The following is a 72,089-nucleotide window of genomic DNA, read 5'->3' as shown; positions in this document are numbered from 1 at the left end:
AGTAGCACTTCATTTAAAAATTTAGATAAATACGTCATTTGTTACTGTGGGACCAATCCTAGTCGTTAACGCGCGCAGGGGAAGTAGAGACAGTTACATAAACTACATTTCATTGTCTTTCTAATGGCATCAGTCCGTTTGAGTTTCAACGGTTGCGTCACATATTTGTACCAACATGTATTTAGCGATATTTTTCTGGTATTACTAGGTTGCATCACTTTTACCAGTGAAACGATTTACTGTGGGACTTAATTGAACTGATTTTGGACTTTGACTTTATCAATGAGATAAATGACACAATTGGACTCTAAAAAATAACATTCTTCTTAACTTGACACGATTGCTGTATCTCAGCGATTACACTAGGCGCTGTGGTTGCGTTTCATTTGAAAACTTAGATACATAAGTCATTTTTTACTGTGGGACTAATCCTAGCCGTTAACGCGCGCTGGGGAAATAGAGACAGTTACATAAACTACATTTTATTGACTTCCTAACGGTATCAGTCCGTTTGAGTTTCAACGGTTGCGTCACATATTCGTACCAAGTTGTATTTAGCGATATTTTTCTGATATTACTAGGTTGCATCGCTTTTACCAGTGAAACAATTCACTTGTGGACTTAATTGAACTGATTCTTGACTTTGACCTTACGAATGTGATAAATGAGGCAATTATACTCCAAGAAATAACATTCTTCTTAATTTGACTTTAATGCTGGAGCTCAGCGATTACACTGGCTCTGTGGTAGCGCTATAATTAAAAATTTAGATAAATAGTAGCACTTCATTTAAAAATTTAGATAAATACGTCATTTGTTACTGTGGGACCAATCCTAGTCGTTAACGCGCGCAGGGGAAGTAGAGACAGTTACATAAACTACATTTCATTGTCTTTCTAATGGCATCAGTCCGTTTGAGTTTCAACGGTTGCGTCACATATTCGTACCAACATGTATTTAGCGATATTCTTCTGATATTACTAGGTTGCATTGCTTTTGCCAGTGAAACGATTGACTGTGGGACTTAATTGAACTGATTTTGGTCTTTGACTTTAAAAATGAGATAAATGACACAATTGGACTCTAAAAAATAACATTCTTCTTAATTTGACAAGATTGCTGTATCTCAGCGATTACACTGGGCGCTGTGGTAGCATTTCATTTGAAAATTTAGTTAAATAAGTCATTTTTTACTGTGGGACCAATCCTAGCCGTTAACGCGCGCTGTGGAGATAGAGAGAGTTACATAAACTCCATTTCATTGACTTTCTAACGGTATCAGTCCGTTTCAGATACAACTTTTGGTGTCTCATATTCGTACCAACATGGATTTAGCGATATTTTTCTGATATTACTAGGTTGCATCGCTTTTACCAGTGAAACGATTCACTGTGGCACTTAATTGAACTAATTCTGGACTTTGACCTTTTGAATGTGACAAATGAGGCAATTGCACTCCAAGACATAACATTCTTCTTAATTTGACTTGAATGCTGGAACTCAGCGATTACACTGGGTGCTGTGGTAGCATTTTATTCAAAAACTTAGATAAATAAGTCATTTTTTACTGTGGGACCAATCCTAGCCGTTAACGCGCGCTGTGGAGATAGAGAGAGTTACATAAACTCCATTTCATTGACTTTCTAACGGTATCAGTCCGTTTCAGATACAACTTTTGTGTCTCATATTCGTACCAACATGTATTTAGCGATATTTTTCTGGTATTACTAGGTTGCATCGCTTTTACCAGTGAAACGATTCACTGTGGCACTTAATTGAAGTGATTCTGGACTTTGACCTTCTGAATGTGACGAATGAGGCAATTGCACTCCAAGACATAACATTCTTCTTAATTTGACTTGAATGCTGGAACTCAGCGATTACACTGGGCGCTGTGGTAGCGTTTTATTCAAAAACTTAGATAAATAAGTCATTTTTTACTGTGGGACCAATCCTAGCCGTTACCGCCCGCCGAGGAAATGGAGACAGTTACATAAACTACATTTCATTGACTCTCTAACAGAATCAGCCCGTTTGAGTTTCAACGATTGGGTCACATATTCGTACCAACATGGATTTAGCGATATTTTCCTGATATTACTAGGATGCATCGCTTTTACCAGTGAAACGATTGAGTGTGGGACGTAATTGAACTGATTTTGGACTTTGACTTTATCAATGAGATAAATGACACAATTGGAATCTAAAAAATAACATTCTTCTTAACTTGACATGATTGCTGTATCTCAGCGATTACACTGGGCGCTGTGGTAGCGTTTCATTTAAAACTTGGATAAATAAGTCATTTTTTACTGTGGCACCAATCCTAGCCATTAACGCGCGTGAAGAAATAGAGACAGTTTCACAAACTACTCTCATTGACTTTCTAACGGTATCAGTCCGTTTGAGTTTCAACGGTTGCGTCACATATTCTTACCAACATGTATTTAGCGATATTCTTCTGATATTACTAGGTTGCATCCCTTTTACCAGTGAAACGATTGACTGTGGGACTTAATTGAACTGATTTTGGACTTTGACTTTATAAATGATACAAATGGCACAATTGGACTCTAAAAAATAACATTCTTCTTAATTTGACATGATTGCTGTATCTCAGCGATTACACTGGGCGCTGTGGTAGCGTTTCATTTAAAAATTTAGATAAATAAGTCATTTTTTACTGTGGGACCAATCCTAGCTGTTAGCGCGCTCCGAGGAAATAGAGACAGTTACATAAACTACATTTCATTGTCTTTCTAATGGTATCAGTCCGTTTAAGTTTCAACGGTTGCGTCACATATTCGTACCAACATGTATTTAGCGATATTTTTCTTGTATTACTAGGTTGCATCGCTTTTACCAGTGAAACGATTCACTGTGGCACTTAATTGAAGTGATTCTGGACTTTGACCTTCTGAATGTGACGAATGAGGCAATTGCACTCCAAGACATAACATTCTTCTTAATTTGACTTGAATGCTGGAACTCAGCGATTACACTGGGCGCTGTGGTAGCGTTTTATTCAAAAACTTAGATAAATAAGTCATTTTTTACTGTGGGACCAATCCTAGCCGTTACCGCCCGCCGAGGAAATGGAGACAGTTACATAAACTACATTTCATTGACTCTCTAACAGTATCAGCCCGTTTGAGTTTCAACGGTTGCGTCACATATTCGTACCAACATGGATTTAGCGATATTTTCCTGATATTACTAGGATGCATCGCTTTTACCAGTGAAACGATTGAGTGTGGGACGTAATTGAACTGATTTTGGACTTTGACTTTATCAATGAGATAAATGACACAATTGGAATCTAAAAAATAACATTCTTCTTAACTTGACATGATTGCTGTATCTCAGCGATTACACTGGGCGCTGTGGTAGCGTTTCATTTAAAACTTGGATAAATAAGTTATTTTTTACTGTGGCACCAATCCTAGCCTTTAGCGCGCGTGAAGAAATAGAGACAGTTTCACAAACTACTTTCATTGACTTTCTAACGGTATCAGTCCGTTTGAGTTTCAACGGTTGCGTCACATATTCGTACCAACATGTATTTAGCGATATTCTTCTGATATTACTAGGTTGCATCCCTTTTACCAGTGAAACGATTGACTGTGGGACTTAATTGAACTGATTTTGGACTTTGACTTTTTAAATGATACAAATGGCACAATTGGACTCTAAAAAATAACATTCTTCTTAATTTGACATGATTGCTGTATCTCAGCGATTACACTGGGCGCTGTGGTAGCGTTTCATTTGAAAATTTAGATAAATAAGTCATTTTTTACTGTGGCACCAATCCTAGCTGTTAGCGCGCTCCAAGGAAATAGAGACAGTTACATAAACTACATTTCATTGTCTTTCTAATGGCATCAGTCCGTTTGAGTTTCAACGGTTGCGTCACATATTCGTACCAACATGTATTTAGCGATATTTTTCTGGTAATACTAGGTTGCATCGCTTTTACCAGTGAAACGATTCACTGTGGCACTTATTGAAGTGATTCTGGACTTTGAGCTTTTGAATGTGACGAATGAGGCAATTGCACTACAAGACATAACATTCTTCTTAAGTTGACTTGAATGCTGGAACTCAGCGATTACACTGGGCGCTGTGGTAGCGTCTTATTCAAAAACTTAGATAAATAAGTCATTTTTTACTGTGGGACCAATCCTAGCCGTTACCGCCCGCCGAGGAAATGGAGACAGTTACATAAACTACATTTCATTGACTCTCTAACAGTATCAGCCCGTTTGAGTTTCAACGGTTGCGTCACATATTCGTACCAACATGGATTTAGCGATATTTTCCTGATATTACTAGGATGCATCGCTTTTATCAGTGAAACGATTGAGTGTGGGACGTAATTGAACTGATTTTGGACTTTGACTTTATCAATGAGATAAATGACACAATTGGAATCTAGAAAATAACATTCTTCTTAACTTGACATGATTGCTGTATCTCAGCGATTACACTGGGCGCTGTGGTAGCGTTTCATTTAAAACTTGGATAAATAAGTCATTTTTTACTGTGGCACCAATCCTAGCCGTTAGCGCGCGTAAAGAAATAGAGACAGTTTCACAAACTACTTTCATTGACTTTCTAACGGTATCAGTCCGTTTGAGTTTCAACGGTTGCGTCACATATTCGTACCAACATGTATTTAGCGATATTCTTCTGATATTACTAGGTTGCATCCCTTTTACCAGTGAAACGATTGACTGTGGGACTTAATTGAACTGATTTTGGACTTTGACTTTATAAATGATACAAATGGCACAATTGGACTCTAAAAAATAACATTCTTCTTAATTTGACATGATTGCTGTATCTCAGCGATTACACTGGGCGCTGTGGTAGCGTTTCATTTGAAAATTTAGATAAATAAGTCATTTTTTACTGTGGGACCAATCCTAGCTGTTAGCGCGCTCCGAAGAAATAGAGACAGTTACATAAACTACATTTCATTGTCTTTCTAATGGCATCAGTCCGTTTGAGTTTCAACGGTTGCGTCACATATTCGTACCAACATGTATTTAGCGATATTTTTCTGGTAATACTAGGTTGCATCGCTTTTACCAGTGAAACGATTCACTGTGGCACTTAATTGAAGTGATTCTGGACTTTGAGCTTTTGAATGTGACGAAAGAGGCAATTGCACTACAAGACATAACATTCTTCTTAAGTTGACTTGAATGCTGGAACTCAGCGATTACACTGGGCGCTGTGGTAGCGTTTTATTCAAAAACTTAGATAAATAAGTCATTTTTTACTGTGGGACCAATCCTAGCCGTTAGCGTGCGCCGATGAAATGGCGACAGTTACATAAACTACATTTCATTGACTCTCTAACAGTATCAGCCCGATTGAGTTTCATCGGTTGCGTCACATATTCGTACCAACATGGATTTAGCGATATTTTCCTGATATTACTAGGATGCATCGGTTTTACCAGTGAAACGATTGAGTGTGGGACGTAATTGAACTGATTTTGGACTTTGACTTTATCAATGAGATAAATGACACAATTGGAATCTAAAAAATAACATTCTTCTTAACTTGAGATGATTGCTGTATCTCAGCGATTATACTGGGCGCTGTGGTAGCGTTTCATTTAAAACTTGGATAAATAAGTCATTTTTTACTGTGGCACCAATCCTAGCCTTTAGCGCGCGTGAAGAAATAGAGACAGTTTCACAAACTACTTTCATTGACTTTCTAACGGTATCAGTCCGTTTGAGTTTCAACGGTTGCGTCACATATTCGTACCAACATGTATTTAGCGATATTCTTCTGATATTACTAGGTTGCATCCCTTTTACCAGTGAAACGATTGACTGTGGGACTTAATTGAACTGATTTTGGACTTTGACTTTATAAATGATACAAATGGCACAATTGGACTCTAAAAAATAACATTCTTCTTAATTTGACATGATTGCTGTATCTCAGCGATTACACTGGGCGCTGTGGTAGCGTTTCATTTGAAAATTTAGATAAATAAGTCATTCTTTACTGTGGGACCAATCCTAGTTGTTAGCGCGCTCCGAAGAAATAGAGACAGTTACATAAACTACATTTCATTGTCTTTCTAATGGCATCAGCCCGTTTGAGTTTCAACGGTTGCGTCACATATTCGTACCAACATGTATTTAGCGATATTTTTCTGGTAATACTAGGTTGCATCGCTTTTACCAGTGAAACGATTCACTGTGGCACTTAATTGAAGTGATTCTGGACTTTGAGCTTTTGAATGTGACGAAAGAGGCAATTGCACTACAAGACATAACATTCTTCTTAAGTTGACTTGAGTGCTGGAACTCAGCGATTACACTGGGCGCTGTGGTAGCGTTTTATTCAAAAACTTAGATAAATAAGTCATTTTTTACTGTGGGACCAATCCTAGCCGTTAGCGTGCGCCGATGAAATGGCGACAGTTACATAAACTACATTTTATTGACTCTCTAACAGTATCAGCCCGATTGAGTTTCATCGGTTGCGTCACATATTCGTACCAACATGGATTTAGCGATATTTTCCTGATATTACTAGGATGCATCGCTTTTACCAGTGAAACGATTGAGTGTGGGACGTAATTGAACTGATTTTGGACTTTGACTTTATCAATGAGATAAATGACACTATTGGAATCTAAAAAATAACATTCTTCTTAATTTGACATGATTGCTGTATCTCAGCGATTACACTGGGCGCTGTGGTAGCGTTTCATTTAAAACTTGGATAAATAAGTCATTTTTTACTGTGGCACCAATCCTAGCCTTTAGCGCGCGTGAAGAAATAGAGACAGTTTCACACACTACTTTCATTGACTTTCTAACGGTATCAGTCCGTTTGAGTTTCAACGGTTGCGTCACATATTCGTACCAACATGTATTTAGCGATATTCTTCTGATATTACTAGGTTGCATCCCTTTTACCAGTGAAACGATTGACTGTGGGACTTAATTGAACTGATTTTGGACTTCGACTTTATCAATGATACAAATGGCACAATTGGACTCTAAAAAATAACATTCTTCTTAATTTGACATGATTGCTGTATCTCAGCGATTACACTGGGCGCTGTGGTAGCGTTTCATTTGAAAATTTAGATAAATAAGTCATTTTTTACTGTGGGACCAATCCTAGCTGTTAGCGCGCTCCGAGGAAATAGAGACAGTTACATAAACTACATTTCATTGTCTTTCTAATGGCATCAGTCCGTTTGAGTTTCAACGGTTGCGTCACATATTCGTACCAACATGTATTTAGCGATATTTTTCTGGTAATACTAGGTTGCATCGCTTTTACCAGTGAAACGATTCACTGTGGCACTTAATTGAAGTGATTCTGGACTTTGAGCTTTTGAATGTGACGAAAGAGGCAATTGCACTACAAGACATAACATTCTTCTTAAGTTGACTTGAATGCTGGAACTCAGCGATTACACTGGGCGCTGTGGTAGCGTTTTATTCAAAAACTTAGATAAATAAGTCATTTTTTACTGTGGGACCAATCCTAGCCGTTAGCGTGCGCCGATGAAATGGCGACAGTTACATAAACTACATTTCATTGACTCTCTAACAGTATCAGCCCGATTGAGTTTCATCGGTTGCGTCACATATTCGTACCAACATGGATTTAGCGATATTTTCCTGATATTACTAGGATGCATCGCTTTTACCAGTGAAACGATTGAGTGTGGGACGTAATTGAACTGATTTTGGACTTTGACTTTATCAATGAGATAAATGACACAATTGGAATCTAAAAAATAACATTCTTCTTAACTTGACATGATTGCTGTATCTCAGCGATTACACTGGGCGCTGTGGTAGCGTTTCATTTAAAACTTGGATAAATAAGTCATTTTTTACTGTGGCACCAATCCTAGCCTTTAGCGCGCGTGAAGAAATAGAGACAGTTTCACAAACTACTTTCATTGACTTTCTAACGGTATCAGTCCGTTTGAGTTTCAACGGTTGCGTCACATATTCGTACCAACATGTATTTAGCGATATTCTTCTGATATTACTAGGTTGCATCCCTTTTACCAGTGAAACGATTGACTGTGGGACATAATTGAACTGATTTTGGACTTTGACTTTATAAATGATACAAATGGCACAATTGGACTCTAAAAAATAACATTCTTCTTAATTTGACATGATTGCTGTATCTCAGCGATTACACTGGGCGCTGTGGTAGCGTTTCATTTGAAAATTTAGATAAATAAGTCATTTTTTACTGTGGGACCAATCCTAGCTGTTAGCGCGCTCCGAGGAAATAGAGACAGTTACATAAACTACATTTCATTGTCTTTCTAATGGCATCAGTCCGTTTGAGTTTCAACGGTTCCGTCACATATTCGTACCAACATGTATTTAGCGATATTTTTCTGGTAATACTAGGTTGCATCGCTTTTACCAGTGAAACGATTCACTGTGGCACTTAATTGAAGTGATTCTGGACTTTGAGCTTTTGAATGCGACGAATGAGGCAATTGCACTACAAGACATAACATTCTTCTTAAGTTGACTTGAATGCTGGAACTCAGCGATTACACTGGGCGCTGTGGTAGCGTTTTATTCAAAAACTTAGATAAATAAGTCATTTTTTACTGTGGGACCAATCCTAGCCGTTACCGCCCGCCGAGGAAATGGAGACAGTTACATAAACTACATTTCATTGACTCTCTAACAGTATCAGCCCGTTTGAGTTTCAACGGTTGCGTCACATATTCGTACCAACATGTATTTAGCGATATTTTTCTGGTAATACTAGGTTGCATCGCTTTTACCAGTGAAACGATTCACTGTGGCACTTATTGAAGTGATTCTGGACTTTGAGCTTTTGAATGCGACGAATGAGGCAATTGCACTACAAGACATAACATTCTTCTTAAGTTGACTTGAATGCTGGAACTCAGCGATTACACTGGGCGCTGTGGTAGCGTTTTATTCAAAAACTTAGATAAATAAGTCATTTTTTACTGTGGGACCAATCCTAGCCGTTACCGCCCGCCGAGGAAATGGAGACAGTTACATAAACTACATTTCATTGACTCTCTAACAGTATCAGCCCGTTTGAGTTTCAACGGTTGCGTCACATATTCGTACCAACATGTATTTAGCGATATTTTTCTGGTAATACTAGGTTGCATCGCTTTTACCAGTGAAACGATTCACTGTGACACTTATTGAAGTGATTCCGGACTTTGAGCTTTTGAATGTGACGAATGAGGCAATTGCACTGCAAGAAATAAAATTCTTTTTAAGTTGACTTGAATGCTGGAACTCAGCGATTACACTGGGCGTTGTGGTAGCGTTTCATTTAAAACTTGGATAAATAAGTCATTTTTTACTGTGGCACCAATCCTAGCCTTTAGCGCGCGTGAAGAAATAGAGACAGTTTCACAAACTACTTTCATTGACTTTTTAACGGTATCAGTCCGTTTGAGTTTCAACGGTTGCGTCACATATTCGTACCAACATGTATTTAGCGATATTCTTCTGATATTACTAGGTTGCATCCCTTTTACCAGTGAAACGATTGACTGTGGGACTTAATTGAACTGATTTTGGACTTTGACTTTATAAATGATACAAATGGCACAATTGGACTCTAAAAAATAACATTCTTCTTAATTTGACATGATTGCTGTATCTCAGCGATTACACTGGGCGCTGTGGTAGCGTTTCATTTGAAAATTTAGATAAATAAGTCATTTTTTACTGTGGGACCAATCCTAGCTGTTAGCGCTCTCCGAAGAAATAGAGACAGTTACATAAACTACATTTCATTGTCTTTCTAATGGCATCAGTCCGTTTGAGTTTCAACGGTTGCGTCACATATTCGTACCAACATGTATTTAGCGATATTTTTCTGGTAATACTAGGTTGCATCGCTTTTACCAGTGAAACGATTCACTGTGGCACTTAATTGAAGTGATTCTGGACTTTGAGCTTTTGAATGTGACGAAAGAGGCAATTGCACTACAAGACATAACATTCTTCTTAAGTTGACTTGAATGCTGGAACTCAGCGATTACACTGGGCGCTGTGGTAGCGTTTTATTCAAAAACTTAGATAAATAAGTCATTTTTTACTGTGGGACCAATCCTAGCCGTTAGCGTGCGCCGATGAAATGGCGACAGTTACATAAACTACATTTCATTGACTCTCTAACAGTATCAGCCCGATTGAGTTTCATCGGTTGCGTCACATATTCGTACCAACATGGATTTAGCGATATTTTCCTGATATTACTAGGATGCATCGCTTTTACCAGTGAAACGATTGAGTGTGGGACGTAATTGAACTGATTTTGGACTTTGACTTTATCAATGAGATAAATGACACAATTGGAATCTAAAAAATAACATTCTTCTTAATTTGACATGATTGCTGTATCTCAGCGATTACACTGGGCGCTGTGGTAGCGTTTCATTTGAAAATTTAGATAAATAAGTCATTTTTTACTGTGGGACCAATCCTAGCTGTTAGCGCGCTCCGAAGAAATAGAGACAGTTACATAAACTACATTTCATTGTCTTTCTAATGGCATCAGTCCGTTTGAGTTTCAACGGTTGCGTCACATATTCGTACCAACATGTATTTAGCGATTTTTTTCTGGTAATACTAGGTTGCATCGCTTTTACCAGTGAAACGATTCACTGTGGCACTTAATTGAAGTGATTCTGGACTTTGAGCTTTTGAATGTGACGAAAGAGGCAATTGCACTACAAGACATAACATTCTTCTTAAGTTGACTTGAATGCTGGAACTCAGCGATTACACTGGGCGCTGTGGTAGCGTTTTATTCAAAAACTTAGATAAATAAGTCATTTTTTACTGTGGGACCAATCCTAGCCGTTAGCGTGCGCCGATGAAATGGCGACAGTTACATAAACTACATTTCATTGACTCTCTAACAGTATCAGCCCGATTGAGTTTCATCGGTTGCGTCACATATTCGTACCAACATGGATTTAGCGATATTTTCCTGATATTACTAGGATGCATCGCTTTTACCAGTGAAACGATTGAGTGTGGGACGTAATTGAACTGATTTTGGACTTTGACTTTATCAATGAGATAAATGGCACAATTGGACTCTAAAAAATAACATTCTTCTTAATTTGACATGATTGCTGTATCTCAGCGATTACACTGGGCGCTGTGGTAGCGTTTCATTTGAAAATTTAGATAAATAAGTCATTTTTTACTGTGGGACCAATCCTAGCTGTTAGCGCGCTCCGAGGAAATAGAGACAGTTACATAAACTACATTTCATTGTCTTTCTAATGGCATCAGTCCGTTTGAGTTTCAACGGTTGCGTCACATATTCGTACCAACATGTATTTAGCGATATTTTTCTGGTAATACTAGGTTGCATCGCTTTTACCAGTGAAACGATTCACTGTGGCACTTAATTGAAGTGATTCTGGACTTTGAGCTTTTGAATGCGACGAATGAGGCAATTGCACTACAAGACATAACATTCTTCTTAAGTTGACTTGAATGCTGGAACTCAGCGATTACACTGGGCGCTGTGATAGCGTTTTATTCAAAAACTTAGATAAATAAGTCATTTTTTACTGTGGGACCAATCCTAGCCGTTACCGCCCGCCGAGGAAATGGAGACAGTTACATAAACTACATTTCATTTACTCTCTAACAGTATCAGCCCGTTTGAGTTTCAACGGTTGCGTCACATATTCGTACCAACATGGATTTAGCGATATTTTCCTGATATTACTAGGATGCATCGCTTTTACCAGTGAAACGATTGAGTGTGGGACGTAATTGAACTGATCTTGGACTTTGACTTTATCAATGAGATAAATGACACAATTGGAATCTAAAAAATAACATTCTTCTTAACTTGACATGATTGCTGTATCTCAGCGATTACACTGGGCGCTGTGGTAGCGTTTCATTTAAAACATGGATAAATAAGTCATTTTTTACTGTGGCACCAATCCTAGCCTTTAGCGCGCGTGAAGAAATAGAGACAGTTTCACAAACTACTTTCACTGACTTTCTAACGGTATCAGTCCGTTTGAGTTTCAACGGTTGCGTCACATATTCGTACCAACATGTATTTAGCGATATTCTTCTGATATTACTAGGTTGCATCCCTTTTACCAGTGAAACGATTGACTGTGGGACTTAATTGAACTTAATTTGGACTTTGACTTTATAAATGATACAAATGGCACAATTGGACTCTAAAAAATAACATTCTTCTTAATTTGACATGATTGCTGTATCTCAGCGATTACACTGGGCGCTGTGGTAGCGTTTCATTTGAAAATTTAGATAAATAAGTCATTTTTTACTGTGGGACCAATCCTAGCTGTTAGCGCGCTCCGAGGAAATAGAGACAGTTACATAAACTACATTTCATTGTCTTTCTAATGGCATCAGTCCGTTTGAGTTTCAACGGTTGCGTCACATATTCGTACCAACATGTATTTAGCGATATTTTTCTGGTAATACTAGGTTGCATCGCTTTTACCAGTGAAACGATTCACTGTGGCACTTAATTGAAGTGATTCTGGACTTTGAGCTTTTGAATGCGACGAATGAGGCAATTGCACTACAAGACATAACATTCTTCTTAAGTTGACTTGAATGCTGGAACTCAGCGATTACACTGGGCGCTGTGATAGCGTTTTATTCAAAAACTTAGATAAATAAGTCATTTTTTACTGTGGGACCAATCCTAGCCGTTAGCGTGCGCCGATGAAATGGCGACAGTTACATAAACTACATTTCATTGACTCTCTAACAGTATCAGCCCGATTGAGTTTCATCGGTTGCGTCACATATTCGTACCAACATGGATTTAGCGATATTTTCCTGATATTACTAGGATGCATTGCTTTTACCAGTGAAACGATTGAGTGTGGGACGTAATTGAACTGATTTTGGACTTTGACTTTATTAATGAGATAGATGACACAATTGGACTCTAAAAAATAACATTCTTCTTAACTTGACATGATTGCTGTATCTCAGCGATTACACTGGGCGCTGTGGTAGCGCTTCATTTAAAAATTAGGATAAATAAGTAATTTTTTACTGTGGCACCAATCCTAGCCTTCAGCGCGCGTGAAGAAATAGAGACAGTTTCACAAACTACTTTCATTGACTTTCTAACGGTATCAGTCCGTTTGAGTTTCAACGGTTGCGTCACATTTTCGTACCAACATGTATTTAGCGATATTCTTCTGATATTACTAGGTTGCATCTCTTTTACCAGTGAAACGATTGACTGGGGAACTTAATTGAACTGATTTTGGACTTTCACTTTATAAAAGAGACAAATGGCACAATTGGACTCTAAAAAATAACATTCTTCTTAATTTGACAAGATTGCTGTATCTCAGCGATTACACTGGGCGCTGTGGTAGCATTTCATTTGAAAATTTAGATAAATAAGTCATTCTTTACTGTGGGACCAATCCTAGCCGTTATCGAACGCTGAAGAAATAGCGACAGTTTCAAAAACTACATCTCATTGACTTTCTAACGCTGTTTGTCCGTTTGAGTTACAACAGTTGGGTCACCTACTCGTACCAACATGTACTTAGCGATATTTTTCTGATATTACTAGGTTGCATCGCCTTTAACAATGAAACGATTGACTGTGGGACTTAATTTAACTAACTTTGGACTGTGACCTGATAAATGTGATAAATGAGACAATCGGACACCAAGAAAAAACATTCTTCTTAATTTGACATGATTGCCGGAACTCAGCGCTTACACTGGGCACTCAAAAAGTACATCTCATTGACTTTCTAAGGGTGTCAGTCCGTTTGAGTTACAACGGTTGGGTCACATTTTCGTACCAACATGTACTTAGCGATATTTTTCTGATATTATTAGGTTGCATCGCTTTCAACAATGAAACGATTGACTGTGGGACTAAATTGAACTGATTTTGGATTGTGACCTTATAAATGTTATAAATGAGGCAATTGGACTCCAAGAAGTAACATTCGCTCTAATTTGACATGATTGCCGTAACTCAGCGATTACACTGGGCGCTGTGGTAGCGTTCATTTAAGAATTTAGATAAATAAGTCATTCTTTACTGTGGGACCAATCCTAGCCGTTATTGCGCGCTGAAGAAATAGCGACAGTTTCAAAAACTACATTTCATTGACTTTCTAACGTTATCAATCCGCTTCAGTCACAACGGTTGCGTCACATACTCGTACCAACATGTATTTAGCGATATTTATCTGATGTTACTAGGTTGCATCGTTTTTAACAGAGAAACGATTGACTGTGGGACTTAATTGAACTAACTTTCGACTGTGACCTGATAAATGTGATAAATGAGAAAATTGGACTCCAAGAAGTAACATTCCTTCTAATTTGACATGATTGCTGTATCTCAGCGATTACACTGGGCGCTGTGGTAGCGTTTCATTTGAAAATTTAGATAAATAAGTCATTTTTTACTGTGGGACCAATCCTAGCTGTTAGCGAGCTCCAAGGAAATAGAGACAGTTACATAAACTACATTTCATTGTCTTTCTAATGGCATCAGTCCGTTTGAGTTTCAACGGTTGCGTCACATATTCGTACCAACATGTATTTAGCGATATTTTTCTGGTAATACTAGGTTGCATCGCTTTTACCAGTGAAACGATTCACTGTGGCACTTATTGAAGTGATTCTGGACTTTGAGCTTTTGAATGTGACGAATGAGGCAATTGCACTACAAGACATAACATTCTTCTTAAGTTGACTTGAATGCTGGAACTCAGCGATTACACTGGGCGCTGTGGTAGCGTTTTATTCAAAAACTTAGATAAATAAGTCATTTTTTACTGTGGGACCAATCCTAGCCGTTACCGCCCGCCGAGGAAATGGAGACAGTTACATAAACTACATTTCTATGACTCTCTAACAGTATCAGCCCGTTTGAGTTTCAACGGTTGCGTCACATATTCGTACCAACATGGATTTAGCGATATTTTCCTGATATTACTAGGATGCATCGCTTTTATCAGTGAAACGATTGAGTGTGGGACGTAATTGAACTGATTTTGGACTTTGACTTTATCAATGAGATAAATGACACAATTGGAATCTAGAAAATAACATTCTTCTTAACTTGACATGATTGCTGTATCTCAGCGATTACACTGGGCGCTGTGGTAGCGTTTCATTTAAAACTTGGATAAATAAGTCATTTTTTACTGTGGCACCAATCCTAGCCTTTAGCGCGCGTGAAGAAATAGAGACAGTTTCACAAACTACTTTCATTGACTTTCTAACGGTATCAGTTCGTTTGAGTTTCAACGGTTGCGCCACATATTCGTACCAACATGTATTTAGCGATATTCTTCTGATATTACTAGGTTGCATCCCTTTTACCAGTGAAACGATTGACTGTGGGACTTAATTGAACTGATTTTGGACTTTGACTTTATAAATGATACAAATGGCACAATTGGACTCTAAAAAATAACATTCTTCTTAATTTGACATGATTGCTGTATCTCAGCGATTACACTGGGCGCTGTGGTAGCGTTTCATTTGAAAATTAAGATAAAAAAGTAATTTTTTACTGTGGGACCAATCCTAGCCGTTAGCGCGCTCTGAAGAAATAGGGACAGTTTCAAATATTACATTTCGTTGACTTTGTAACGGTGTCAGTCCCTTTGAGTTTCAACGGTTGTGTCAAATATTCGTACCAACATGTATTTCGCGATATTTATTTGATATTACTAGGTTGCATCGCTTTTAACAGTAAAACGATTGACTGTGGGACTTAATTGAACTAACTTTGGACTGTGACCTGATAAATGTGATAAATGAGACAATTGGACTCCAAGAAAAAACATTCTTCTTAATTTGACATGATTTCCGGAACTCAGCGCTTACACTGGGCACTCAAAAAGTACATCTCATTGACTTTCTAAGGGTGTCAGTCCGTTTGAGTTACAACGGTTGGGTCACATGTTCGTACCAACATGTACTTAGCGATATCTTTCTGATATTACTAGTTTGCATCGCTTTTAACAATGAAACGATTGACTGTGGGACTAAATTGAACTGATTTTGGATTGTGACGTTTTAAATGTTATAAGTGAGGCAATTGGACTCCAAGAAGTAACATTCGTTCTAATTTGACATGATTGCCGGAGCTCAGCGATTACACAGGGCGCTGTGGTAGCGTTCATTTTAAAATTTAGATAAATAAGTCATTCTTTACTGTGGGACCAAGCCTGGCCGTTATTGCGCGCTGAAGAAATGGAGACAGTTTCAAAAACTACATTTCATTGACTTTCTAACGTTATCAATCCGCTTTAGTTACCACGATTGCGTCACATGCTCGTACCAACATGTATTTAGCGATATTTTTCTCATAATACTAGGTTGCATCGCTTTTAACAGTGAAACAATTGACTGTGGGACTAAATTGATCTGACTTTGGACTGTGACCTTTTAAATGTTATAAGTGAGACAATTCGACTCCAAAAAGAAACATTCTTTCTAATTTGACATGATTGCCGGAACTCAGCGATTACACTGGGCGCTGTGATAGCGCTTCATTTAAAAATTTAGATAAATAAGTCATTCTTTACTGTGGGACAATTCCTAGCCGTTATCGCTCGCTGAAGAAATAGAGACAGTTTCAAATATTACATTTCGTTGACTTTCTAACGGTGTCAGTCCGTTTGAGTTTCAACGGTTGAGTCACATATTCGTACCAACATATATTTCGTCATATTTTTCCTGTATTGCTAGGTTGTATGGGTTTTAACAGTGAAACGATTGACTGTGGGACTTAATTGAACTAACTTTGGACTGTGACCTGATAAATGTGATAAATCAGACAATTGGATTCCAAGAAATAATATTCTTCTTAATTTGACGTGATTGCCGGAACTGAGCCGTTGGACTAGGCGCTGTGGTAGCGCTTCATTTAAATATTTAGATAAATAAGTTATTCTTTACTGTGGTACCAATCCTAGCCGTTATCGCGTGCTGAAGAAATAGCGACAGTTTCAAAAACTACATTTCATTGACTTTCTATTAGTACCAATCCGCTTCAGTTACAACGGTTAAGTCACATATTCGTACCAACATGTATTTAGCGATATTTTTCTCATATTACTAGGTTGCATCGCTTTTAACAGTGAAACGATTGACTGTGGGACTTAATTGAACTAACTTTCCACTGTGACCTGATAAATGTGATAAATGAGAAAATTGGACTACAAGAAATAACATTCTTCTTAATTTGACATGATTGCCGGAACTCAGCGTGTACACTGGGCACTGTGGTAGCGCTTCATTTAAAAATATAGATTAATAAGTAATTTTTTACGTGGGACCAATCCTAGCCGCTATCGCGCGCTGAAGAAATAGCGACAGTTTCAAATACTACATTTCATTGACTTTCTAACGGTATCAGTCCGTTTAAGCTACAACGGTTGCGTTACATATTCGTACCAACATGTATTAAGCGATATTTTTCTGACATTACTCGCTTGCATCGCTTTTAACAGTGAAGAGATTCACTGTGGGACTTAATTGAACTGATTTTGCACATTGACTTTATAAATGAGATAAATGACACAATTGTACTCTTAAAAGTTACATTCTTCTTAATTTGACATGATTGCTGTATCTCAGCGATTACACTGGGCGCTGTGGTAGCATTTCATTTAAAAATTTAGAAAAATAAGTCATTTGTTACTGTGGGACCAACCCTAGCCGTTAGCGCGCGCTGAGAAAATAGACACAGTGTCCAAAACTACATTTCGTTGATTTTTAACGGTATCAGTCCGTTTCAGGTACAACGCTTGCGTCTCATATTCGCAACAACATGTATTTAGCGATATTTTTCTGACATTACTAGCTTGCATCGCTTTTAACAGTAAAACGATTGACTGTGAGACTTAATTGAACTGATTTTGGACTTTGACTTTATAAATGAGATAAATGACACAGTTTGACTCTAAAAAATAACTTTCTTCTTATTTTCACATGATTGCTGTATCTCAGCGATTACACTGGGCGCTGTGGTAGCGTTTCATTTAAAAATTTAGATAAATAAGTCATTTGTTACTGTGGGACCAATTCTAGCTGTTAGTGCGCGCTGAGAAAATAGAGACAGTTTCCAAAACTAAATTTCATTGACTTTCTAACGGTATCAGTCCGTTTAAGCTACAACAGTTGCGTTACATATTCGTACCAACATGTATTAAGCCCTATTTTTCTGACATTACTCGCTTGCATCGCTTTTAACAGTGAAGAGATTCACTGTGGGACTTAATTGAACTGATTTTGCACATTGACTTTATAAATGAGATAAATGACACAATTGGACTCTGAAAAAGTAACATTCTTCTTATTTTCACATGATTGCTGTATCTCAGCGATTACACTGGGCGCTGTGGTAGCGTTTCATTTAAAAATTTAGATAAATAAGTCATTTGTTACTGTGGGACCAATTCTAGCTGTTAGTGCGCGCTGAGAAAATAGAGACGGTTTCCAAAACTACATTTCATTGACTTTCTAACGGTATCAGTCCGTTTCAGGTACAACGCTTGCGTCACATATTGGTACCAACATGTATTTAGCGATATGTTTCTGATATTACTAGGTTGCATCGCTTTTACGAGTGAAACCATTGACTGTGGGACTTAATTGTACTGATTTTGGACTTTGACCTTGTGAATGTAACAAATGAGGCAAGTGTACTCCAAGAAATAACTTTATTCTTAACTTGACTTGATTGCTGGAACTCAGCGATCACACTGGGCGCTGTGGTCGCGCTTTATTTAAACCTTTAGATAATTAAGTCATTTTTTACTGTTGGACCAATCCTATCAGTTAGCGCGCGCTGGGGAAGAAGACACAGTTACATAACCTACATTTCATTGACTTTCTAACGGTATCAGTCCGTTTAAGCTACAACGGTTGCGTTACATATTCGTACCAACATGTATTAAGCGATATTTTTCTGACATTACTCGCTTGCATCGCTTTTAACAGTGAAGAGATTCACTGTGGGACTTAATTGAACTGATTTTGCACATTGACTTTATAAATGAGATAAATGACACAATTGTACTCTTAAAAGTTACATTCTTCTTAATTTGACATGATTGCTGTATCTCAGCGATTACACTGGGCGCTGTGGTAGCATTTCATTTAAAAATTTAGAAAAATAAGTCATTTGTTACTGTGGGACCAACCCTAGCCGTTAGCGCGCGCTGAGAAAATAGACACAGTGTCCAAAACTACATTTCGTTGATTTTTACCGGTATCAGTCCGTTTCAGGTACAACGCTTGCGTCTCATATTCGCAACAACATGTATTTAGCGATATTTTTCTGACATTACTAGCTTGCATCGCTTTTAACAGTAAAACGATTGACTGTGAGACTTAATTGAACTGATTTTGGACTTTGACTTTATAAATGAGATAAATGACACAGTTTGACTCTAAAAAATAACTTTCTTCTTAATTTGACATGATTGCTGTATCTCAGCGATTACACTGGGCGCTGTGGTAGCGTTTCATTTAAAAATTTAGATAAATAAGTTATTTGTTACTGTGGGACCAATCCTAGCCGTTGACGCGCGCTGAGAAAATAGAGACAGTTTCCAAAACTAAATTTCATTGACTTTCTAACGGTATCAGTCCGTTTCAGGTACAACGCTTGCGTCACATATTCGTACCAACATGTATTTAGCGATATTTTTCTGACATTACTAGCTTGCACCGCTTTTAACAGTGAAACGATTAACTGTGAGACTTAATTGAACTGATTTTGGACTTTGACTTTATAAATGAGATAAATGACACAATTGGACTCTAAAAAGTTACATTCTTCTTAATTTGACATGATTGCTGTATCTCAGCGATTACACTGGGCGCTGTGGTAGCGTTTTATTTAAAGATTTAGATAAATAAGTCATTTGTTACTGTGGGACCAATCCTAGCCATTAACGCGCGCTGAGAAAATAGAGACAGTTTCCAAAACTAAATTTCATTGACTTTTTAGCGGTATCAGTCCGTTTCAGGTACAACGCTTGCGTCACATATTCGTACCAACATGCATTTAGCGATATTTTTCTGACATTACTAGCTTGCATCGCTTTTAACAGTGAAGCAATTGACTGTGAGACTTAATTGAACTGATTTTGGACTTTGACTTTATAATGAGATAAATGACACAATTGGACTCTAAAAAGTTACATTCTTCTTAATTTGACATGATTGCTGTATCTCAACGATTACATTGGGCGCTGTGGTAGCATTTCATTTAAAAATTTAGATAAATAAGTCATTTGTTACTGTGGAACCAATCCTAGCCGTTAACGTGCGCTGAAAAAATAGAGACAGTTTGCAAACTAAATTGCATTGACTTTCTAACGGTATCAGTCCGTTTCAGGTGTAACGCTTGCGTCACATATTCGTACCAACATGTATTTAGCGATATTTTTCTGACATTACTAGCTTGCACCGCTTTTAACAGTGAAACGATTGACTGTGAGACTTAATTGAACTGATTTTGGACTTTGACTTTATAAATGAGATAAATGACACAATTGGACCCTAAAAAGTTACATTCTTCTTAATTTGACATGATTGCTGTATCTCAGCGATTACACTGGGCGCTGTGGTAGCATTTCATTTAAAATTTTAGATAAATAAGTCATTTGTTACTGTGGGACCAACCCTAGCCGTTAGCGCGCGCTGAGAAAATAGACACAGTGTCCAAAACTACATTTCGTTGACTTTTTAACGGTATCAGTCCGTTTCAGGTACAACGCTTGCGTCTCATATTCGCACCAACATGTATTTAGCGATATTTTTCTGACATTACTAGCTTGCATCGCTTTTAACAGTAAAACGATTGACTGTAAAACTTAATTGAACTGATTTTGGACTTTGACTTTATAAATGAGATAAATGACACAGTTGGACTCTAAAAAATAACATTCTTCTTAATTTGAGATGATTGCTGTATCTCAGCGATTACACTGGGCGCTGTGGTAGTGTTTCATTTAAAGATTTAGATAAATAAGTCATTTGTTACTGTGGGACCAATCCTAGCCCTTAACGCGCGCTGAGAAAATAGAGACAGTTTCCAAAACTAAATTTCATTGACTTTTTAACGGTATCAGTCCGTTTCAGGTACAACGCTTGCGTCACATATTCGTACCAACATGTATTTAGCGATATTTTTCTGACATTAATAGCTTGCATCGCTTTTAACAGTGAAGCGATTGACTGTGAGACTTAATTGAACTGATTTTGGACTTTGACTTTATAAATGAGATAAATGACACAATTGGACTCTAAAAAGTTACATTCTTCTTAATTTGACATGATTGCTGTATCTCAGCGATTACTTTGGGCGCTGTGGTAGCATTTCATTTAAAAATTTAGATAAATAAGTCATTTGTTACTGTGGGACCAACCCTAGCCGTTAGCGCGCGCTGAGAAAATAGACACAGTGTCCAAAACTACATTTCGTTGATTTTTAACGGTATCAGTCCGTTTCAGGTACAACGCTTGCGTCTCATATTCGCAACAACATGTATTTAGCGATATTTTTCTGACATTACTAGCTTGCATCGCTTTTAACAGTAAAACGATTGACTGTGAGACTTAATTGAACTGATTTTGGACTTTGACTTTATAAATGAGATAAATGACACAGTTTGACTCTAAAAAATAACTTTCTTCTTAATTTGACATGATTGCTGTATCTCAGCGATTACACTGGGCGCTGTGGTAGCGTTTCATTTAAAAATTTAGATAAATAAGTTATTTGTTACTGTGGGACCAATCCTAGCCGTTGACGCGCGCTGAGAAATTAGAGACAGTTTCCAAAACTAAATTTCATTGACTTTCTAACGGTATCAGTCCGTTTCAGGTACAACGCTTGCGTCACATATTCGTACCAACATGTATTTAGCGATATTTTTCTGACATTACTAGCTTGCACCGCTTTTAACAGTGAAACGATTAACTGTGAGACTTAATTGAACTGATTTTGGACTTTGACTTTATAAATGAGATAAATGACACAATTGGACTCTAAAAAGTTACATTCTTCTTAATTTGACATGATTGCTGTATCTCAGCGATTACACTGGGCGCTGTGGTAGCGTTTTATTTAAAGATTTAGATAAATAAGTCATTTGTTACTGTGGGACCAATCCTAGCCATTAACGCGCGCTGAGAAAATAGAGACAGTTTCCAAAACTAAATTTCATTGACTTTTTAGCGGTATCAGTCCGTTTCAGGTACAACGCTTGCGTCACATATTCGTACCAACATGCATTTAGCGATATTTTTCTGACATTACTAGCTTGCATCGCTTTTAACAGTGAAGCGATTGACTGTGAGACTTAATTGAACTGATTTTGGACTTTGACTTTATAAATGAGATAAATGACACAATTGGACTCTAAAAAGTTACATTCTTCTTAATTTGACATGATTGCTGTATCTCAGCGATTACTTTGGGCGCTGTGGTAGCATTTCATTTAAAAATTTAGATAAATAAGTCATTTGTTACTGTGGAACCAATCCTAGCCGTTAACGTGCGCTGAGAAAATAGAGACAGTTTCCAAACTAAATTGCATTGAATTTCTAACGGTATCAGTCCGTTTCAGGTACAAGGCTTGCGTCACATATTCGTACCAACTTGTATTTAGCGATATTTTTCTGACCTAACTTGGCTACATCGCTTTTACCAGTGAAACGATTGACTGTGAGACTTAATTGAACTGATTTTGGACTTTGACTTTATAAATGAGATAAATGACACAATTGGACCCTAAAAAAATACATTCTTCTTAATTTGACATGATTGCTGTATCTCAGCGATTACACTGGGCGCTGTGGTAGCATTTCATTTAAAATTTTAGATAAATAAGTCATTTGTTACTGTGGGACCAACCCTAGCCGTTAGCGCGCGCTGAGAAAATAGACACAGTGTCCAAAACTACATTTCGTTGACTTTTTAACGGTATCAGTCCGTTTCAGGTACAACGCTTGCGTCTCATATTCGCAACAACATGTATTTAGCGATATTTTTCTGACATTACTAGCTTGCATCGCTTTTAACAGTAAAACGATTGACTGTGAGACTTAATTGAACTGATTTTGGACTTTGACTTTATAAATGAGATAAATGACACAGTTTGACTCTAAAAAATAACTTTCTTCTTAATTTGACATGATTGCTGTATCTCAGCGATTACACTGGGCGCTGTGGTAGCGTTTCATTTAAAAATTTAGATAAATAAGTTATTTGTTACTGTGGGACCAATCCTAGCCGTTGACGCGCGCTGAGAAAATAGAGACAGTTTCCAAAACTAAATTTCATTGACTTTCTAACGGTATCAGTCCGTTTCAGGTACAACGCTTGCGTCACATATTCGTACCAACATGTATTTAGCGATATTTTTCTGACATTACTAGCTTGCACCGCTTTTAACAGTGAAACGATTAACTGTGAGACTTAATTGAACTGATTTTGGACTTTGACTTTATAAATGAGATAAATGACACAATTGGACTCTAAAAAGTTACATTCTTCTTAATTTGACATGATTGCTGTATCTCAGCGATTACACTGGGCGCTGTGGTAGCGTTTTATTTAAAGATTTAGATAAATAAGTCATTTGTTACTGTGGGACCAATCCTAGCCATTAACGCGCGCTGAGAAAATAGAGACAGTTTCCAAAACTAAATTTCATTGACTTTTTAGCGGTATCAGTCCGTTTCAGGTACAACGCTTGCGTCACATATTCGTACCAACATGCATTTAGCGATATTTTTCTGACATTACTAGCTTGCATCGCTTTTAACAGTGAAGCAATTGACTGTGAGACTTAATTGAACTGATTTTGGACTTTGACTTTATAATGAGATAAATGACACAATTGGACTCTAAAAAGTTACATTCTTCTTAATTTGACATGATTGCTGTATCTCAACGATTACATTGGGCGCTGTGGTAGCATTTCATTTAAAAATTTAGATAAATAAGTCATTTGTTACTGTGGAACCAATCCTAGCCGTTAACGTGCGCTGAAAAAATAGAGACAGTTTGCAAACTAAATTGCATTGACTTTCTAACGGTATCAGTCCGTTTCAGGTGTAACGCTTGCGTCACATATTCGTACCAACATGTATTTAGCGATATTTTTCTGACATTACTAGCTTGCACCGCTTTTAACAGTGAAACGATTGACTGTGAGACTTAATTGAACTGATTTTGGACTTTGACTTTATAAATGAGATAAATGACACAATTGGACCCTAAAAAGTTACATTCTTCTTAATTTGACATGATTGCTGTATCTCAGCGATTACACTGGGCGCTGTGGTAGCATTTCATTTAAAATTTTAGATAAATAAGTCATTTGTTACTGTGGGACCAACCCTAGCCGTTAGCGCGCGCTGAGAAAATAGACACAGTGTCCAAAACTACATTTCGTTGACTTTTTAACGGTATCAGTCCGTTTCAGGTACAACGCTTGCGTCTCATATTCGCACCAACATGTATTTAGCGATATTTTTCTGACATTACTAGCTTGCATCGCTTTTAACAGTAAAACGATTGACTGTAAAACTTAATTGAACTGATTTTGGACTTTGACTTTATAAATGAGATAAATGACACAGTTGGACTCTAAAAAATAACATTCTTCTTAATTTGAGATGATTGCTGTATCTCAGCGATTACACTGGGCGCTGTGGTAGTGTTTCATTTAAAGATTTAGATAAATAAGTCATTTGTTACTGTGGGACCAATCCTAGCCCTTAACGCGCGCTGAGAAAATAGAGACAGTTTCCAAAACTAAATTTCATTGACTTTTTAACGGTATCAGTCCGTTTCAGGTACAACGCTTGCGTCACATATTCGTACCAACATGTATTTAGCGATATTTTTCTGACATTAATAGCTTGCATCGCTTTTAACAGTGAAGCGATTGACTGTGAGACTTAATTGAACTGATTTTGGACTTTGACTTTATAAATGAGATAAATGACACAATTGGACTCTAAAAAGTTACATTCTTCTTAATTTGACATGATTGCTGTATCTCAGCGATTACTTTGGGCGCTGTGGTAGCATTTCATTTAAAAATTTAGATAAATAAGTCATTTGTTACTGTGGGACCAACCCTAGCCGTTAGCGCGCGCTGAGAAAATAGACACAGTGTCCAAAACTACATTTCGTTGATTTTTAACGGTATCAGTCCGTTTCAGGTACAACGCTTGCGTCTCATATTCGCAACAACATGTATTTAGCGATATTTTTCTGACATTACTAGCTTGCATCGCTTTTAACAGTAAAACGATTGACTGTGAGACTTAATTGAACTGATTTTGGACTTTGACTTTATAAATGAGATAAATGACACAGTTTGACTCTAAAAAATAACTTTCTTCTTAATTTGACATGATTGCTGTATCTCAGCGATTACACTGGGCGCTGTGGTAGCGTTTCATTTAAAAATTTAGATAAATAAGTTATTTGTTACTGTGGGACCAATCCTAGCCGTTGACGCGCGCTGAGAAATTAGAGACAGTTTCCAAAACTAAATTTCATTGACTTTCTAACGGTATCAGTCCGTTTCAGGTACAACGCTTGCGTCACATATTCGTACCAACATGTATTTAGCGATATTTTTCTGACATTACTAGCTTGCACCGCTTTTAACAGTGAAACGATTAACTGTGAGACTTAATTGAACTGATTTTGGACTTTGACTTTATAAATGAGATAAATGACACAATTGGACTCTAAAAAGTTACATTCTTCTTAATTTGACATGATTGCTGTATCTCAGCGATTACACTGGGCGCTGTGGTAGCGTTTTATTTAAAGATTTAGATAAATAAGTCATTTGTTACTGTGGGACCAATCCTAGCCATTAACGCGCGCTGAGAAAATAGAGACAGTTTCCAAAACTAAATTTCATTGACTTTTTAGCGGTATCAGTCCGTTTCAGGTACAACGCTTGCGTCACATATTCGTACCAACATGCATTTAGCGATATTTTTCTGACATTACTAGCTTGCATCGCTTTTAACAGTGAAGCGATTGACTGTGAGACTTAATTGAACTGATTTTGGACTTTGACTTTATAAATGAGATAAATGACACAATTGGACTCTAAAAAGTTACATTCTTCTTAATTTGACATGATTGCTGTATCTCAGCGATTACTTTGGGCGCTGTGGTAGCATTTCATTTAAAAATTTAGATAAATAAGTCATTTGTTACTGTGGAACCAATCCTAGCCGTTAACGTGCGCTGAGAAAATAGAGACAGTTTCCAAACTAAATTGCATTGAATTTCTAACGGTATCAGTCCGTTTCAGGTACAAGGCTTGCGTCACATATTCGTACCAACTTGTATTTAGCGATATTTTTCTGACCTAACTTGGCTACATCGCTTTTACCAGTGAAACGATTGACTGTGAGACTTAATTGAACTGATTTTGGACTTTGACTTTATAAATGAGATAAATGACACAATTGGACCCTAAAAAAATACATTCTTCTTAATTTGACATGATTGCTGTATCTCAGCGATTACACTGGGCGCTGTGGTAGCATTTCATTTAAAATTTTAGATAAATAAGTCATTTGTTACTGTGGGACCAACCCTAGCCGTTAGCGCGCGCTGAGAAAATAGACACAGTGTCCAAAACTACATTTCGTTGACTTTTTAACGGTATCAGTCCGTTTCAGGTACAACGCTTGCGTCTCATATTCGCAACAACATGTATTTAGCGATATTTTTCTGACATTACTAGCTTGCATCGCTTTTAACAGTAAAACGATTGACTGTAAAACTTAATTGAACTGATTTTGGACTTTGACTTTATAAATGAGATAAATGACACAGTTGGACTCTAAAAAATAACATTCTTCTTAATTTGACATGATTGCTGTATCTCAGCGATTACACTGGGCGCTGTGGTAGCATTTCATTTAAAGATTTAGATAAATAAGTCATTTGTTACTGTGGGACCAATCCTAGCCCTTAACGCGCGCTGAGAAAATAGAGACAGTTTCCAAAACTAAATTTCATTGACATTTTAACGGTATCAGTCCGTTTCAGGTACAACGCTTGCGTCACATATTCGTACCAACATGTATTTAGCGATATTTTTCTGACATTACTAGCTTGCATCGCTTTTAACAGTGAAACGATTGACTGTGAGACTTAATTGAACTGATTTTGGACTTTGACTTTATAAATGAGATAAATGACACAATTGGACTCTAAAAAGTTACATTCTTCTTAATTTGACATGATTGCTGTATCTCAGCGATTACATTGGGCGCTGTGGTAGCATTTCATTTAAAAATTTAGATAAATAAGTCATTTGTTACTGTGGAACCAATCCTAGCCGTTAACGTGCGCTGAGAAAATAGAGACAGTTTCCAAACTAAATTGCATTGCATTTCTAACGGTATCAGTCCGTTTCAGGTACAACGCTTGCGTCACATATTCGTGCCAACATGTATTTAGCGATATTTTTCTGACATTACTAGCTTGCACCGCTTTTAACAGTGAAACGATTAACTGTGAGACTTAATTGAACTGATTTTGGACTTTGACTTTATAAATGAGATAAATGACACAATTGGACTCTAAAAAGTTACATTCTTCTTAATTTGACATGATTGCTGTATCTCAGCGATTACACTGGGCGCTGTGGTCGCGCTTTATTTAAACCTTTAGATAAATAAGTCATTTTTTACTGTGGGACCAATCCTAGCCGTTAGCGCGCGCTGGGGAAGAAGACACAGTTACATAACCTACAATTCATTGACTTTCTAACGGTATCAGTCCGTTTAAGCTACAACGGTTGCGTTACATATTCGTACCAACATGTATTAAGCGATATTTTTCTGACATTACTCGCTTGCATCGCTTTTAACAGTGAAGAGATTCACTGTGGGACTTAATTGAACTGATTTTGCACATTGACTTTATAAATGAGATAAATGACACAATTGTACTCTTAAAAGTTACATTCTTCTTAATTTGACATGATTGCTGTATCTCAGCGATTACACTGGGCGCTGTGGTAGCATTTCATTTAAAAATTTAGAAAAATAAGTCATTTGTTACTGTGGGACCAACCCTAGCCGTTAGCGCGCGCTGAGAAAATAGACACAGTGTCCAAAACTACATTTCGTTGATTTTTAACGGTATCAGTCCGTTTCAGGTACAACGCTTGCGTCTCATATTCGCAACAACATGTATTTAGCGATATTTTTCTGACATTACTAGCTTGCATCGCTTTTAACAGTAAAACGATTGACTGTGAGACTTAATTGAACTGATTTTGGACTTTGACTTTATAAATGAGATAAATGACACAGTTTGACTCTAAAAAATAACTTTCTTCTTAATTTGACATGATTGCTGTATCTCAGCGATTACACTGGGCGCTGTGGTAGCGTTTCATTTAAAAATTTAGATAAATAAGTTATTTGTTACTGTGGGACCAATCCTAGCCGTTGACGCGCGCTGAGAAATTAGAGACAGTTTCCAAAACTAAATTTCATTGACTTTCTAACGGTATCAGTCCGTTTCAGGTACAACGCTTGCGTCACATATTCGTACCAACATGTATTTAGCGATATTTTTCTGACATTACTAGCTTGCACCGCTTTTAACAGTGAAACGATTAACTGTGAGACTTAATTGAACTGATTTTGGACTTTGACTTTATAAATGAGATAAATGACACAATTGGACTCTAAAAAGTTACATTCTTCTTAATTTGACATGATTGCTGTATCTCAGCGATTACACTGGGCGCTGTGGTAGCGTTTTATTTAAAGATTTAGATAAATAAGTCATTTGTTACTGTGGGACCAATCCTAGCCATTAACGCGCGCTGAAAAAATAGAGACAGTTTCCAAAACTAAATTTCATTGACTTTTTAGCGGTATCAGTCCGTTTCAGGTACAACGCTTGCGTCACATATTCGTACCAACATGCATTTAGCGATATTTTTCTGACATTACTAGCTTGCATCGCTTTTAACAGTGAAGCGATTGACTGTGAGACTTAATTGAACTGATTTTGGACTTTGACTTTATAAATGAGATAAATGACACAATTGGACTCTAAAAAGTTACATTCTTCTTAATTTGACATGATTGCTGTATCTCAGCGATTACTTTGGGCGCTGTGGTAGCATTTCATTTAAAAATTTAGATAAATAAGTCATTTGTTACTGTGGAACCAATCCTAGCCGTTAACGTGCGCTGAGAAAATAGAGACAGTTTCCAAACTAAATTGCATTGAATTTCTAACGGTATCAGTCCGTTTCAGGTACAAGGCTTGCGTCACATATTCGTACCAACTTGTATTTAGCGATATTTTTCTGACCTAACTTGGCTACATCGCTTTTACCAGTGAAACGATTGACTGTGAGACTTAATTGAACTGATTTTGGACTTTGACTTTATAAATGAGATAAATGACACAATTGGACCCTAAAAAAATACATTCTTCTTAATTTGACATGATTGCTGTATCTCAGCGATTACACTGGGCGCTGTGGTAGCATTTCATTTAAAATTTTAGATAAATAAGTCATTTGTTACTGTGGGACCAACCCTAGCCGTTAGCGCGCGCTGAGAAAATAGACACAGTGTCCAAAACTACATTTCGTTGACTTTTTAACGGTATCAGTCCGTTTCAGGTACAACGCTTGCGTCTCATATTCGCAACAACATGTATTTAGCGATATTTTTCTGACATTACTAGCTTGCATCGCTTTTAACAGTAAAACGATTGACTGTAAAACTTAATTGAACTGATTTTGGACTTTGACTTTATAAATGAGATAAATGACACAGTTGGACTCTAAAAAATAACATTCTTCTTAATTTGACATGATTGCTGTATCTCAGCGATTACACTGGGCGCTGTGGTAGCATTTCATTTAAAGATTTAGATAAATAAGTCATTTGTTACTGTGGGACCAATCCTAGCCCTTAACGCGCGCTGAGAAAATAGAGACAGTTTCCAAAACTAAATTTCATTGACATTTTAACGGTATCAGTCCGTTTCAGGTACAACGCTTGCGTCACATATTCGTACCAACATGTATTTAGCGATATTTTTCTGACATTACTAGCTTGCATCGCTTTTAACAGTGAAACGATTGACTGTGAGACTTAATTGAACTGATTTTGGACTTTGACTTTATAAATGAGATAAATGACACAATTGGACTCTAAAAAGTTACATTCTTCTTAATTTGACATGATTGCTGTATCTCAGCGATTACATTGGGCGCTGTGGTAGCATTTCATTTAAAAATTTAGATAAATAAGTCATTTGTTACTGTGGAACCAATCCTAGCCGTTAACGTGCGCTGAGAAAATAGAGACAGTTTCCAAACTAAATTGCATTGCATTTCTAACGGTATCAGTCCGTTTCAGGTACAACGCTTGCGTCACATATTCGTGCCAACATGTATTTAGCGATATTTTTCTGACATTACTAGCTTGCACCGCTTTTAACAGTGAAACGATTAACTGTGAGACTTAATTGAACTGATTTTGGACTTTGACTTTATAAATGAGATAAATGACACAATTGGACTCTAAAAAGTTACATTCTTCTTAATTTGACATGATTGCTGTATCTCAGCGATTACACTGGGCGCTGTGGTAGCGTTTTATTTAAAGATTTAGATAAATAAGTCATTTGTTACTGTGGGACCAATCCTAGCCATTAACGCGCGCTGAGAAAATAGAGACAGTTTCCAAAACTAAATTTCATTGACTTTTTAGCGGTATCAGTCCGTTTCAGGTACAACGCTTGCGTCACATATTCGTACCAACATGTATTTAGCGATATTTTTCTGACATTACTAGCTTGCATCGCTTTTAACAGTGAAGCGATTGACTGTGAGACTTAATTGAACTGATTTTGGACTTTGACTTTATAATGAGATAAATGACACAATTGGACTCTAAAAAGTTACATTCTTCTTAATTTGACATGATTGCTGTATCTCAGCGATTACATTGGGCGCTGTGGTAGCATTTCATTTAAAAATTTAGATAAATAAGTCATTTGTTACTGTGGAACCAATCCTAGCCGTTCACGTGCGCTGAGAAAATAGAGACAGTTTGCAAACTAAATTGCATTGACTTTCTAACGGTATCAGTCCGGTTCAGGTGTAACGCTTGCGTCACATATTCGTACCAACATGTATTTAGCGATATTTTTCTGACATTACTAGCTTGCACCGCTTTTAACAGTGAAACGATTGACTGTGAGACTTAATTGAACTGATTTTGGACTTTGACTTTATAAATGAGATAAATGACACAATTGGACCCTAAAAAGTTACATTCTTCTTAATTTGACATGATTGCTGTATCTCAGCGATTACACTGGGCGCTGTGGTAGCATTTCATTTAAAATTTTAGATAAATAAGTCATTTGTTACTGTGGGACCAACCCTAGCCGTTAGCGCGCGCTGAGAAATTAGACACAGTGTCCAAAACTACATTTCGTTGACTTTTTAACGGTATCAGTCCGTTTCAGGTACAACGCTTGCGTCTCATATTCGCACCAACATGTATTTAGCGATATTTTTCTGACATTACTAGCTTGCATCGCTTTTAACAGTAAAACGATTGACTGTAAAACTTAATTGAACTGATTTTGGACTTTGACTTTATAAATGAGATAAATGACACAGTTGGACTCTAAAAAATAACATTCTTCTTAATTTGACATGATTGCTGTATCTCAGCGATTACACTGGGCGCTGTGGTAGCGTTTCATTTAAAGATTTAGATAAATAAGTCATTTGTTACTGTGGGACCAATCCTAGCCCTTAACGCGCGCTGAGAAAATAGAGACAGTTTCCAAAACTAAATTTCATTGACTTTTTAACGGTATCAGTCCGTTTCAGGTACAACGCTTGCGTCACATATTCGTACCAACATGTATTTAGCGATATTTTTCTGACATTACTAGCTTGCATCGCTTTTAACAGTGAAGCGATTGACTGTGAGACTTAATTGAACTGATTTTGGACTTTGACTTTATAAATGAGATAAATGACACAATTGGACTCTAAAAAGTTACATTCTTCTTAATTTGACATGATTGCTGTATCTCAGCGATTACATTGGGCGCTGTGGTAGCATTTCATTTAAAAATTTAGATAAATAAGTCATTTGTTACTGTGGAACCAATCCTAGCCGTTAACGTGCGCTGACAAAATAGAGACAGTTTCCAAACTAAATTGCATTGAATTTCTAACGGTATCAGTCCGTTTCAGGTACAAGGCTTGCGTCACATATTCGTACCAACTTGTATTTAGCGATATTTTTCTGACATAACTTGGTTACATCGCTTTTACCAGTGAAACGATTGACTGTGAGACTTAATTGAACTGATTTTGGACTTTGACTTTATAAATGAGATAAATGACACAATTTGACCCTAAAAAAATACATTCTTCTTAATTTGACATGATTGCTGTATCTCAGCGATTACACTGGGCGCTGTGGTAGCATTTCATTTAAAATTTTAGATAAATAAGTCATTTGTTACTGTGGGACCAACCCTAGCCGTTAGCGCGCGCTGAGAAAATAGACACAGTGTCCAAAACTACATTTCGTTAACTTTTTAACGGTATCAGTCCGTTTCAGGTACAACGCTTGCGTCTCATATTCGCACCAACATGTATTTAGCGATATTTTTCTGACATTACTAGCTTGCATCGCTTTTAACAGTAAAACGATTGACTGTAAAACTTAATTGAACTGATTTTGGACTTTGACTTTATAAATGAGATAAATGACACAGTTGGACTCTAAAAAATAACATTCTTCTTAATTTGACATGATTGCTGTATCTCAGCGATTACACTGGGCGCTGTGGTAGCATTTCATTTAAAGATTTAGATAAATAAGTCATTTGTTACTGTGGGACCAATCCTAGCCCTTAACGCGTGCTGAGAAAATAGAGACAGTTTCCAAAACTAAATTTCATTGACATTTTAACGGTATCAGTCCGTTTCAGGTACAACGCTTGCTTCACATATTCGTACCAACATGTATTTAGCGATATTTTTCTGACATTACTAGCTTGCATCGCTTTTAACAGTGAAACGATTGACTGTGAGACTTAATTGAACTGATTTTGGACTTTGACTTTATAAATGAGATAAATGACACAATTGGACTCTAAAAAGTTACATTCTTCTTAATTTGACATGATTGCTGTATCTCAGCGATTACATTGGGCGCTGTGGTAGCATTTCATTTAAAAATTTAGATAATTAAGTCATTTGTTACTGTGGAACCAATCCTAGCCGTTAACGTGCGCTGAGAAAATAGAGACAGTTTCCAAACTAAATTGCATTGAATTTCTAACGGTATCAGTCCGTTTCAGGTACAACGCTTGCGTCACATATTCGTGCCTACATGTATTTAGCGATATTTTTCTGACATTACTAGCTTGCACCGCTTTTAACAGTGAAACGATTGACTGTGAGACTTAATTGAACTGATTTTGGACTTTGACTTTATAAATGAGATAAATGACACAATTGGACCCTAAAAAGTTACATTCTTCTTAATTTGACATGATTGCTGTATCTCAGCGATTACACTGGGCGCTGTGGTAGCATTTCATTTAAAAATTTAGATAAATAAGTCATTTGTTACTGTGGGACCAACCCTAGCCGTTAGCGCGCGCTGAGAAAATAGACACAGTGTCCAAAACTACATTTCGTTGACTTTTTAACGGTATCAGTCCGTTTCAGGTACAACGCTTGCGTCTCATATTCGCACCAACATGTATTTAGCGATATTTTTCTGACATTACTAGCTTGCATCGCTTTTAACAGTAAAACGATTGACTGTGAAACTTAATTGAACTGATTTTGGAATTTGACTTTATAAATGAGATAAATGACTCAATTGGACTCTAAAAAATAACATTCTTCTTAATTTGACATGATTGCTGTATCTCAGCGATTACACTGGGCGCTGTGGCAGCGCTTTGTTTAACAATTTAGATAAATAAGTCATTCGTTACTGTGGGACCAATCCTAGCCGTTAGCGCTCGCTTAGAAAATAGAGACAGTTTCCAAAACTACATTTTATTGACTTTCTAACGGTATCAGTCCGTTTGAGTTTCAACAGTTGCGTCACTTATTGGTACCAACATGTATTTAGCGATATGTTTCTGATATTACTAGGTTGCATCGCTTTTACCAGAGAAACCATTGACAGTGGGACTTAATTGAGCTGATTTTGGACTTTGACCTTGTGAATGTAACAAATGAGGCAAGTGTACTCCAAGAACTAACTTTATTCTTAACTTGACTTGATTGCTGGAACTCAGCGATTTCACTGGCCGCTGTGGTAGCGCTTTATTTAAAAACTTAGATAAATAAGTCATTTGTTACTGTGGGACCAATCCTAGCCGTTAGCGCGCGCTGAGAAAATACAGACAGTTTCCAAAACTACATTTCATTGACTTTCTAACGGTATCAGTCCGTTTCAGGTACAACTCTTGCGTCACAATTTCGTACCAACATGTACTTAGCGATGTTTTTCTGACATTACTAGCTTGCACCGCTTTTAACAGTGAAACGATTGACTGTGAGACTTAATTGAACTGATTTTGGAGTTTGACTTTATAAATGAGATAAATGACTTAATTGGACTCTAAAAAATAACATTCTTCTTAATTTGACATGATTGCTGTATCTCAGCGATTACACTGGGCGCTGTGGTAGAGTTTCATTAAAAAATTTAGATAAAAAAGTCATTTGTTACTGTGGGACCAATCCTAGCCGTTAGCGCGCGCTGAGAAAAAACAGACAGTTTCCAAAACTACATTACATTGATTTTCTAACATTATCAGTCCGTTTGAGTTTCAATGGTTGCGTCACATGTTGGTACCAACATGTATTTAGCGATATGTTTCTGATATTACTAGGTTGCATCGCTTTTACCAGTGAAACCATCGGCTGTGGGATTTAATTGAACTGATTTTGGACTTTGACCTTGTGAATGTAAAAAATGAGGCAAGTGTACTCAAAGAAATAACTTTATTCTTAACTTGACTTGATTGCTGGAACTCAGCGATTACACTGGGCGCTGTGGTAACGCTTTATTTAAAAGTTTAGATAAATAAGTCATTTCTTATTGTGAGACAAATCCTAGCCAATAGCGCGCCCCGTGAAAATAGAGACAGTTTCCAAAACTACATTTCATTGACTTTCTAACGGTATCAGTCCGTTTCAGGTACAACGCTTGCGTCACATATTCGTACCAACATGTATTTAGCGATATTTTTCTGACATTACTAGCTTGCATCGCTTTTAACAGTGAAGCGATTGACTGTGAGACTTAATTGAACTGATTTTGGACTTTGACTTTATAAATGAGATAAATAACACAATTGGACCCTAAAAAAATACATTCTTCTTAATTTGACATGATTGCTGTATCTCAGCGATTACATTGGGCGCTGTGGTAGCATTTCATTTAAAAATTTAGATAAATAAGTCATTTGTTACTGTGGAACCAATCCTAGCCGTTAACGTGCGCTGAGAAAATAGAGACAGTTTCCAAACTAAATTGCATTGAATTTCTAACGGTATCAGTCCGTTTCAGGTACAAGGCTTGCGTCACATATTCGTACCAACTTGTATTTAGCGATATTTTTCTGACATAACTTGGTTACATCGCTTTTACCAGTGAAACGATTGACTGTGAGACTTAATTGAACTGATTTTGGACTTTGACTTTATAAATGAGATAAATAACACAATTGGACCCTAAAAAAATACATTCTTCTTAATTTGACATGATTGCTGTATCTCAGCGATTACACTGGGCGCTGTGGTAGCATTTCATTTAAAATTTTAGATAAATAAGTCATTTGTTACTGTGGGACCAACCCTAGCCGTTAGCGCGCGCTGAGAAAATAGACACAGTGTCCAAAACTACATTTCGTTGACTTTTTAACGGTATCAGTCCGTTTCAGGTACAACGCTTGCGTCTCATATTCGCACCAACATGTATTTAGCGATATTTTTCTGACATTACTAGCTTGCATCGCTTTTAACAGTAAAACGATTGACTGTAAAACTTAATTGAACTGATTTTGGACTTTGACTTTATAAATGAGATAAATGACACAGTTGGACTCTAAAAAATAACATTCTTCTTAATTTGACATGATTGCTGTATCTCAGCGATTACACTGGGCGCTGTGGTAGCATTTCATTTAAAGATTTAGATAAATAAGTCATTTGTTACTGTGGGACCAATCCTAGCCCTTAACGCGCGCTGAGAAAATAGAGACAGTTTCCAAAACTAAATTTCATTGACATTTTAACGGTATCAGTCCGTTTCAGGTACAACGCTTGCGTCACATATTCGTACCAACATGTATTTAGCGATATTTTTCTGACATTACTAGCTTGCATCGCTTTTAACAGTGAAACGATTGACTGTGAGACTTAATTGAACTGATTTTGGACTTTGACTTTATAAATGAGATAAATGACACAATTGGACTCTAAAAAGTTACATTCTTCTTAATTTGACATGATTGCTGTATCTCAGCGATTACATTGGGCGCTGTGGTAGCATTTCATTTAAAAATTTAGATAAATAAGTCATTTGTTACTGTGGAACCAATCCTAGCCGTTAACGTGCGCTGAGAAAATAGAGACAGTTTCCAAACTAAATTGCATTGAATTTCTAACGGTATCAGTCCGTTTCAGGTACAACGCTTGCGTCACATATTCGTGCCAACATGTATTTAGCGATATTTTTCTGACATTACTAGCTTGCACCGCTTTTAACAGTGAAACGATTGACTGTGAGACTTAATTGAACTGATTTTGGACTTTGACTTTATAAATGAGATAAATGACACAATTGGACCCTAAAAAGTTACATTCTTCTTAATTTGACATGATTGCTGTATCTCAGCGATTACACTGGGCGCTGTGGTAGCATTTCATTTAAAAATTTAGATAAATAAGTAATTTGTTACTGTGGGACCAACCCTAGCCGTTAGCGCGCGCTGAGAAAATAGACACAGTGTCCAAAACTACATTTCGTTGACTTTTTAACGGTATCAGTCCGTTTCAGGTACAACGCTTGCGTCTCATATTCGCACCAACATGTATTTAGCGATATTTTTCTGACATTACTAGCTTGCATCGCTTTTAACAGTAAAACGATTGACTGTGAAACTTAATTGAACTGATTTTGGACTTTGACTTTATAAATGAGATAAATGACACAGTTGGACTCTAAAAAATAACATTCTTCTTAATTTGACATGATTGCTGTATCTCAGCGATTACACTGGGCGCTGTGGTAGCGTTTCATTTAAAGATTTAGATAAATAAGTCATTTGTTACTGTGGGACCTATCCTAGCCGTTAACGCGCGCTGAGAAAATAGAGACAGTTTCCAAAACTAAATTTCATTGACTTTCTAACGGTATCAGTCCGTTTCAGGTACAACGCTTGCGTCACATATCCGTACCAACATATATTTAGCGATATTTTTCTGACATTACTAGCTTGCACCGCTTTTAACAGTGAAACGATTGACTGTGAGACTTAATTGAACTGATTTTGGACTTTGACTTTATAAATGAGATAAATGACTCAATTGGACTCTAAAAAATAACATTCTTCTTAATTTGACATGATTGCTGTATCTCAGCGATTACACTGGGCGCTGTGGCAGCGCTTTGTTTAACAATTTAGATAAATAAGTCATTCGTTACTGTGGGACCAATCCTAGCCGTTAGCGCTCGCTTAGAAAATAGAGACAGTTTCCAAAACTACATTTCATTGACTTTCTAACGGTATCAGTCCGTTTGAGTTTCAACAGTTACGTCACATATTGGTACCAACATGTATTTAGCGATATGTTTCTGATATTACTAGGTTGCATCGCTTTTACCAGAGAAACCATTGACAGTGGGACTTAATTGAGCTGATTTTGGACTTTGACCTTGTGAATGTAACAAATGAGGCAAGTGTACTCCAAGAACTAACTTTATTCTTAACTTGACTTGATTGCTGGAACTCAGCGATTTCACTGGCCGCTGTGGTAGCGCTTTATTTAAAAACTTAGATAAATAAGTCATTTGTTACTGTGGGACCAATCCTAGCCGTTAGCGCGCGCTGAGAAAATACAGACAGTTTCCAAAACTACATTTCATTGACTTTCTAACGGTATCAGTCCGTTCGAGTTTCAATAGTTGCGTCACATATTGGTACCAACATGTATTTAGCGATATGTTTCTGATATTACTAGGTTGCATCGCTTTTACCAGTGAAACCATCGGCTGTGGGATTTAATTGAACTGATTTTGGACTTTGACCTTGTGAATGTAAAAAATGAGGCAAGTGTACTCAAAGAAATAACTTTATTCTTAACTTGACTTGATTGCTGGAACTCAGCGATTACACTGGGCGCTGTGGTAACGCTTTATTTAAAAGTTTAGATAAATAAGTCATTTCTTATTGTGAGACAAATCCTAGCCAATAGCGCGCCCCGTGAAAATAGAGACAGTTTCCAAAACTACATTTCATTGACTTTCTAACGGTATCAGTTCGTTTCAGGTACAACGCCTGCGTCTCATATTCGTACCAACATGTATTTACCGATATTTTTCTGACATTACTAGCTTGCATCGCTTTTAACAGTGACATGATTGACTGTGAGACTTAATTGAACTGATTTAGGACTTTGACCTTGTGAATGTAACAAATGTGACAAGTGTTCTCCAAGAAATAACTTTATTCTTAACTTGACTTGATTGCTGGAACTCAGCGATTACACTGGGCGCTGTGGTAGCGCTTTATTTAAAAGTTTAGATAAATAAGTCATTTTTTTCTGAGGGACCAATCCTAGCCGTCAGCGCGCGCTGGGGAAAAAGACACAGTTACATAAACAACATTTCATTGAATTTCTAACGGTATCAGTCCGTTTAAGCTACAACGGTGGCGTCACATATTCGTACCAACATATATTTAGCGATATTCTTCTGACATTAATAGCTTGCATCGCTTTTAACCGTGAAGAGATTGACTGTGGGACTTAATTGAACTGATTTTGCACATTGTCTTTATAAATGAGATAAATGACACAATTGGACTCCAAAAAATAACATTATTCTTAATTTGACTTGATTACTGGAACTCAGCAGTTGCACAGGGCGCTGTGGCAGCGCTTTGTTTAAAAATTTAGATAATTATGTCAATTTGTACTGTGGGACCAATCCTAGCAGTTAGTGCGCGCTGAAGAAATTGAGACAGATTTAAAAACTACATTTCATGGACTTTCTAACGGCATCAGTCCGTTTGAGTTTCAACGGCTGCGTCACATATTTGTACCAACATGTATTTAGCGATATGTTTCTGATATTACTAGGTTGCATCGCTTTTACCAGTGAAACCATTGACTGTGAGACTTAATTGAACTGATTTTGGACTTTGACTTTATAAATGAGATAAATGACACAATTGGACTATAAGAAGTAACATTCTTCTTAATATGACATGCTTGCTGTATCTCAGCGATTACACTGGGCGCTGTGGCAGCGGTTCATTTGAAAATTTAGATAAATGAGTCAATTTGTTCTGTTGGACCAATCCTAGCCGTTAGCGCGTGCTGAGAAAATAGAGACAGTTTCCAAAACTACATTTCATTGACTTTTTAACGGAATCAGTCCGTTTCAGGTCAACGCTTGGGTCTCATATCCGTACCAACATGTACTTACCGATATTTTTCTGACATTACTAGCTTCCATCGCTTTCAACAGCGAAATGATTGACTGTGAGACTTAATTGAACTGATTTTGGACTTTGACCTTGTGAATGTAACAAATGAGGCAAGTGTACTCCAAGAAATAACTTTATTCTTAACTTGACTTGATTGCTGGAACTCAGCGATTACACTGGGCGCTGTGGTAGCGCTTTATTTAAAAGTTGAGATAAATAAGTCATTTTTTTCTGAGGGACCAATCCTAGCCGTCAGCGCGCGAGGGGGAAAAGGACACAGTTACATAAACTACATTTCATTGAATTTCTAACGGTATCAGTCCCTTTAAGCTACAACGGTGGCGTCACATATTCGTACCAACATGTATTTAGCGATATTTTTCTGACATTAATAGCTTGCATCGCTTTTAACCGTGAAGAGATTGACTGTGGGATTTAATTGAACTGATTTTGGACTTTGACCTTGTGAATGTAAAAAATGAGGCAAGTGTACTCAAAGAAATAACTTTATTCTTAATTTGACTTGATTGCTGGAACTCAGCGATTACACTGGGCGCTGTGGTAACGCTTTATTTAAAAGTTTAGATAAATAAGTCATTTCTTATTGTGAGACAAATCCTAGCCGATAGTGCGCCCCGTGAAAATAGAGACAGTTTCCAAAACTACATTTCATTGACTTTCTAACGGTATCAGTTCGTTTCAGGTACAACGCCTGCGTCTCATATTCGTACCAACATGTATTTAGCGATATTTTTCTGACATTACTAGCTTGCATCGCTTTTAACAGTGACATGATTGACTGTGAGACTCAATTGAACTGATTTAGGACTTTGACCTTGTGAATGTAACAAATGTGACAAGTGTTCTCCAAGAAAAAACTTTATTCCTAACTTGACTTGATTGCTGGAACTCAGCGATTACACTGGGCGCTGTGGTAGCGCTTTATTTAAAAGTTTAGATAAATAAGTCATTTTTTTCTGAGGGACCAATCCTAGCCGTCAGCGCGCGCTGGGGAAAAAGACACAGTTACATAAACAACATTTCATTGAATTTCTAACGGTATCAGTCCGTTTAAGCTACAACGGTGGCGTCACATATTCGTACCAACATGTATTTAGCGATATTCTTCTGACATTAATAGCTTGCATCGGTTTTAACCGTGAAGAGATTGACTGTGGGACTTAATTGAACTGATTTTGCACATTGTCTTTATAAATGAGATAAATGACACAATTGGACTCCAAAAAATAACATTCTTCTTAATTTGACTTGATTACTGGAACTCAGCAGTTGCACAGGGCGCTGTGGCAGCGCTTTGTTTAAAAATTTAGATAATTAAGTCAATTTGTACTGTGGGACCAATCCTAGCAGTTAGTGCGCGCTGAAGAAATTGAGACAGATTTAAAAACTACATTTCATGGACTTTCTAACGGCATCAGTCCGTTTGAGTTTCAACGGCTGCGTCACATATGTGTACCAACATGTATTTAGCGATATGTTTCTGACATTACTAGCTTGCACCGCTTTTAACAGTGAAACGATTGACTGTGAGACTTAATTGAACTGATTTTGGACTTTGACTTTATAAATGAGATAAATGACACAATTGGACTCTAAAATATAACATTCTTCTTAACTTGACATGATTGCTGTGTCTCAGCGATTACACTGGGCGCAGTGGTAGAGTTTCATTTAAAAATTTAGATAAATAAGTCATTTGTTACTGTGGGACCAATCCTAGCCGTTAGCGCGCGCTGAGAAAATAGAGACAGTTTCCAGAACTACATTTCATTGACTTTCTAACGGTATCAGTTCGTGTCAGGTACAACGCCTGCGTCTCATATTCGTACCAACATGTATTTAGCGATATTTTTCAAACATTAATAGGTTGCATCGCTTTTAACAGTGAAACGATTGACTGTGAGACTCATATGAACTGATTTTGGACTTTGACTTTATAAATGAGATAAATGACACAATTGGACTCTAAAAAATAACATTCTTCTTAATTTGACATGATTGCTGTATCTCAGCGATTACACTGGGCGCAGTGGTAGAGTTTCCTTTAAAAATTTAGATAAATAAGTCATTCGTTACTGTGGGACAAATACTAGCTGTTAGCGCGCTGAGAAAATAGAGACAGTTTCCAAAACTACATTTCATTGACTTTCTAACGGTATCAGTTTGTTTCAGGTACAACGCTTGCGTCTCATATTCGTACCAACATGTATTTAGCGATATTTTTCTGACATTACTAGCTTGCATCGCTTTTAACAGTGAAACGATTGACTGTGAGACTTAATTGAACTGATTTTGGACTTTGACTTTATAAATGAGATAAATGACACAATTGGACTCTAAAATATAACATTCTTCTTAACTTGACATGATTGCTGTATCTCAGCGATTACACTGGGCGCAGTGGTAGAGTTTCATTTAAAAATTTAGATAAATAAGTCATTTGTTACTGTGGGATCAATCCTAGCCGTTAGCGCGCGCTGAGAAAATAGAGACAGTTTCCAGAACTACATTTCATTGACTTTCTAACGGTATCAGTTCGTTTCAGGTACAACGCCTGCGTCTCATATTCGTACCAACATGTATTTAGCGATATTTTTCAAACATTAATAGGTTGCATCGCTTTTAACAGTGAAACGATTGACTGTGAGACTCATATGAACTGATTTTGGACTTTGACTTTATAAATGAGATAAATGACACAATTGGACTCTAAAAAATAACATTCTTCTTAATTTGACATGATTGCTGTATCTCAGCGATTACACTGGACGCTGTGGTTGCGTTTCATTTAAAAATTTAGATAAATAAGTCATTTGTTACTGTGGGACCAATCCTAGCCGTTAACGCGCGCTGAGAAAATAGAGACAGTTTCCAAAACTACATTTCATTGACTTTCTAACGGTATCAGTCCGTTTAAGCTACAACGGTGGCGTCACATATTCGTACCAACATGTATTTAGCGATTTTTTTCTGACATTAATAGCTTGCATCGCTTTTAACCGTGAAGAGATTGACTGTGGGACTTAATTGAACTGATTTTGCACATAGTCTTTATAAATGAGATAAATGACACAATTGGACTCCAAAAAATAACATTCTTCTTAATTTGACTTGATTACTGGAACTCAGCAGTTGCACGGGGCGCTGTGGCAGCGCTTTGTTTAAGAATTTAGATAATTAAGTCAATTTGTACTGTGGGACCAATCCTAGCAGTTAGCGCGCGCTGAAGAAATTGAGACAGATTTAAAAAATACATTTCATTGACTTTCTAACGGTATCAGTTCGTTTCAGGTACAACGCTTGCGTCTCATATTCGTACCAACATGTATTTAGCGATATTTTTCTGACATTACTAGCTTGCATCGCTTTTAACAGTGAAACGATTGACTGTGAGACTTAATTGAACTGATTTTGGACTTTGACTTTATAAATGAGATAAATGACACAATTGGACTCTAAAATATAACATTCTTCTTAACTTGACATGATTGCTGTATCTCAGCGATTACACTGGGCGCAGTGGTAGAGTTTCATTTAAAAATTTAGATAAATAAGTCATTTGTTACTGTGGGACCAATCCTAGCCGTTAGCGCGCGCTGAGAAAATAGAGACAGTTTCCAGAACTACATTTCATTGACTTTCTAACGGTATCAGTTCGTTTCAGGTACAACGCCTGCGTCTCATATTCGTACCAACATGTATTTAGCGATATTTTTCAAACATTAATAGGTTGCATCGCTTTTAACAGTGAAACGATTGACTGTGAGACTCATATGAACTGATTTTGGACTTTGACTTTATAAATGAGATAAATGACACAATTGGACTCTAAAAAATAACATTCTTCTTAATTTGACATGATTGCTGTATCTCAGCGATTACACTGGACGCTGTGGTTGCGTTTCATTTAAAAGTTTAGATAAATAAGTCATTTTTTTCTGAGGGACCAATCCTAGCCGTCAGCGCGCGCTGGGGAAAAAGACACAGTTACATAAACAACATTTCATTGAATTTCTAACGGTATCAGTCCGTTTAAGCTACAACGGTGGCGTCACATATTCGTACCAACATGTATTTAGCGATATTTTTCTGACATTACTAGCTTGCATCGCTTTTAACAGTGACATGATTGACTGTGAGACTTAATTGAACTGATTTAGGACTTTGACCTTGTGAATGTAACAAATGTGACAAGTGTACTCCCAGAAATAACTTTATTCTTAACTTGACTTGATTGCTGGAACTCAGGGATTACACTGGGAGCTGTGGTAGCGCTTTATTTAAAAATTTAGATAAATAAGACATTTTTTTCTGTGGGACCAATCCTAGCCGTCAGCGCGCGCTGGGGAAAAAGACACGGTTACATAAACTACACTTCATTGAATTTCTAACGGTATCAGTCCGTTTAAGCTAAAACGGTGGCGACACATATTCGTACCAACATGTATTTAGCGATATTTTTCTGACATTACTAGCTTGCATCGCTTTTAACAGTGACATGATTGACTGTGAGACTTAATTGAACTGATTTAGGACTTTGACCTTGTGAATGTAACAAATGTGAAAAGTGTTCTCCAAGAAATAACTTTATTCTTAACTTGACTTGATTGCTGGAACTCAACGATTACACTGGGCGCTGTGGTAGCGCTTTATTTAAAAGTTTAGATAAATAAGTCATTTCTTATTGTGAGACAAATCCTAGCCGATAGCGCGCCCCGTGAAAATAGAGACAGTTTCCAAAACTACATTTCATTGACTTTCTAACGGTATCAGTTCGTTTCAGGTACAACGCCTGCGTCTCATATTCGTACCAACATGTATTTACCGATATTTTTCTGACATTACTAGCTTGCATCGCTTTTAACAGTAACATGATTGACTGTGAGACTTAATTGAACTGATTTAGGACTTTGACCTTGTGAATGTAACAAATGTGACAAGTGTTCTCCAAGAAATAACTTTATTCTTAACTTGACTTGATTGCTGGAACTCAGCGATTACACTGGGCGCTGTGGTAGCGCTTTATTTAAAAGTTTAGATAAATAAGTCATTTTTTTCTGAGGGACCAATCCTAGCCGTCAGCGCGCGCTGGGGAAAAAGACACAGTTACATAAACAACATTTCATTGAATTTCTAACGGTATCAGTCCGTTTAAGCTACAACGGTGGCGTCACATATTCGTACCAACATGTATTTAGCGATATTTTTCTGACATTACTAGCTTGCATCGCTTTTAACAGTGACATGATTGACTGTGAGACTTAATTGAACTGATTTAGGACTTTGACCTTGTGAATGTAACAAATGTGACAAGTGTACTCCAAGAAATAACTTTATTCTTAACTTGACTTGATTGCTGGAACTCAGGGATTACACTGGGAGCTGTGGTAGCGCTTTATTTAAAAATTTAGATAAATAAGACATTTTTTTCTGTGGGACCAATCCTAGCCGTCAGCGCGCGCTGGGGAAAAAGACACGGTTACATAAACTACACTTCATTGAATTTCTAACGGTATCAGTCCGTTTAAGCTAAAACGGTGGCGACACATATTCGTACCAACATGTATTTAGCGATATTTTTCTGACATTACTAGCTTGCATCGCTTTTAACAGTGACATGATTGACTGTGAGACTTAATTGAACTGATTTAGGACTTTGACCTTGTGAATGTAACAAATGTGAAAAGTGTTCTCCAAGAAATAACTTTATTCTTAACTTGACTTGATTGCTGGAACTCAACGATTACACTGGGCGCTGTGGTAGCGCTTTATTTAAAAGTTTAGATAAATAAGTCATTTCTTATTGTGAGACAAATCCTAGCCGATAGCGCGCCCCGTGAAAATAGAGACAGTTTCCAAAACTACATTTCATTGACTTTCTAACGGTATCAGTTCGTTTCAGGTACAACGCCTGCGTCTCATATTCGTACCAACATGTATTTACCGATATTTTTCTGACATTACTAGCTTGCATCGCTTTTAACAGTAACATGATTGACTGTGAGACTTAATTGAACTGATTTAGGACTTTGACCTTGTGAATGTAACAAATGTGACAAGTGTTCTCCAAGAAATAACTTTATTCTTAACTTGACTTGATTGCTGGAACTCAGCGATTACACTGGGCGCTGTGGTAGCGCTTTATTTAAAAGTTTAGATAAATAAGTCATTTTTTTCTGAGGGACCAATCCTAGCCGTCAGCGCGCGCTGGGGAAAAAGACACAGTTACATAAACAACATTTCATTGAATTTCTAACGGTATCAGTCCGTTTAAGCTACAACGGTGGCGTCACATATTCGTACCAACATGTATTTAGCGATATTCTTCTGACATTAATAGCTTGCATCGCTTTTAACCTTGAAGAGATTGACTGTGGGACTTAATTGAACTGATTTTGCACATTGTCTTTATAAATGAGATAAATGACACAATTGGACTCCAAAAAATAACATTCTTCTTAATTTGACTTGATTACTGGAACTCAGCAGTTGCACAGGGCGCTGTGGCAGCGCTTTGTTTAAAAATTTAGATAATTAAGTCAATTTGTACTGTGGGACCAATCCTAGCAGTTAGTGCGCGCTGAAGAAATTGACACAGATTTAAAAACTACATTTCATGGACTTTCTAACGGCATCAGTCCGTTTGAGTTTCAACGGCTGCGTCACATATGTGTACCAACATGTATTTAGCGATATGTTTCTGATATTACTAGGTTGCATCGCTTTTACCAGTGAAACCATTGACTGTGAGACTTAATTGAACTGATTTTGGACTTTGACTTTATAAATGAGATAAATGACACAATTGGACTCTAAAAATAACATTCTTCTTAATTTGACATGATTGCTGTATCTCAGCGATTACACTGGGCGCAGTGGTAGAGTTTCCTTTAAAAATTTAGATAAATAAGTCATTTGTTACTGTGGGACAAATACTAGCTGTTAGCGCGCGCTGAGAAAATAGAGACAGTTTCCAAAACTACATTTCATTGACTTTCTAACGGTATCAGTTCGTTTCAGGTACAACGCTTGCGTCTTATATTCGTACCAACATGTATTTAGCGATATTTTTCTGACATTACTAGCTTGCATCGCTTTTAACAGTGAAACGATTGACTGTGAGACTTAATTGAAGTGATTTTGGACTTTGACTTTATAAATGAGATAAATGACACAATTGGACTCTAAAAAATAACATTCTTCTTAATGTGACATGATTGCTGTATCTCAGCGATTACACTGGGCGCTGAGGTAGCGTTTTATTTAAAAATTTAAATAAATAAATCATTTGTTACTGTGGGACAAATACTAGCTGTTAGCGCGCGCTGAGAAAATAGAGACAGTTTCCAAAACTACATTTCATTGACTTTCTAACGGTATCAGTTCGTTTCAGGTACAACGCTTGCGTCTTATATTCGTACCAACATGTATTTAGCGATATTTTTCTGACATTACTAGCTTGCATCGCTTTTAACAGTGAAACGATTGACTGTGAGACTTAATTGAAGTGATTTTGGACTTTGACTTTATAAATGAGATAAATGACACAATTGGACTCTAAAAAGTAACATTCTTCTTAATATGACATGCTTGCTGTATCTCAGCGAATACAATGAGCGCTGTGGCAGCGTTTCATTTGAAAATTTAGATAAATGAGTCAATTTGAACTGTTGGACCAATCCTAGCCGTTAGCGTGCTGAAAAAATAGAGACAGTTTCCAAAACTACATTTCATTGACTTTCCAACGGTATCAGTCCGTTTCAGGTACAACGCTTGCGTCTCATATTCGTACCAACATGTATTTAGCGATATTTTTGTGACATTACTAGCTTGTATCGCTTTTAACAGTGAAACGATTGACTGTGAGACTTAATTGAACTGATTTTGGACTTTGACCTTGTGAATGTAACAAATGAGGCTAGTGTACTCCAAGAAATAACTCTATTCTTAACTTGACTTGATTGCTGGAATTCAGCGATTACACTGGGCGCTGTAATAGCGCTTTATTTAAAAGTTTAGATAAATAAGTCATTTATTTCTGTGGGACCAATCCTAGCCGTTAGCGCGCGCTGGGGAAAAAGACACAGTTACATAAACTACATTTCATTGAATTTCTAACGGTATCAGTCCGTTTAAGCTACAACGGTTGCGTCACATATTCGTACCAACATGTATTTAGCGATATTTTCTGACATTACTAGCTTGCATCGCTTTTAACAGTGAAGATTTTGACTGTGGGACTTAATTGAACTGTTTTTGCACATTGACTTTATAAATGAGATAAATGACACAATTGGACTCCAAAAAATAACATTCTTCCTAATTTGACTTGATTACTGGAACTTAGCAGTTACACAGGGCGCTGTGGCAGCGCTTTGTTTAAAAATTTAGATAAATAAGTCAATTTGTACTGTGGGACCAATCCTAGCCGTTAGCGCCCGCTGAAAAAATAGAGACAGATTTAAAAACTACATTTCATGGACTTTCTAACGGCATCAGTCCGTTTGAGTAACAACGGTTGCGTCACATATTCGTACCAACATGTATTAAGCGATGTTCTTCTGACATTACTAGGTTGCAACGCTTTTAACCGTGAAGCGATTGAATGTGGGACTTAATTGAACTGATTTTGGACATTGACCTTATAAATGAGATAAATGACACAATTGGACTTCAAGAAATAAAATTCTTCGTAATTTGACTTGATTGCTGGAACTCAGCGATTAAATTGGGCGCTGTCGTAGCGTTTCATTTAAAAATTTAGATAAATAAGTCATTTGTTACTGTTGGACCAATACTAGCCGTTACCGCGCGCTGAGAAAATAGAGACAGTTTCCAAAACCACATTTCATTGACTTTCTAACGGTATCAGTTCGTTTCAGGTACAACGCTTGCGTCTCATATTCATACCAACATGTATTTAGCGATATTTTTCTGACATTACTAGCTTGCATCGCTTTTAACAGTGAAACGACTGACTGTGAGACTTAATTGAACTGATTTTGGACTTTGACTTTATAAATGAGATAAATGACACAATTAGACTCTAAAAAATAACATTCTTCTTAATGTGACATGATTGCTGTATCTCAGCAATTACACTGGGTGCTGTGGTAGAGTTTCATTTCAAAATTTAGATAAAAAGGTCATTTGTTACTGTGGGACCAATCCTAGCCGTTAGCGCGCGCTGAGAAAATAGAGACAGTTTCCAAAACTACGTTTCATTGACTTTCTAACGGCATCAGTCCGTTTGAGTAACAACGGTTGACTCACAAATTCGTACCAATATGTATTCAGCGATATCTTTCTGACATTACTAACTTGCACCACTTTTAACAGTGAAACGATTGACTGTGAGACTTAATTGAACTGATTTTGGACTTTGACTTTATCAATGAGATAAATGACACAATTAGACTCTAAAAAATAACATTCTTCTTAATGTGACATGATTGCTGTATCTCAGCAATTACACTGGGTGCTGTGGTAGAGTTTCATTTCAAAATTTAGATAAAAAGGTCATTTGTTACTGTGGGACCAATCCTTGCCGTTAGCGAACGCTGAGAAAATAGAGACAGTTTCCGAAACTACATTTCATTGACTTTCTAACGGCATCAGTCCGTTTGAGTTTCAACGGTTGCGTCACATATTGGTAGCAACATGTATTTAGCGATATGTTTCTGATATTACTAGGTTGCATCGCTTTTACCAGTAAAACCATTGACTGTGAGACTTAATTGAACTGATTTTGGACTTTGACTTTATAAATGAGATAAATGACACAATTGGACTCTAAAAAGTAACATTCTTCTTAATATGACATGCTTGCTGTATCTCAGCGAATACAATGAGCGCTGTGGCAGCGTTTCATTTGAAAATTTAGATAAATGAGTCAATTTGAACTGTTGGACCAATCCTAGCCGTTAGCGCGTGCTGAAAAAATAGAGACAGTTTCCAAAACTACATTTCATTGACTTTCCAACGGTATCAGTCCGTTTCAGGTACAACGCTTGCGTCTCATATTCGTACCAACATGTATTTAGCGATATTTTTGTGACATTACTAGCTTGTATCGCTTTTAACAGTGAAACGATTGACTGTGAGACTTAATTGAACTGATTTTGGACTTTGACCTTGTGAATGTAACAAATGAGGCTAGTGTACTCCAAGAAATAACTCTATTCTTAACTTGACTTGATTGCTGGAACTCAGCGATTACACTGGGCGCTGTAATAGCGCTTTATTTAAAAGTTTAGATAAATAAGTCATTTATTTCTGTGGGACAAATCCTAGCCGTTAGCGCGCGCTGGGGAAAAAGACACAGTTACATAAACTACATTTCATTGAATTTCTAACGGTATCAGTCCGTTTAAGCTACAACGGTTGCGTCACATATTCGTACCAACATGTATTTAGCGATATTTTCTGACATTACTAGCTTGCATCGCTTTTAACAGTGAAGATTTTGACTGTGGGACTTAATTGAACTGTTTTTGCACATTGACTTTATAAATGAGATAAATGACACAATTGGACTCCAAAAAATAACATTCTTCCTAATTTGACTTGATTACTGGAACTTAGCAGTTACACAGGGCGCTGTGGCAGCGCTTTGTTTAAAAATTTAGATAATTAAGTCAATTTGTACTGTGGGACCAATCCTAGCCGTTAGCGCCCGCTGAAAAAATAGAGACAGATTTAAAAACTACATTTCATGGACTTTCTAATTGCATCAGTCCGTTTGAGTAACAACGGTTGCGTCACATATTCGTACCACATGTATTAAGCGATGTTCTTCTGACATTACTAGGTTGCAACGCTTTTAACCGTGAAGCGATTGAATGTGGGACTTAATTGAACTGATTTTGGACATTGACCTTATAAATGAGATAAATGACACAATTGGACTTCAAGAAATAAAATTCTTCGTAATTTGACTTGATTGCTGGAACTCAGCGATTAAATTGGACGCTGTCGTAGCGTTTCATTTAAAAATTTAGATAAATAAGTCATTTGTTACTGTTGGACCAATACTAGCCGTTACCGCGCGCTGAGAAAATAGAGACAGTTTCCAAAACCACATTTCATTGACTTTCTAACGGTATCAGTTTGTTTCAGGTACAACGCTTGCGTCTCATATTCGTACCAACATGTATTTAGCGATATTTTTCTGACATTACTAGCTTGCATCGCTTTTAACAGTGAAACGACTGACTGTGAGACTTAATTGAACTGATTTTGGACTTTGACTTTATAAATGAGATAAATGACACAATTAGACTCTAAAAAATAACATTCTTCTTAATGTGACATGATTGCTGTATCTCAGCAATTACACTGGGTGCTGTGGTAGAGTTTCATTTCAAAATTTAGATAAAAAGGTCATTTGTTACTGTGGGACCAATCCTAGCCGTTAGCGCGCGCTGAGAAAATAGAGACAGTTTCCAAAACTACGTTTCATTGACTTTCTAACGGCATCAGTCCGTTTGAGTAACAACGGTTGACTCACAAATTCGTACCAATATGTATTCAGCGATATCTTTCTGACATTACTAGCTTGCATCGCTTTTAACAGTGAAACGACTGACTGTGAGACTTAATTGAACTGATTTTGGACTTTGACTTTATAAATGAGATAAATGACACAATTAGACTCTAAAAAATAACATTCTTCTTAATGTGACATGATTGCTGTATCTCAGCAATTACACTGGGTGCTGTGGTAGAGTTTCATTTCAAAATTTAGATAAAAAGGTCATTTGTTACTGTGGGACCAATCCTAGCCGTTAGCGCGCGCTGAGAAAATAGAGACAGTTTCCAAAACTACGTTTCATTGACTTTCTAACGGCATCAGTCCGTTTGAGTAACAACGGTTGACTCACAAATTCGTACCAATATGTATTCAGCGATATCTTTCTGACATTACTAACTTGCACCACTTTTAACAGTGAAACGATTGACTGTGAGACTTAATTGAACTGATTTTGGACTTTGACTTTATAAATGAGATAAATGACACAATTGGACTCTAAAAAATAACTTTCTTCTTAATTTGACATGATTGCTGTATCTCAGCAATTACACTGGGTGCTGTGGTAGAGTTTCATTTCAAAATTTAGATAAAAAGGTCATTTGTTACTGTGGGACCAATCCTTGCCGTTAGCGAACGCTGAGAAAATAGAGACAGTTTCCGAAACTACATTTCATTGACTTTCTAACGGCATCAGTCCGTTTGAGTTTCAACGGTTGCGTCACATATTGGTAGCAACATGTATTTAGCGATATGTTTCTGATATTACTAGGTTGCATCGCTTTTACCAGTAAAACCATTGACTGTGAGACTTAATTGAACTGATTTTGGACTTTGACTTTATAAATGAGATAAATGACACAATTGGACTCTAAAAAGTAACATTCTTCTTAATATGACATGCTTGCTGTATCTCAGCGAATACAATGAGCGCTGTGGCAGCGTTTCATTTGAAAATTTAGATAAATGAGTCAATTTGAACTGTTGGACCAATCCTAGCCGTTAGCGCGTGCTGAAAAAATAGAGACAGTTTCCAAAACTACATTTCATTGACTTTCCAACGGTATCAGTCCGTTTCAGGTACAACGCTTGCGTCTCATATTCGTACCAACATGTATTTAGCGATATTTTTGTGACATTACTAGCTTGTATCGCTTTTAACAGTGAAACGATTGACTGTGAGACTTAATTGAACTGATTTTGGACTTTGACCTTGTGAATGTAACAAATGAGGCTAGTGTACTCCAAGAAATAACTCTATTCTTAACTTGACTTGATTGCTGGAACTCAGCGATTACACTGGGCGCTGTAATAGCGCTTTATTTAAAAGTTTAGATAAATAAGTCATTTATTTCTGTGGGACAAATCCTAGCCGTTAGCGCGCGCTGGGGAAAAAGACACAGTTACATAAACTACATTTCATTGAATTTCTAACGGTATCAGTCCGTTTAAGCTACAACGGTTGCGTCACATATTCGTACCAACATGTATTTAGCGATATTTTCTGACATTACTAGCTTGCATCGCTTTTAACAGTGAAGATTTTGACTGTGGGACTTAATTGAACTGTTTTTGCACATTGACTTTATAAATGAGATAAATGACACAATTGGACTCCAAAAAATAACATTCTTCCTAATTTGACTTGATTACTGGAACTTAGCAGTTACACAGGGCGCTGTGGCAGCGCTTTGTTTAAAAATTTAGATAATTAAGTCAATTTGTACTGTGGGACCAATCCTAGCCGTTAGCGCCCGCTGAAAAAATAGAGACAGATTTAAAAACTACATTTCATGGACTTTCTAATTGCATCAGTCCGTTTGAGTAACAACGGTTGCGTCACATATTCGTACCACATGTATTAAGCGATGTTCTTCTGACATTACTAGGTTGCAACGCTTTTAACCGTGAAGCGATTGAATGTGGGACTTAATTGAACTGATTTTGGACATTGACCTTATAAATGAGATAAATGACACAATTGGACTTCAAGAAATAAAATTCTTCGTAATTTGACTTGATTGCTGGAACTCAGCGATTAAATTGGACGCTGTCGTAGCGTTTCATTTAAAAATTTAGATAAATAAGTCATTTGTTACTGTTGGACCAATACTAGCCGTTACCGCGCGCTGAGAAAATAGAGACAGTTTCCAAAACCACATTTCATTGACTTTCTAACGGTATCAGTTTGTTTCAGGTACAACGCTTGCGTCTCATATTCGTACCAACATGTATTTAGCGATATTTTTCTGACATTACTAGCTTGCATCGCTTTTAACAGTGAAACGACTGACTGTGAGACTTAATTGAACTGATTTTGGACTTTGACTTTATAAATGAGATAAATGACACAATTAGACTCTAAAAAATAACATTCTTCTTAATGTGACATGATTGCTGTATCTCAGCAATTACACTGGGTGCTGTGGTAGAGTTTCATTTCAAAATTTAGATAAAAAGGTCATTTGTTACTGTGGGACCAATCCTAGCCGTTAGCGCGCGCTGAGAAAATAGAGACAGTTTCCAAAACTACGTTTCATTGACTTTCTAACGGCATCAGTCCGTTTGAGTAACAACGGTTGACTCACAAATTCGTACCAATATGTATTCAGCGATATCTTTCTGACATTACTAACTTGCACCACTTTTAACAGTGAAACGATTGACTGTGAGACTTAATTGAACTGATTTTGGACTTTGACTTTATAAATGAGATAAATGACACAATTGGACTCTAAAAAATAACTTTCTTCTTAATTTGACATGATTGCTGTATCTCAGCGATTACACTGGGCGCAGTGGTAGAGTTTCCTTTAAAAATTTAGATAAATGAGTCAATTTGTACTGTTGGACCAATCCTAGCCGTTAGCGCGCGCTGAGAAAATAGAGACAGTTTGCAAAACTACATTTCATTGACTTTCTAACGGTATCAGTTCGTTTCAGGTACAACGCCTGCGTCTCATATTCGTACCAACATGTATTTAGCGATATTTTTCAGACATTAATAGGTTGCATCGCTTTTAACAGTGAAACGATTGACTGTGAGACTCATATGAACTGATTTTGGACTTTGACTTTATAAATGCGATAAATGACACAATTGGACTCTAAAAAATAACATTCTTCTTAATTTGACATGATTGCTGTATCTCAGCGATTACACTGGACGCTGTGGTAGCGTTTCATTTAAAAATTTAGATAAATAAGTCATTTGTTACTGTGGGACCAATCCTAGCCGTTAGCGCGCGCTGAGAAAATAGAGACAGTTTCCAAAACTACATTTCATTGACTTTCTAAAGGAATCAGTCCGTTTCAGCTACAACGCTTGCGTCTCGTATTCGTACCAACATGTATTTACCGATATTTTTCTTACATTACTAGCTTGCATCGCTTTTAACAATGAAATGATTGACTGTGAGACTTAATTGAACTGATTTAGGACTTTGACCTTGTGAATGTATCAAATGTGGCAAGTGTACTCCAAGAAATAACTTTATTCTTAACTTGACTTGATTGCAGGAACTCAGCAGTTGCACAGGGCGCTGTGGCAGCGCTTTGTTTAAGAATTTAGATAATTAAGTCAATTTGTACTGTAGGGCCAATCCTAGCAGTTAGCGCGCGCTGAAGAAATTGAAACAGATTTAAAAAAACATTTCATGGACTTTCTAACGGCATCAGTCCGTTTGAGTAACAACGGTTGACTCACAAATTCGTAATAATATGTATTCAGCGATATGTTTCTGACATTACTAGCTTGCACCACTTTTAACAGTGAAACGATTGACTGTGAGACTTAATTGAACTGATTTTGGACTTTGACTTTATAAATGAGATGAATGACACAATTGGACTCCAAAAAATAACATTCTTCTTAATTTGACTTGATTACTGGAACTCAGCAGTTGCACAGGGCGCTGTGGCAGCGCTTTGTTTAAGAATTTAGATAATTAAGTCAATTTGTACTGTGGGGCCAATCCTAGCAGTTAGCGCGCGCTGAAGAAATTGAAACAGATTTAAAAAAACATTTCATGGACTTTCTAACGGCATCAGTCCGTTTGAGTAACAACGGTTGACTCACAAATTCGTACCAATATGTATTCAGCGATATGTTTCTGACATTACTAGCTTGCACCACTTTTAACAGTGAAACGATTGACTGTGAGACTTAATTGAACTGATTTTGGACTTTGACTTTATAAATGAGATGAATGACACAATTGGACTCTAAAAAATAATATTCTTCTTAATTTGACATGATTGCTGTATCTCAGCGATTACACTGGGCGCAGTGGTAGAGTTTCCTTTAAAAATTTAGATAAATAAGTCATTTGTTACTGTGGGACAAATACTAGCTGTTAGCGCGCGCTGAGAAAATAGAGACAGTTTCCAAAACTACATTTCATTGACTTTCTAACGGTATCAGTTCGTTTCAGGTACAACACTTGCGTCTCATATTTGTACCAACATGTATTTAGCGATATTTTTCTGACATTACTAGCTTGCATCGCTTTTAACAGTGAAACGATTGACTGTGAGACTTAATTGAACTGATTTTGGACTTTGACTTTATAAATAAGATAAATGACACAATTGGACTCTAAAAAATAACATTCTTCTTAATGTGACATGATTGCTGTATCTCAGCGATTGCACTGGGCGCTGAGGTAGCGTTTCATTTAAAAATTTAAATAAATAAAACATTTGTTACTGTGGGACCCATCCTTGCCGTTAGCGAAGGCTGAGAAAATAGAGACAGTTTCCAAAACTACATTTCATCGACTTTCTAACGGTATCAGTTCGTTTTAGGTACAACGCTTGCGTCTCATATTCGTACCAACATATATTTTGCGATATTTTTCTGACATTACTAGCTTGCATCGCTTTTAACAGTGAAACGATTGACTGTGAGACTTAATTGAACTGATTTAGGACTTTGACCTGGTGAATGTAACAAATGTGGCAAGTGTACTCCAAGAAATAACTTTATTCTTAACTTGACTTGATTGCTGGAACTCAGCGATTACACTGGGCGCTGTGGTAGCGCTTTATTTAAAAGTTTAGATAAATAAGTCATTTTTTTCTGTCGGACCAATCCTAGCCGTCAGCGCGCGCTGGGGAAAAAGACACAGTTACATAAACTAAATTTCATTGAATTTCTAACGGTATCAGTCCGTTTAAGCTACAACGGTGGCGTCACATATTCGTACCAACATGTATTTAGCGATATTTTTCTGACATTAATAGCTTGCATCGCTTTTAACCGTGAAGAGATTGACTGTGGGACTTAATTGAACTGATTTTGGACTTTGACTTTATAAATGAGATAAATGACACAATTGGACTCTAAAAAATAACATTCTTCTTAATTTGACATGATTGCTGTATCTCAGCGATTACACTGGGCGCAGTGGTAGAGTTTCCTTTAAAAATTTAGATAAATAAGTCATTTGTTACTGTGGGACAAATACTAGCTGTTAGGGCGCGCTGAGAAAATAGAGACAGTTTCCAAAACTACATTTCATTGACTTTCTAACGGTATCAGTTCGTTTCAGGTACAACGCTTGCGTCTCATAATCGTACCAACATGTAATTAGCGATATTTTTCTCACATTACTAGCTTGCATCGCTTTTAACAGTGAAACGATTGACTGTGAGACTTAATTGAACTGATTTTGGACTTTGAATTTATAAATGAGATAAATGACACAATTGGACTCTAAAAAATAACATTCTTCTTAATGTGACATGATTGCTGTATCTCAGCCATTACACTGGGCGCTGAGGTAGCGTTTCATTTAAAAATTTAAATAAATAAATCATTTGTTACTGTGGGACCAATCCTTGCCGTTAGCGAACGCTGAGAAAATAGAGACAGTTTCCAAAACTACATTTCATTGACTTTCTAACGGTATCAGTTCGTTTCAGGTACAACGCTTGCGTCTCATAATCGTACCAACATGTATTTAGCGATATTTTTCTGACATTACTAGCTTGCATCGCTTTTAACAGTGAAACGATTGACTGTGAGACTTAATTGAACTGATTTTGGACTTTGAATTTATAAATGAGATAAATGACACAATTGGACTCTAAAAAATAACATTCTTCTTAATGTGACATGATTGCTGTATCTCAGCGATTACACTGGGCGCAGTGGTAGCGTTTCATTTAAAAATTTAGATAAATAAGTCATTTGTTACTGTGGGACCAATCTTTGCCGTTAGCGCACGCTGAGAAAATAGAGACAGTTTTGAAAACTACATTTCATTGACTTTCTAACGGCATCAGTCCGTTTGAGTTTCAACGGTTGCGTCACATATTGGTAGCAACATGTATTTAGCGATATGTTTCTGATATTACTAGGTTGCATCGCTTTTACCAGTAAAACCATTGACTGTGAGACTTAATTGAACTGATTTTGGACTTTCACTTTATAAATGAGATAAATGACACAATTGGACTCTAAAAAGTAACATTCTTCTTAACTTGACATGATTGCTGTATCTCAGCGATTACACTTGGCGCAGTGGTAGAGTTTCATTTAAAAATTTAGATAAATAAGTCATTTGTTACTGTGGGACCAATACTAACCCGTTACCGCGCGCTGAGAATATAGAGACAGTTTCCAAAACTACATTTCATTGACTTTCTAACGGTATCAGTTCGTTTCAGGTACAACGCTTGCGTCTCATATTCGTACCAACATGTAATAACGATATTTTTCTGACATTACTAGCTTGCATCGCTTTTAACAGTGAAACGATTGACTGTTAGACTTAATTGAACTGATTTTGGACTTTGACTTTATAAATGAGATAAATGACACAATTGGACTCTAAAAAATAACATTCTTCTTAATGTGACATGATTGCTGTATCTCAGCGATTACACTGGGCGCTGTGGTAGAGTTTCATTTCAAAATTTAGATAAAAGTTCATTTGTTACTGTGGGACCAATCCTAGCCGTTAGCGCGCGCTGAGAAAATAGAGACAGTTTCCAAAACTACATTTCATTGACTTTCTAACGGTATCAGTTCGTTTCAGGTACAACTCCTGCGTCTCATATTCGTACCAACATGTATTAAACGATATTTTTCAGACATTAATAGGTTGCATCGCTTTTAACAGTGAAATGATTGACTGTGAGACTCATATGAACTGTTTTTGGACTTTGACTTTATAAATGAGATAAATGACACAATTGGACTCTAAAAAATAACATTCTTCTTAATTTGACATGATTGCTGTATCTCAGCGATTACACTGGACGCTGTGGTAGCGTTTCATTTAAAAATTTAGATAAATAAGTCATTTGCTACTGTGGGACCAATCCTAGCCGTTAGCGCGCGCTGAGAAAATAGAGACAGTTTCCAAAACTACATTTCATTGACTTTCTAACGGTATCAGTCCGTTTAAGCTACAACGGTGGCGTCACATATTCGTACCAACATGTATTTAGCGATATTTTTCTGACATTAATAGCTTGCATCGCTTTTAACCGTGAAGAGATTGACTGTGGGACTTAATTGAACTGATTTTGCACATTGTCTTTATAAATGAGATAAATGACACAATTGGACTCCAAAAAAAACATTCTTCTTAATTTGACTTGATTACTGGAACTCAGCAGTTGCACAGGGCGCTGTGGCAGCGCTTTGTTTAAGAATTTAGATAATTAAGTCAATTTGTACTGTGGGACCAATCCTAGCAGTTAGCGCGCGCTGAAGAAATTAAGACAGATTTAAAAAATACATTTCATGGACTTTCTAACGGCATCAGTCCGTTTGAGTAACAACGGTTGACTCACAAATTCGTACCAATATGTATTCAACGATATGTTTCTGACATTACTAGCTTGCACCACTTTTAACAGTGAAACGATTGACTGTGAGACTTAATTGAACTGATTTTGGACTTTGACTTTATAAATGAGATAAATGACACAATTGGACTCTAAAAAATAACATTCTTCTTAATTTGACATGATTGCTGTATCTCAGCGATTACACTGGGCGCAGTGGTAGAGTTTCCTTTAAAAATTTAGATAAATAAGTCATTTGTTACTGTGGGACAAATACTAGCTGTTAGCGCGCGCTGAGAAAATAGAGACAGTTTCCAAAACTACATTTCATTGACTTTCTAACGGTATCAGTTCGTTTCAGGTACAACGCTTGCGTCTCATATTCGTACCAACATGTATTTAGCGCAATTTTTCTGACATTACTAGCTTGCATCGCTTTTAACAGTGAAACGATTGACTGTGAGACTTAATTGAACTGATTTTGGACTTTGACTTTATAAATGAGATAAATGACACAATTGGACTCTAAAAAATAACATTCTTCTTAATGTGACATGATTGCTGTATCTCAGCGATTACACTGAGCGCTGAGGTAGCGTTTCATTTAAAAATTTAAATAAATAAATCATTTGTTACTGTGGGACCAATCCTTGCCGTTAGCGAACGCTGAGAAAATAAAGACAGTTTCCGAAACTACATTTCATTGACTTTCTAACGGTATCAGTTCGTTTTAGGTACAACGCTTGCGTCTCATATTCGTACCAACATGTATTTAGCGATATTTTTCTGACATTACTAGCTTGCATCGCTTTTAACAGTGAAACGATTGACTGTGAGACTTAATTGAACTGATTTTTTACTTTGACTTTATAAATGAGATAAATGACACAATTGGACTCTAAAAAATAACATTCTTCTTAATTTGACATGATTGCTGTATCTCAGCCATTACACTGGGCGCAGTGGTAGCGTTTCATTTAAAAATTTAGATAAATAAGTCATTTGTTACTGTGGGACCAATCTTTGCCGTTAGCGCGCGCTGAGAAAATAGAGACAGTTTTGAAAACTACATTTCATTGACTTTCTAACGGTATCAGTCCTTTTAAGCTACAACGGTTGCGTCACATATTCGTACCAACATGTATTTAGCGATATTTTCTGACATTACTAGGTTGCATCGCTTTTACCAGTGAAACCATTGACTGTGAGACTTGATTGAACTTGGACTTTGACTTTATAAATGAGATAAATGACACAATTGGACTATAAGAAGTAACATTCTTCTTTATATGACATGCTTGCTGTATCTCAGCGATTACACTGGGCGCTGTGGCAGCGTTTCATTTGAAAATTTAGATAAATGAGTCAATTTGTACTGTTGGATCAATCCTAGACGTTCGCGCTCTGAGAAAATAGAGACAGTTTCCAAAACTACATTTCATTGACTTTCTAACGGTATCAGTTCGTTTCAGGTACAACGCCTGCGTCTCATATTCGTACCAACATGTATTTAGCGATATTTTTCAGACATTAATAGGTTGCATCGCTTTTAACAGTGAAACGATTGACTGTGAGACTCATATGAACTGATTTTGGACTTTGACTTTATAAATGAGATAAATGACACAATTGGACTCTAAAAAATAACATTCTTCTTAATTTGACATGATTGCTGTATCTCAGCGATTACACTGGACGCTGTGGTAGCGTTTCATTTAAAAATTTAGATAAATAAGTCATTTGTTACTGTGGAACCAATCCTAGCCGTTAGCGCGCGCTGAGAAAATAGAGACAGTTTCCAAAACTACATTTCATTGACTTTCTAAAGGAATCAGTCCGTTTCAGGTACAACGCTTGCGTCTCATATTCGTACCAACATGTATTTACCGATATTTTTCTTACATTACTAGCTTGCATCGCTTTTAACAGTGAAATGATTGACTGTGAGACTTAATTGAACTGATTTAGGACTTTGACCTTGTGAATGTAACAAATGTGGCAAGTGTACTCCAAGAAATAACTTTATTCTTAACTTGACTTGATTGCTGGAACTCAGCGATTACACTGGGCGATGTGGTAGCGCTTTATTTAAAAGTTTAGATAAATAAGTCATTTTTTTCTGTGGGACCAATCCTAGCCGTCAGCGCGCGCTGGGGAAAAAGACACAGTTACATAAACTAAATTTCATTGAATTTCTAACGGTATCAGTCCGTTTAAGCTACAACGGTGGCGTCACATATTCGTACCAACATGTATTTAGCGATATTTTTCTGACATTAATAGCTTGCATCGCTTTTAACCGTGAAGAGATTGACTGTGGGACTTAATTGAACTGATTTTGCACATTGTCTTTATAAATGAGATAAATGACACAATTGGACTCCAAAAAATAACATTCTTCTTAATTTGACTTGATTACTGGAACTCAGCAGTTGCACAGGGCGCTGTGGCAGCGCTTTGTTTAAGAATTTAGATAATTAAGTCAATTTGTACTGTGGGACCAATCCTAGCAGTTAGCGCGCGCTGAAGAAATTGAGACAGATTTAAAAAATACATTTCATGGACTTTCTAACGGCATCAGTCCGTTTGAGTAACAACGGTTGACTCACAAATTCGTACCAATATGTATTCAGCGATATGTTTCTGACATTACTAGCTTGCATCGCTTTTAACTTTGAAACGATTGACTGTGAGACTTAATTGAACTGATTTTGGACTTTGACTTTATAAATGAGATAAATGACACAATTGGACTCTAAAAAATAACATTCTTCTTAATGTGACATGATTGCTGTATCTCAGCGATTACACTGGGCGCAGTGGTAGCGTTTCATTTAAAAATTTAGATAAATAAGTCATTTGTTACTGTGGGACCAATCTTTGCCGTTAGCGCACGCTGAGAAAATAGAGACAGTTTCCAAAACTACATTTCATTGAATTTCGAACGGTATCAGTCCTTTTAAGCTACAACGGTTGCGTCACATATTCGTGCCAACATGTATTTAGCGATATTTTCTGACATTACTAGCTTGCATCGCTTTTAACAGTGAAGATTTTGACTGTGGGACTTAATTGAACTGTTTTTGCACATTGACTTTATAAATGAGATAAATGACACAATTGGACTCCAAAAAATAACATTCTTCCTAATTTGACTTGATTACTGGAACTTAGCAGTTACACAGGGCGCTGTGGCAGCGCTTTGTTTAAAAATTTAGACAATTAAGTCAATTTGTACTGTGGGACCAATCCTAGCCGTTAGCGCCCGCTGAAGAAATAGAGACAGAATTAAAAACTACATTTCATGGACTTTCTAACGGCATCAGTCCGTTTGAGTAACAACGGTTGCGTCACATATTCGTACCAACATGTATTAAGCGATGTTCTTCTGACATTACTAGGTTGCAACGCTTTTAACCGTGAAGCGATTGATTGTGGGACTTAATTGAACTGATTTTGGACTTTGACTTTATAAATGAGATAAATGACACAATTAGACTCTAAAAAATAACATTCTTCTTAATGTGACATGATTGCTGTATCTCAGCGATTACACTGGGTGCTGTGGTAGAGTTTCATTTCAAAATTTAGATAAAAAGGTCATTTGTTACTGTGGGACCAATCCTAGCCGTTAGCGCGCGCTGAGTAAATAGAGACAGTTTCCAAAACTACGTTTCATTGACTTTCTAACGGCATCAGTCCGTTTGAGTAACAACGGTTGACTCACAAATTCGTACCAATATGTATTCAACGATATGTTTCTGACATTACTAGCTTGCACCACTTTTAACAGTGAAACGATTGACTGTGAGACTTAATTGAACTGATTTTGGACTTTGACTTTATAAATGAGATAAATGACACAATTGGACTCTAAAAATTAACATTCTTCTTAGTTTGACATGATTGCTGTATCTCAGCGATTACACTGGGCGCAGTGGTAGAGTTTCCTTTAAAAATTTAGATAAATAAGTCATTTGTTACTGTGGGACCAATACTAGCTGTTAGCGCGTGCTGAGAAAATAGAGACAGTTTCCAAAACTACATTTCATTTCTTTCTGACGGTATCAGTTCGTTTCAGGTACAACGCTTGCGTCTCATATTCGTACCAACATGTATTTAGCGATATTTTTCTGACATTACTAGCTTGCATCGCTTTTAACAGTGAAACGATTGACTGTGAGACTTAATTGAACTGATTTTGGACTTTGACTTTATAAATGAGATAAATGACACAATTGGACTATAAGAAGTAACATTCTTCTTAATATGACATGCTTGCTGTATCTCAGCGATTACACTGGGCGCTGTGGCAGCGTTTCATTTGAAAATTTAGATAAATGAGTCAATTTGTACTGTTGGACCAATCCTAGCCGTTATCGCGCGCTGAGAAAATAGAGACAGTTTCCAAAACTACATTTCATTGACTTTCTAACGGTATCAGTTCGTTTCAGGTACATCGCCTGCGTCTCATATTTGTACCAACATGTATTTATCGATATTTTTCAGACATTAATAGGTTGCCTCGCTTTTAACAGTGAAACGATTGACTGTGAGACTCATATGAACTGATTTTGGACTTTGACTTTATAAATGAGATAAATGACACAATTGGACTCTAAAAAATAACATTCTTCTTAATATGACATGCTTGCTGTATCTCAGCGATTACAATGGGCGCTGTGGCAGCGTTTCATTTGAAAATTTAGATAAATGAGTCAATTTGTACTGTTGGACCAATCCTAGCCGTTATCGCGCGCTGAGAAAATAGAGACAGTTTCCAAAACTACATTTCATTGACTTTCTAACGGTATCAGTTCGTTTCAGGTACAACGCCTGCGTCTCATATTTGTACCAACATGTATTTAGCGATATTTTTCAGACATTAATAGGTTGCATCGCTTTTAACAGTGAAACGATTGACTGTGAGACTTAATTGAACTGATTTTGGACTTTGACTTTATAAATGAGATAAATGACACAATTGGACTATAAGAAGTAACATTCTTCTTAATATGACATGCTTGCTGTATCTAAGCGATTACACTGGGCGCTGTGGCAGCGTTTCATTTGAAATTTTAGATAAATGAGTCAATTTGTACTGTTGGACCAATCCTAGCCGTTATCGCGCGCTGAGAAAATAGAGACAGTTTCCAAAACTACATTTCATTGACTTTCTAACGGTATCAGTTCGTTTCAGGTACAACGCCTGCGTCTCATATTTGTACCAACATGTATTTAGCGATATTTTTCAGACATTATTAGGTTGCATCGCTTTTAACAGTGAAACGATTGACTGTGAGACTCATATGAACTGATTTTGGACTTTGACTTTATAAATGAGATAAATGACACAATTGGACTCTAAAAAATAACATTCTTCTTAATTTGACATGATTGCTGTATCTCAGCGATTACACTGGACGCTGTGGTAGCGTTTCATTTAAAAATTTAAATAAATAAGTTATTTGTTACTGTGGGACCAATCCTAGCCTTTAGCGCGCGCTGAGAAAATAGAGAAAGTTTCCAAAACTACATTTCATTGACTTTCTAAAGGAATCAGTCCGTTTCAGGTACAACGCTTGCGTCTCATATTCGTACCAACATGTATTTACCGATATTTTTCTTACATTACTAGCTTGCATCGCTTTTAACAGTGAAATGATTGACTGTGAGACTTAATTGAACTGATTTAGGACTTTGACCTTGTAAATGTAACAAATGTGGCAAGTGTACTCCAAGAAATAACTTCATTCTTAACTTGACTTGATTGCTGGAACTCAGCGATTACACTGGGCGCTGTGGTAGCGCTTTATTTAAAAGTTTAGATAAATAAGTCATTTTTTTCTGTGGGACCAATCCTAGCTGTCAGCGCGCGCTGGGGAAAAAGACACAGTTACATAAACTAAATTTCATTGAATTTCTAACGGTATCAGTCCGTTTAAGCTACAACGGTGGCGTCACATATTCGTACCAACATGTATTTAGCGATATTTTTCTGACATTAATAGCTTGCATCGCTTTTGACCGTGAAGAGATTTTCTGTGGGACTTAATTGAACTGATTTTGCACATTGGCTTTATAAATGAGATAAATGACACAATTGGACTCCAAAAAATAACATTCTTCTTAATTTGACTTGATTACTGGAACTCAGCAGTTGCACAGGGCGCTGTGGCAGCGCTTTGTTTAAGAATTTAGATAATTAAGTCAATTTGTACTGTGGGACCAATCCTAGCAGTTAGCGCGCGCTGAAGAAATTGAGACAGATTTAAAAAATACATTTCATGGACTTTCTAACGGCATCAGTCCGTTTGAGTAACAACGCTTGCGTCTCATATTCGTACCAACATGTAATTAGCGATATGTTTCTGATATTACTAGGTTGCATCGCTTTTACCAGTAAAACCATTGACTGTGAGACTTAATTGAACTGATTTTGGACTTTGACTTTATAAATGAGATAAATGACACAATTGGACTCTAAAAAGTAACATTCTTCTTAATATGACATGCTTGCTGTATCTCAGCGAATGCACTGAGCGCTGTGGCAGCGTTTCATTTGAAAATTTAGATAAATGAGTCAATTTGAACTGTTGGACCAATCCTAGCCGTTAGCGCGTGCTGAAAAAATAGAGACAGTTTCCAAAACTACATTTCATTGACTTTCCAACGGTATCAGTCCGTTTCAGGTACAACGCTTGCGTCTCATATTCGTACCAACATGTATTTAGCGATATTTTTGTGACATTACTAGCTTGTATCGCTTTTAACAGTGAAACGATTGACTGTGAGTCTTAATTGAACTGATTTTGGACTTTGACCTTGTGAATGTAACAAATGAGGCTAGCGTACTCCAAGAAATAACTCTATTCTTAACTTGACTTGATTGCTGGAACTCAGCGATTACACTGGGCGCTGTAATAGCGCTTTATTTAAAAGTTTAGATAAATAAGTCATTTATTTCTGTGGGACCAATCCTAGCCGTTAGCGCGCGCAGGGGAAAAAGACACAGTTACATAAACTACATTTCATTGAATTTCTAACGGTATCAGTCCTTTTAAGCTACAACGGTTGCGTCACATATTCGTGCCAACATGTATTTAGCGATATTTTCTGACATTACTAGCTTGCATCGCTTTTAACAGTGAAGATTTTGACTGTGGGACTTAATTGAACTGTTTTTGCACATTGACTTTATAAATGAGATAAATGACACAATTGGACTCCAAAAAATAACATTCTTCCTAATTTGACTTGATTACTGGAACTTAGCAGTTACACAGGGCGCTGTGGCAGCGCTTTGTTTAAAAATTTAGATAATTAAGTCAATTTGTACTGTGGGACCAATCCTAGCCGTTAGCGCCCGCTGAAGAAATAGAGACAGAATTAAAAACTACATTTCATGGACTTTCTAACGGCATCAGTCCGTTTGAGTAACAACGGTTGCGTCACATATTCGTACCAACATGTATTAAGCGATGTTCTTCTGACATTACTAGGTTGCAACGCTTTTAACCGTGAAGCGATTGAATGTGGGACTTAATTGAACTGATTTTGGACATTGACCTTATAAATGAGATAAATGACACAATTGGACTTCAAGAAATAAAATTCTTTGTAATTTGACTTGATTGCTGGAACTCAGCGATTAAATTGGGCGCTGTCGTAGCGTTTCATTTAAAAATTTAAATAAATAAGTCATTTGTTACTGTTGGACCAATACTAGCCGTTACCGCGTGCTGAGAAAATAGAGACAGTTTCCAAAACCACATTTCATTGACTTTCTAACGGTATCAGTTCGTTTCAGGTACAACGCTTGCGTCTCATATTCGTACCAACATGTATTTAGCGATATTTTTCTGACATTACTAGCTTGCATCGCTTTTAACAGTGAAACGATTGACTGTGAGACTTAATTGAACTGATTTTGGACTTTGACTTTATAAATGAGATAAATGACACAATTAGACTCTAAAAAATAACATTCTTCTTAATGTGACATGATTGCTGTATCTCAGCGATTACACTGGGTGCTGTGGTAGAGTTTCATTTCAAAATTTAGATAAAAAGGTCATTTGTTACTGTGGGACCAATCCTAGCCGTTAGCGCGCGCTGAGAAAATAGAGACAGTTTCCAAAACCACATTTCATTGACTTTCTAACGGCATCAGTCCGTTTGAGTAACAACGGTTGACTCACAAATTCGTACCAACATGTATTTAGCGATATTTTTCTGACATTACTAGCTTGCATCGCTTTTAACAGTGAAACGATTGACTGTGAGACTTAATTGAACTGATTTTGGACTTTGACTTTATAAATGAGATAAATGACACAATTAGACTCTAAATAATAACATTCTTCTTAATGTGACATGATTGCTGTATCTCAGCGATTACACTGGGTGCTGTGGTAGAGTTTCCTTTAAAAATTTAGATAAATAACTCATTTGTTACTGTGGGACCAATACTAGCTGTTAGCGCGTGCTGAGAAAATAGAGACAGTTTCCAAAACTACATTTCATTGACTTTCTAACGGTATCAGTTCGTTTCAGGTACAACGCTTGCGTCTCATATTCGTACCAACATGTATTTAGCGATATTTTTCTGACATTACTAGCTTGCATCGCTTTTAACAGTGAAACGATTGACTGTGAGACTTAATTGAACTGATTTTGGACTTTGACTTTATAAATGAGATAAATGACACAATTGGACTCTAAAAAAAAACATTCTTCTTAATGTGACATGATTGCTGTATCTCAGCGATTACACTGGGCGCTGAGGTAGCGTTTCATTTAAAAATTTAGATAAATAAGTCATTTGTTACTGTGGGACCAATCTTTGCCGTTAGCGCGCTGAGAAAACAGAGACAGTTTTCAAAACTACATTTCATTAACTTTTTAACGGTATCAGTCTGTTTCAGGTACAACGCTTGCGTCTCATATTCGTACCAACATGTATTTAGCGATGTTTTTCTGACATTACTAGCTTGCATCGCTTTTAACAGTGAAACGATTGACTGTGAGACTTAATTGAGCTGATTTTGGACTTTAACCTTGTGAATGTAACAAATGCGGCAAGTGTACTCCAAGAAATAACTTTATTCTTAACTTGACTTGATTGCTGGAACTCAGCGATTACACTGGGCGCTGTAATGGCGCTTTATTTAAAAGTTTAGATAAATAAGTCATTTTTTTCTGTGGGACCAATCCTAGCCGTTAGCGCCCGCTGAAGAAATAGAGACAGATTTAAAAACTACATTTCATGGACTTTCTAACGGTATCAGTCCGTTTGAGTAACCACGGTTGCGTCACATATTCGTACCAACATGTATTAAGCGATGTTCTTCTGACATTACTAGGTTGCAACGCTTTTAACCGTGAAGCGATTGAATGTGGGACTTAATTGAACTGATTTTGGACATTGACCTTATAAATGAGATAAATGACACAATTGGACTTCAAGAAATAAAATTCTTCGTAATTTGACTTGATTGCTGGAACTCAGCGATTAAATTGGGCGCTGTCGTAGCGTTTCATTTAAAAATTTAGATAAATAAGTCATTTGTTACTGTTGGACCAATACTAGCCGTTACCGCGCGCTGAGAAAATAGAGACAGTTTCCAAAACCACATTTCATTGACTTTCTAACGGTATCAGTTCGTTTCAGGTACAACGCTTGCGTCTCATATTCGTACCAACATGTATTTAGCGATATTTTTCTGACATTACTAGCTTGCATCGCTTTTAACAGTGAAACGATTGACTGTGAGACTTAATTGAACTGATTTAGGACTTTGACTTTATAAATGAGATAAATGACACAATTAGACTCTAAAAAATAACATTCTTCTTAATGTGACATGATTGCTGTATCTCAGCGATTACACTGGGTGCTGTGGTAGAGTTTCATTTCAAAATTTAGATAAAAAGGTCATTTGTTACTGTGGGACCAATCCTAGCCGTTAGCGCGCGCTGAGAAAATAGAGACAGTTTCCAAAACTACGTTTCATTGACTTTCTAACGGCATCAGTACGTTTGAGTAACAACGGTTGACTCACAAATTCGTACCAATATGTATTCAGCGATATGTTTCTGACATTACTAGCTTGCACCACTTTTAACAGTGAAACGATTGACTGTGAGACTTAATTGAACTGATTTTGGTCTTTGACTTTATAAATGAGATAAATGACACAATTGGACTCTAAAAAATAACATTCTTCTTAATTTTACATGATTGCTGCATCTCAGCGATTACACTGGGCGCAGTGGTAGAGTTTCCTTTAAAAATTTAGATAAATAACTCATTTGTTACTGTGGGACCAATACTAGCTGTTAGCGCGTGCTGAGAAAATAGAGACAGTTTCCAAAACTACATTTCATTGACTTTCTAACGGTATCAGTTCGTTTCAGGTACAACGCTTGCGTCTCATATTCGTACCAACATGTATTTAGCGATATTTTTCAGACATTACTAGCTTGCATCGCTTTTAACAGTGAAACGATTGACTGTGAGACTTAATTGAACTGATTTTGGTCTTTGACTTTATAAATGAGATAAATGACACAATTGGACTCTAAAAAATAACATTCTTCTTAATTTTACATGATTGCTGCATCTCAGCGATTACACTGGGCGCAGTGGTAGAGTTTCCTTTAAAAATTTAGATAAATAACTCATTTGTTACTGTGGGACCAATACTAGCTGTTAGCGCGTGCTGAGAAAATAGAGACAGTTTCCAAAACTACATTTCATTGACTTTCTAACGGTATCAGTTCGTTTCAGGTACAACGCTTGCGTCTCATATTCGTACCAACATGTATTTAGCGATATTTTTCAGACATTACTAGCTTGCATCGCTTTTAACAGTGAAACGATTGACTGTGAGACTTAATTGAACTGATTTTGGACTTTGACTTTATAAATGAGATAAATGACACAATTGGACTCTAAAAAATAACATTCTTCTTAATTTTACATGATTGCTGCATCTCAGCGATTACACTGGGCGCAGTGGTAGAGTTTCCTTTAAAAATTTAGATAAATAACTCATTTGTTACTGTGGGACCAATACTAGCTGTTAGCGCGTGCTGAGAAAATAGAGACAGTTTCCAAAACTACATTTCATTGACTTTCTAACGGTATCAGTTCGTTTCAGGTACAACGCTTGCGTCTCATATTCGTACCAACATGTATTTAGCGATATTTTTCAGACATTACTAGCTTGCATCGCTTTTAACAGTGAAACGATTGACTGTGAGACTTAATTGAACTGATTTTGGACTTTGACTTTATAAATAAGATAAATGACACAATTGGACTCTAAAAAAAACATTCTTCTTAATGTGACATGATTGCTGTATCTCAGCGATTACACTGGGCGCTGTGGCAGCGTTTGATTTGAAAATTTAGATAAATGAGTCAATTTGTACTGTTGGACCAATCCTAGCCGTTAGCGCGTGCAGAGAAAATAGAGACAGTTTCCAAAACTACATTTCATTAACTTTCTAACGGTATCAGTCCGTTTTAGGTACAACGCTTGCGTCTCATATTCGTACCAACATGTATTTAGCGATGTTTTTCTGACATTACTAGCTTGCATCGCTTTTAACAGTGAAACGATTGACTGTGAGACTTAATTGAGCTGATTTTGGACTTTGACCTTGTGAATGTAACAAATGCGGCAAGGGTACTCCAAGAAATAACTTTATTCTTAACTTGACTTGATTGCTGGAACTCAGCGATTACACTGGGCGCTGTAATAGCGCTTTATTTAAAAGTTTAGATAAATAAGTCATTTTTTTCTTTGGGACCAATCCTAGCCGTCAGCGCGCGCTGGGGAAAAAGACACAGTTACATAAACTACATTTCATTGAATTCCTAACAGTATCAGTGCTTTTAAGCTACAACGGTTGCGTCACATATTCGTACCAACATGTATTTAGCGATATTTTCTGACATTACTAGCTTGCATCGCTTTTAACAGTAAAGATTTTGACTGTGGGACTTAATTGAACTGTTTTTGCACATTGACTTTATAAATGAGATAAATGACACAATTGGACTCCAAGAAATAACATTCTTCCTAATTTGACTTGATTACTGGAACTTAGCAGTTACACAGGGCGCTGTGGCAGCGCTTTGTTTAAAAATTTAGATAATTAAGTCAATTTGTACTGTGGGACCAATCCTAGCCGTTAGCGCCCGCTGAAGAAATAGAGACAGATTTAAAAGCTACATTTCATGGACTTTCTAACGGTATCAGTCCGTTTGAGTAACCACGGTTGCGTCACATATTCGTACCAACATGTATTTAGCGATATTTTTCTGACATTACTAGCTTGCACCGCTTTTAACAGTGAAACGATTGACTGTGAGACTTAATTAAACTGATTTTGGAGTTTGACTTCATAAATGAGATAAATGACACAATTGGACCCTGAAAAATAACATTCTTCTTTTTTTGATATGTTTGCTGTATCTCAGCGATTACACTGGGCGCTGTGGCAGAGTTTAATTTAAAAATTTACATAAATAAGTCATTTGTTATTGTGGGACCAATCCTAGCCGTTAGCGCGCGCTGAAAAAATGGAGACAGTTTCCAAAACTACATTTCATTGACTTTCTAACGGCATCATTCCGTTTCAGGTACAACGCTTGCGTCTCATATTTGTACCAACATGTATTTAGCGATGTTTTTCTGACATTACTAGCTTGCATCGCTTTTAACAGTGAAACGATTGGCTGTGAGACTTAATTGAGCTGATTTTGGACTTCGACCTTGTGAATGTAACAAATGCGGCAAGTGTACTCCAAGAAATAACTTTATTCTTAACTTGACTTGATTGCAGGAAC

The sequence above is a fragment of the Hydractinia symbiolongicarpus genome, chromosome 4 (genome assembly GCF_029227915.1).
Source record: "Hydractinia symbiolongicarpus strain clone_291-10 chromosome 4, HSymV2.1, whole genome shotgun sequence".
Taxonomy (NCBI): domain Eukaryota; kingdom Metazoa; phylum Cnidaria; class Hydrozoa; order Anthoathecata; family Hydractiniidae; genus Hydractinia; species Hydractinia symbiolongicarpus.
Note: the sequence above shows the minus strand (reverse complement) of the source record.